The sequence below is a fragment of the Macrotis lagotis genome, chromosome 1 (genome assembly GCF_037893015.1).
Source record: "Macrotis lagotis isolate mMagLag1 chromosome 1, bilby.v1.9.chrom.fasta, whole genome shotgun sequence".
NCBI classification, from domain to species: Eukaryota; Metazoa; Chordata; class Mammalia; order Peramelemorphia; family Peramelidae; genus Macrotis; species Macrotis lagotis.
This window is the reverse complement of record NC_133658.1, coordinates 686,507,890-686,579,978: the sequence shown is the minus strand read 5'-3', so window position 1 is coordinate 686,579,978 and position 72,089 is coordinate 686,507,890. Positions and strand designations below refer to the sequence as shown.

Here is a 72,089-nt window from a genome sequence, read left to right as displayed (position 1 = left end):
TCTCTATGTGATATAGAGCTTTGGAATTCACTGAGTAGGGAAATGACATAATCAGACCCATGTATCTGTAAGAATATCACTTAAATTAATGCTGGGGGTGGCTAGGTGGCGTAGTAGATAAAACACCAGCCTTGGAGTCAGGAATACCTGGGTTCAAATCCAGTCTCAGACACTTAATAATTACCTAGCTGTGTGGCCTTGGGCAAGCCACTTAACCCCGTTTACCTTGAAAAAACCTAAAAAAAATTAGTGGAAATACTATGCAAGAGAGGATGGGCCTGTCCCCATTAGGAAGTGATACCCCTTACTCCTGAATCCAGTTTCATGGATCTTTGGCTTCCCCCAGGTCATCTGTGGAGCTGTCCTCACTTCAGATATTGCTGCTTAAATTTCTTTAGACCCTTTTAGACCCATGCAACATGTTCTTTCTTTCCTACAATCTCTCATTCAGGGTAGTGAGACAGACAGTTCCAAAGTATAGGGGGCCAGGAGGGACTTCAGTGGCAGACTTGTCATAGGTTCTTGGTTTAGCTGTTAGTTCCAGGGGCAGCAAGATGACTTGGAGTCAGAAAGATCTGAGTTCAAATATGGTCTTGGACTTTTACTAGCTATGTGACTCTAAACAAATCCCTTAGTTGATATCTGCTACTGTTTCCTCGATTATAAAATTGGAGATAATAACAGCATCTACATCCCAGAATATAGTGAGGACCAAAGGAGATAATATTTTTAAAGCACAGAACATAGTGGGCAATTAATAAATGTTTCCTCCTACTTATGACCCAAAGAACAATTTCACCAAGTTTCACAGTATCTAGGGAAAGTTCCTCTTCCAGCTACCATTTGACTTCTCCTTCCTGCTTTGAACTTGATTCAAATACCACCTCTGAAATTTTTCCATGAATTCCATGAAGATTTCTATCTCTGGCATTGAACTATCCATCAGAATCTTTGATTCTCTTTGAAGTAGAAAATGTTCTGGGCCTTGTTCTGTTTCATTTGGTGTATAGAAATACTATTTAACTTCTCCTTTTTCTCCTTGAACTTGGGAACTAGAATATCTGAATGACATTGCTTCCTCTTCCAACTTTTCCAGAATCTTCTTAATAATCTGTCTCATTTGTTCCTAAGAAAAACTTAGCTAAAGACCATACTAATTATACTAGCCAGTAATTGAGTCTGATATAGAAAATGCTGCAAAGACTATGGGTCATGCCAGGCTATGGAAAGAGATAAAAAAAATTCATAGTGATTTTATAGCATTGTTACTAAGAAAAACTTCATAATATTGATAGCCTTTTCAAATTGATTTTAGTGCTATTTCATATATATATATATTTATATTTATATTTATATTTACAAGAATTTTAGCTCTGCATTAATCCTTTGAAATGTAAAGATTGCTGGGAATCATCACTCCTGGCAATGGTCTTGTACTTACTTCAACTGAGATTAAGTAACTTTGAATAGAGACTTCAGTCAAGTGGTCACTACTGTGTCTCATCATCCATTCAAAAAGTTAAACATGAAAGAATGATGAAGTTGGCTAAGAATACCCTGAAAGTGACATTGGAGTACAGTGGCCAACAAGTTCTGTCAGATTTCCTATAATTCAGCATTTCATTACATGTCAAACAAAAAGAGCCAGGCCTGCTAAATTACTAATAGGGTCCCATCTTACAACTTGTCTTGACTGCCCCAATTTAATTGAGTATTGAAGAGATAAATAAGATATTCAGGATGCTCCTCTGTCTTTACCCTTGGATATTTTTTAAACATTAGAATTAGACTTTAATAGGAGGTAGAGAATTGGACCAAGGCAGGATACTGCCACTCTAACTGAAATTACAAGATCTATGCCACACAAAGTCCAGAATACAGATGGATCAGTGTGACATTGCCATGTTGATCAACTGTAAAAACATTCCTCCCAAGGGACTGTATAACCATTAGAAACATGTTGTCTAGAGCCATCTGTCATTAATTTTTTCAGTTAAACTTCCTGAGGACTTACCAAAGTCACAAAGTGAAGGAAGCAATCATTTTCCTCTGTCCATGGCAACTATTTAATTCAAGTCACCTGATATTTCTTCTTGAAATAGTATCCTGGAGAAAATCTTGAAAAAGTGTATTCTTTTTCTGGCTAAAAGATTATGCTAAGTAAAATCAAAGGTATATGACAGGGGTGCTTTGATTCAGTGTTAGGATTTTTCCCCCTTATCTTTTTAAGTTCCTTTGGTTTGTAGGCTATAATAAGAAAAGAAGTTGATCTAGAGATTCATCGTAATAAAGTCCTGTCTTGATCAAGGTCTCTTGTGCTGAAGGCCAGCAACGATGACTTGCTCCCAATATTACCTTGTCCAAAATATTGATTAGAAATTACTTGTTAATTAATCCAATAGCATTCAAAGTCAAAATGAATAACTACTCAGAAATGTTTGAATGTGGGTCTCAGTCATGTCAAACTCTCCATGATCCCATTTGGGGTTTTCTTGGCAAAGTCATTGGAGTGGTTTGCCATTTTCTTCTCCAGTTTCTTTTATAGATAGAAAACTGAGAAAAATAGAATTCATATATTCAGGGTCACATAGCTAGCTAGTAAGTGATGAGGCTAGATGTAAACTCAAGAAGATAGGTCTTTCTGATTCCAGGCCTGGAGCTCTATCCATCATTATGATGAGAATGTTTGTCCTTCATTCTCAAAGAAGACCAAGAAATCAAGGAGGTGATGCCATGACAAGCACATGAATTGAATTTGAGTGGAAGGTGCTGTGTGCTAAGTAACCAGCTTCACTTTTCTTTCTGGAACTATTTAGGTCCAGTAATCATATATGAATCAGGGCAACTAGAGATGACCCTGGATGTGGGAGAATCAGGGTTAAGTGACTTGTTCAAGATCACACAGCTAATAAGAATCAAATATTTAAAGCCAGGTTTGATCTCAGATTCTCCTGCTTCCTGGGCTGGTACTCTCTCCACTGTATCACTGAACTGCCTCATCCATTTTTATATGACATAATTTAGTATATATTTTATAAGTAAGAAATTCAAAACCAATACAAAGCTGGATTATCACATATGTAAATATTAATGTTATCTCTCTGTACTAGAAGAAGTCAAGAAATCTGACTCTGAACCCTGTGTAGTAGATACCTGAAAGATCTTTCAGTTGTTTATTAGACATTTAAAGTACTCGGGTTGCAAAAAATGACCCCCAAAATAGTCTCTGCCCACAGGAAGCATTCATTCTGATTTGGGAAGCAAAAATGTAAGGAACTAGATGCAGTTCAAAGATATGGATTCGAGAGATGGAGTATAATGTCTGAAGACCTATAGGTAGGCCAGGACAGCTAGATCCTAGACTTTCCAGAGGGAAGTAAGGCAAAAGAAGACTAGAAAGGTAGAAACTGGCCAGGTAACAAAGAGCTTTACATGTCAAACTAGGGATTTTACATTTGATTATGAAGATAATAGTCATTGAAGCTCATTGAGCAGAAGGGGGACATGATCAGACCTATACTTAATAAAAAATCATCCTGTCAGTCAGATGGAGGATTGATTACAGGGAGAAGATATTTGAAGCAGGGAGACTAGTGAAAAATGTACTGTAGTAGTCCAGTGAGAAGTGTCAAGTACCTGAACTCAAGTAATAACTAAATGAGAAGGCTGAACGATATATAGAAAAGATGTTATGAGGGTAGAAATAAGATTTGGCAATAGTTTGGATAGGTGTGGTGAGTGAATAATTGAGGATGAAACTGAAATTGTGGACCTAAGTAACTGGGAAAATCATATCTCCATCAATAGTAATGGGGGGGGGTTATATATATGGAGGGTTTGGGAGGAAAAATAATGAATTTTGTTGGGTACATATTGGGTTTGAAATGCCTACAATTTATCTACTTAGTAAGGTCCAGGAGGCAGTTGTAGGTACATAACTGTAGCTCAGCAGAGAGGTTAAGGCTGGTTGTGTGTGTTTGTGTGTGTGTGTGTGTGTGTGTGTGTGTGTGTGTGTGTGTGTATCTTCTTCATTTGTTCTGTCAATTCAGTCATGTCTGATTCTTCATGACCCCATTTGGGTTTTCTTTCAAAGATACTACAGTGGTATGTCATTTCCTTCCCCAGTTTATTTTATAGATGAGGAAACTAAGGCAAATCTGTTTAAGTAACTTACCCAAGTTCACATAGCTAGTACCTGTCTGAGGCCAGTTTTGAATTCAGGTCTTCCTGATTCCAGGTTGGGAACTCTACCCATTTGATTGTTCATCATTTGCATATGGATGATAATTGAACATTTGGGAATCAGATCACCATGTGAGGTAGTAAAGAGAAGGAGGCTTAGAACAGAAGCTTGGAGGACCATATTCAAAACACTTGACTTTCCAGAGCCTTAATTTCTCCTTTTTTTTAAAAGGATAATAAAACTCATATCACTTACTTCAAAAGCCTACTAGGAGCAAAGCACTTAGCAAATCTTAAAACACTATATAAATGAAATTAATATTGACCATGAAATTGGTTCCACAGTCCTTTGATTTCTGTTCTTCTGGGACATCTCCCCAATTGGGAATGAGTCTATCTTCAATTCCTATGTCCCATGTCTCATAAGGGACTGATATATATTGTGATTAGGAATTGGAATTAAGATTAGGGAAAAAACATGCCCCCTGGAGGAAACTGTTTCTATGAAACAGCTTCTCATCTACAGTATTTTTAGATTTCCCTTGAAAACATGCATGACCAGCAAATAAGTACTAATCAATAAGCATTAATTAAGTGCATATCATTATTTTTATATTATTATTAAGAGATTATGTGAGGTACTGGAAAAACAAAAATAGAAAACAAAGCAGATGCTGATTTCAAGGAAATTAGATTGTTCCCATTGATGACATGACATATGTTCTCTGGATATCATAAGATGCAGCATGGATTATGTTACTATTTTTGGTTGGGTTTTTTTTTCCTTTATAGTAGACCCTTCAAGGATTTCACATTATCTACTCATAGGAATGGAATATTGGCTATTTAATGGCTTCTGGCATGTGCATACCAGGCAGTGTGAAAATATGCCACACACCTGTACATTGGGCATGACTTGAATATACAAGGCCAATGCCAGCCTGGGCGACATGCCACCAACAGACACCTGGGATTGGCACTGCTTGCTATTTCAGAGACCTACAGGCCACACAGGCAAATACAATCATATCACTTTTCCCTTAGTGGATAGAGTGAGTTGTTGGACCACCCAGGTGAAGCCAAGAATAGAATGATTCTTGCAACTTCATCCAATGTAAGATTCAATGCATTCATCTATGTAAGGTCAATAGCTAGCTTTATTCTACATTAAGGCTGAATAGAAGGGGGCAGTGTAGGGTGGAAATATGGCCCTTTCTGTTAGGCATGCCTCTGAAATGAAAGCACACCTTCAAGAAAAGACCTCTATAAACATTAGAACTGATCCTGGGGCAGTCACTGAGTGAGGTATGAGGTGAGGCAACCAGAGATTAGAGGTATCATGGCTCCAGAAAATGAACTGCATTATTAATTCTACCATGAAGCAAGTATGTATTAAGCATCCAAGTCTTCTTCATGTTGTCTGTCCTGATGCTAGGAGTTTCATCCAGTCATCTTTGGACCTTTCACACTGAGGGCTAAATTGTCCTGATTACTGAATATTTAAGCACAACCATCCCTCCACCCCCAAAACTTTCTATCTCTTCTTCTGGGAAGTTTGAATTAAAATAATTCAAGGGCAGCTAGGTGGCGCAGTGGATAGAGCACCGGCCCTGGAGTCAGGAGTACCTGAGTTCAAATCTGGCCTCAGACACTTAATAATTACCTAGCTGTGTGGCCTTGGGCAAGCCACTTAACCCCATTTGCCTTGCAAAAATACTAAAAAAAATTAAAACAATTCAGCTAGGGCAACTAAGTGGCATAGTGGATAGATACAGACCCTGGAGTTAGGAGAACCTGAGTTCAAAAGCAGCTTCAGACACTTGATACCTATTAGCTGAGTGGCCTTGGGAAAGTCATTTAACTCCATCACCTCACAAAAAGTAAAAAAATAATAATTCAGTCATCGCTACATGTCAATCAACTCCACTATGACTCCAGTCACCATCCCTGTGACTTCTCAAACCAAAGCAACCCCTCCAGTGTTTGGCCTCTTCTTATTAAAATGTGGGATCTTTAAAGGTAGAGACTATATGTCATTCTTGTTTTGGTATCCCCAGCACTTGCCACATAGTAAAGGTTTAATAAATTCTTTTCATTCATTTCCCCCCTCTGTGCCAAGTCTATACTCAGCATTAGATATAAACAAAAAGACAAAGATAAAATATGGCCTGCCATCAAAAAGTTTGCCTTCTATTGAGAGAAGCAATATGTTCACACACCAAAAAAAAAGAAAAAAATGCAAAATATACCCCAAACAATGAGGATATCTAATCAGAGACCCTCTCTCACTCCTCATGAGAGTGCTTAAGATATACGTCCCTTGCAGAATCCCTGCTCCAATAAAAACAACCTAATTTTCTGAAGCTCTTCTACCATTCTGCCCCCTTGTCCTCTCTTTCCAACCCTGAGCCTAATCCCTGAAGAGTCAGGCAACTACCCTTAATCATTCTCTCTCTCTCTCTCTCTCTCTCTCTCTCTCTCTCTCTCTCTCTCTCTCTCTCTCTCTCTTTGTCTCTGTCTCTCCCATCTCACTCTATCTCTCTCATCTCACTCTAGCTCTCCTGTTTCTCTTTCCTCTCTGCTATCTTCTTTACTCTCATTTTTTCTATTCTCTTTCCTCATTCTCTCTGTTTTCCTCTATTCTTTCTCTCTCTTTCTCTGTCTGTCATCTTATTTCTCTCCATCTCTCTTCTCTCTCCCTTTTCTCTTTTTTCCTCTTCTCTTTCTCCTTTCCTTTTTCTCTCTCCCTCTTCTTTCTCTACTTCTCTTTCCCTCTTCCTTTTTCCTCTTTTCTTTTTCTCTCCCTTTCTCATCTCTCTCTCTCTCTCTCTCTCTCTCTCTCTCTCTCACACACACACACACACACAAAGACACATACACAAGGACAGAGATTCTTTGCTCTTTTTTGTGTCATGGAACCCTCTGGTGAAGCTTAAGGACCCCTTCTCCGAATAGTGTTCCTAAATGCATCAAATAAAATACATAGGATTACAAAGGAAATCAATAACATTGATATATAAATAATGTTGAATATCCAATAAAACTGAAATATATTTCCATCCAAAATCACAGATGCCCTGAAATCTGTCCATTGGACTTTGGGTTAAAAACTCTGTTCTAGAGTGCAAATTTGGGACCTAGCTATTTCTCTACCCCTAAAGTTACTGCCTTGTGACCCCAGGCATGTCACTTAGCACTTTTCTGCTTTAGAAGATTCTCCTAAAAAATCAAATCTCCAAATCAAGTAGACTGAAGGGGTGGGGGGAGAAATATATATATAAAATATGATTTAGAAGTGACTGAGAAGTGATGTGGAAGTTTGATTCTAGAGAAGATAAGGCAAAAATTCATAGTTAGCTACATAGTGCAATGGATAGAGTGCTAGATCTGGAATGAGGGAAACCTGAGTTCAAATGTAGCCTCAGATACCTACTGTCAGTGGAACCCTCGGCAAGTCACTTAACCTCTGTCTGTTTCCTAAAATGTAAAATGGGGATAATTCTATTGAGTTATCATGAGGATGTAATGGATGACCCTCCACCTCCCCTAACCCACATAGGATTATATGTATACATATATATGCATATATGTATACATATATATTATTTTATATATTATATATTATTATAAAGCTAGAAGGGAATTTGAGTTAGGCAGTCAATTGGCATTAATGAAATGTTTACTCTATTAAAGCCTTGGAATAAAAATAATTCTCTGCTCTCAAAGAACTCACAATCTAAGTGGAAAGGCAACCTGCAAACAACTATTTACAAAACGAGATATATACAGAATAGTTTGGAGATAATCAGTGGGGGGGGTAGGCACTAAAAGGAAAGATTAGGAAAAACTTCTTGTAGAAGGTGAGATTTTATCGGCTAACAGTTGCAGGCATAAAGGAAAATATGGTCGGAGCTGGGAAATGAAATGTCTTGCTGGAGGACCAGAAAGGGGGCCAGCATCTCTAGGTCATAGAGTCTGGGGGGGGGGGGAGGTAGGGTATAAGGTGCAAGAAGACTGAAAAATTAAACTATAATGAGTTCTAAAAACCAAAAGGGTATTTTTATTTGATCTGGAAGGTGATAGGGAGTCAAATCTGAATGACATGGTCGGATCTGTTTTTTAGGAAGGTCAATTTGACAGCCTAGTGGATGATACATTAGATTGTAGAGAACAGAAGCAGGGAAACCAAGCAGAAAATTTCTACAATAGATCAGGTGTGAGGTGATAAAGGCTTATACCACAGTAATGACCTGACAGAGGACAAAAGTGTACTATGAGAGATGTTGTAAAGTTGTAACAAGACTTAGCAACAGATCAGCTAGGGAGGGTAAGAATGAAGAGCCAGTGATAATCTCTAGGTTGCAAACTTGGTGACTAGGAAAATGATGTTACCCTTGACAATAATAGAGAAGTTTGAGAAGGCTTCAGGGGAAAGATAATGAGTTCAGTTTTGTACATGCTTGGTTTAAGATATCTAAAGAACACATTTCAAGATGTCCATTAGGCAGAGATGTTAAACTAAGAATCAGAAGAGAGGTTAGAGGTGAACAAATCTTAGGAGTATCAGCCTAGAGATGATAGTTGAAGCTATGGGAGCATGGAACATGGTGGTGATATCAAGTGAAAGAGTGTAGAATGAGCAAAGAAAAGAGGAGATCCAAAGCTAGTGTATCCTGCCTGAGTGAAAAAGCAACCAAGGAGATTGAGAAGGTGTGTTTAGACAGATTAGAATACTAAGAGCGAATAATTTCATGGAAACTCTTTAAAAATGAGAATATCGAGAAGAAGGTGATTATCAAAGGATGTCAAAGACTGCAGAGAGGTCTTTGCAATATCTTTTAAAAATTGTCTTTTCTTTCCTCTTACACTGCCACCATGCTGGTACAGACCCCTCATCACCTCGTGCCTAGACTACTGTAATAAGCTTCTGGTGGATCTACCAGACTCAAATCTCTCTCCACTCTATTTGATCTTTCATTCAGGTACTGAAGTGACTTTCCTGCTCAGTAAACTTCAGTGGTTTCTCTTCACCTCTAGGATTAAATAAAAAAATTATGAGTAGGAAGCCCTTCACTCTCCCCCCAATCCTGGCTGTCCTCTGGCCATCCTCCATGCTGGGAATTCTCTCTCCCCCTATTCACCTCCAAGTTCCCTGGTTTTAAGTCCCAAATATAACTCCATCTTCTAAACTTTATAATCTAAAGGAAGTCTCTCCCAAGCTCCCTTAATTCTAGTGCTTTCACTCATTTAATTCCTCCTCCTCTTCCTTGTCCTGCTGCTGTTGTTGTTGTTGTTTGTTCATTCTGGAAGAGGACTATGACATCAGTGAGGTGATGCCAAAACATGAAAGTGATTGTGTAAAGTCACCAGCTTCATTTTCTCCTCTGAAGCCATCTGGGTCCAGTGGCCATATGTGGATCAGGATGAATGAAGATGGCACTGAATGCAGTGGGAAACATCAGCCTTTTTAAGATAAGATCCCAGGTCTCCATTTGACTGAAGAAATGCCCATTCAGTGATTGAACAGGAGTTACAATGCTTTAACATGCTAGTTGCATGAATTGACATGTCAGCCAGATTCCATGAAGCTCCTTCAGGGGTTCATCTGGGATTTTGAATCTTCTACCACTCCTGTGTGCTTCAGGCTCCCTCCTCTCCTCTCTTGGGGTTTGCCTGGAGAAGGGGTACAGCTTCCAGGCTGCCCCAAGTTCAAAATAAACAGTGGTCACAAAAAGAAAAAAGAAACAAGGCAGGGAATGATCTCTTTAAGAAAAACAAAATCAATCTGGAAGGGGAAACTCAAGGCTTCTAGTCAAAACAGAAACAATTGCTAGTTATATTCACTCTGTATCTTTATCTTGTATATAGCTTGTTTGTTGTTCTCCCTTTTAGATAGTAAGCTCCTTGAAGACAGGAATTGTCTTTTGGTTCTTTTTTGTATCCTCATCACTAGAACACAGTGGTACCTAATAGATGCTTCCTAACTCGCTGGCTCTCCATCATCTCCTCTGTCTCCTCAGGCAGGTATTCACACATATCACATTCTCTTGAATGGAACCATATAAAGCACTTTTTCTACTCTAAAACTGAAAAACAAAACAAAACTAGTCTGAAAGAAAAATTGAGCCGGATACCACCTCCACACCACCACTGCCCCCAGGGGTGCAATGAGACTGCCCAGGACATGGGCCTGAGTCAGCTAAGCTTGAAAGCCCATGTACCACCAAATACAGCTCACAGAGTGGAATTCAGCCCTCCCTCCATGTGGTTTACAACACCACCACAAAGATAAATACACAGGCAGTGCTAAGTGAGTGTTCTTACAGAAATGGCAATAAACCATAGCATAACAATCCAGCCTACCCTGTTATGTGCTGCTAAATATTTAATTAAGAAATCATGAGAATCAAACTGCTATATACACAAAAAAGAAGAAAGAAAGAAAAACAAAATGCAGGTGTAGAACAGAGCCCAGCCTGGTGGTAAATACAATTTTCATTTGCTTTTACCCAAGGGCATTGGCAGAAAAGATTATTTTACCTAATATTTATCCTTTTTTTTTCTCCTTTTGAAACATGGTTACCCCTTTTTTTTTCCTCCCCAGAAAGAAAAGACATTTAACAAGTATTAGAAACATATGTTTAAACCATTTTAAAAACTTTAATTTTCCTTAAGTACGGTTTCCGGAGCCAGTGTCTTCTCCAAATTTCTGGGGCTGAATTTTCACCTGATCATGTGTCATGGCTGACCTGTGTGACTCCTACACGGGACCTTGTCAATCCTTCAGAATTCTACTTAGACCTCCACTCTCAATGATCTACCACCATTGGCATCTGCTGCATTTCAAAAGCAGACAAAAAAGACCCACCAAAGTTATTTTACGTGCATGATTTGGTTTTCTGGGAGCTCTTTTCATATGACTATGAAGGCTGTAAAGCAAACTTCTGGATTAAAGCCTAGAAACTGTGGGCGATATAGCACCGAGCAACTCAGTCCCAGAAATGTTTTCCAAGTTGGGGTCGATTTTGTACTTCATACAGTAGTGGCAAACAACAAGCTGTATAGTAAAAAGATATCGGACTCTAGTCCAGGAGAACTTAATGAAACATGAATGGAAGGAAACCAGAGCTGGAGATACTGTAAATGTGTTGCCTGCTGTGCAGTCCCAGTCCTAATGGGAGAGCAGACTAAATGAAAGTGGGGAGTCTGCTGCTAACAGCTGAATTCCTGCTCTGATTTTATAGAACCAACCAAATTTATGAAGGCACAAGGTGAGCACAACACTTCAAACTGCTTCTAACAGCTCTGACTTGCACAAATGGCATTTCTAGAACCGATAAACTAAGCTGAAACTGACCTTGGTGGTTGGCAGCATTCTGGGGGAAAGGGTTAGGGATAAATTGTTCTTCAACAATTCCTCTAGGCTAGAGTATCATATTTGAAGGAGGAGGAGGAGGAGGAGGAGGAGGAGGAGGAGGAGGAGAAAAGAAAAACCCCAGTCTCTTTTGGGAGTGGATAATTCTCTTACAGCTTTATTCCAGTGGACAAAGTAGTTGGCCTGATACAGCACATCCCTCTTCCTGTAAAGGGATACAATCACTAGCTCAGAATTTTTCTCTGCCTCTGTCTCTCTGTCTCTCTCTTTTACACACACACACACACACACACACACACACACACACAGTCTGTCTCTGTCTCTTTCACAGTTTGTCTCACTGTCTATCTCTCTGTGTGTCTCTCTGTCTCTGTCTTTCTCTGTCTCAGTCTCTCTCAGATATACACACATACACCCAACCCATTATGTCTCTCTGTCTCTGTCTTTGTCTCTCTCTTTCTGCTTCTCTATATGTATCTCTGAGTCTATCTCTGTCTCTATGTTTTTTCTCTGTGTCTGTCTCACATATTCATACACACACCCGCTGCATTTCTCTCTCTCTCCCCCTCTCCCCCCTTCTCTCTCTCTCTCTTTCTCTCTCTCTCTCTCTCTCTCTCTCTCTCTCTCTCTCTCTCTCTCTCTCTCTCTCTCTGTATCTTTTTCTCTGTTGGTTTCTTTCTGTCTCTCTTAGCTCCTCTGTCTTTAGTTTCTCTCTGTGTATCTGTCTTCATCTCTACTTCTCTATTTCTTTGACTCTGTCTCTGTCTCTATCTGTCTTTCTGTGTCTCCCTTTGTCTCTGTATCTTTGTGTCTTTGTCTCTTTATCTTCCTGTCTCTCTTTCTGTCTCTGTCTCTCTGTCTCTGTCTCTCTCACTCGCTCGCTCTCTCTCTCTCTCTGTATCTTTTTCTCTGTTGGTTTCTTTCTGTCTCTCTTAGCTCCTCTGTCTTTAGTTTCTCTCTGTGTATCTGTCTTCATCTCTACTTCTCTATTTCTTTGACTCGGTCTCTGTCTCTATCTGTCTTTCTGTGTCTCCCTTTGTCTCTGTATCTTTGTGTCTTTGTCTCTTTATCTTCCTGTCTCTCTTTCTGTCTCTGTCTCTCTGTCTCTGTCTCTCTCACTCGCTCGCTCTCTCTCGCTCTCTTTTCCCCCTTGGTAATTACATGTCTTATAAATAGTTTGCTTCATGATTCATGCTAAATGGGAGGCTGGAATTTCCCTTATTGACTGTGCTTCTCCTTCATCTAAAATATTGGCTGCTGTCAGCTGAAAAAAAGATGGCTGAGATCCTGAATACCTGGAACAGGGGTTATTCACTGGGGCCCATGAAATTGTTGCTTTTAATATATTTTGACAATTTTATTTCAGTGTAATTGGTTTCCTTTATAATCCTATGTATTTTATTTTACTTATTTTAAGATATTCTGAGAAGGGGCCCATAACTTTTACCAGACTACCAAAGGGATCCATGACATCAAAAAAAGGGTTAAGAACCTCTGGCAAAGAGGGAGGCAATCTCCTCTAAACCTCCACCCATTTGTTAATTCTTTCATCCTCTTCCTTTTCTGATCCCACAATAACAGCTAGCATTTAATAATAGCTAGCATTTATAGAGCACTTTCAGGTTCACAAAAGGCTTTATGTGCATTATTGCATTTGGTCCAATCATATTCAAAACATAGACTTATATATTTAGAGCAGTAAGGGACCTTGGAGGTCATTCAATCCAGTTTCATTCTAAAAAAGGAACCCAAGGATCAGAAAGTATTAAATTACCTGCCCAAGGTCCTATAGAATGTAGCAACAGTCTGGTGGCTCTAGGAATTCTTTTCTATCCAATTGTTATTTCCCTGGACCCTATTCTGAGCTCTAATTAAGAAATATTTTGGGGGTCAGAGCCCAGGGGGTTTAGAGGAGTTAGATGATAAACTAGATAGGGCCTTGGTCCTGGAGTCAGGATGACCTATCCTCAGACACTTATAAGTTGTGTCATCCTGGGCAAGTCACCTCACCCTAAATTGATTTGTCATATCAGGCAAGTTGACACCCTATGATTTTGATATTTAAAAGATCATTGAACAATGGAGCCCAGCTTTAATTCCCCTTTCAACAATACTCTTTCCCCTTTATAGCAGTAAGAAGATTCTCCACTGTGGCTTTTTCACAAGTCTTGTTATAATGGCAAGAGGACTAGACTTGTAGTCAGGAAACCTAGGTTCAAATCCTGTCCCTAATCTTTATTAGCACAAAAGTCAGGAGAACATCAATTTAGATGGAACCATAGAAAACCATTAAGTCAATCCCTCCTTTTAAAGATGAAAACACCTAAAGCACACAGAGATTACATAAATTAGTCAGTCGTACAGTTTCTAAGTACCTTTTTGTGGATTGAGGATGAGAACAGTTATATAACTGAAAAAATGCCAACCACCATCCTTAACCATCTGAAAAAAAATCACAAATAAACTAAGAAATGTTATTTAAAATGACCTTGGGGTACAATCTTATGCCTATCAGAAATAGTTAATATGTAAATAATGCTGGAAGGATTTGGGAAGACATATAAGCTTACTGCTAGTGGAACAAAAATTTGGTTTTATTTTTTAGAAAAATATTTGAAAATTATGCAAGAAAAGTTGCTAATGTGAAGGGGGTACAAAAATTCAACATGGTTTTGCATAGTCAAGTGAAGCATGTTCCTTCATTGGCTATATTTTAAAATGTTTGTTTTATTTTATACCTTAAGTTTGTCAATGCTGTGTCATGAGGTGGGAAGTGCACTTCATCTTAGGTCCTGCAAGATTACATACTTTTAGTCCATGAGGCAGCTAGGAGGCACAGTGGATAGAGCACTGGGTCTGAAGTCAGGAAAACTCGTCTTCCTGAATTCTGATCTGGTCTCAGACACTTACTAGTCTTATAATCTTGAACAAAACCTCTTTTTTGCCTACATTTTCTTATCTGTAAAGTCAACTGAAGAAGGAAATGGCAAACTTGCCAAGAAAACCTCAAATGGGGTCACAAAACATCAAACATGACGGAACTACAATATGTCTCTTAAAGTCTAAAGTTTTTTTTATGTTGTGGTTGTCATTGTCTAAATTATTCTCCTGATAATTTTACTTTACTTTTTTTTACTTTTTTTCTAGTTTTCTCTGAAACTGTTTCATCATTTCCTACTGTGTAATAATATGCTATTTTCATAAAAATAATTTATTTATCCATTCCTCAATTTGTGAATAGCCCTTTACTTTCCAGTTTAAATGCTATGAAAAGAATTACTATAAATATTTTGTACATATGGGTCCTTTTCTTCATTCTTTGATCTCTTTGTATTTATACCTAGTAGTGGTTTGCACAGCATAGTGACTGAGGACAAAGTTCCAAATTTCAGCAACATTATTTGTGGGACAAAAAATTGGAAACAAAATTCATGCCTAATGATTAGGATATGACTGAACAAATTATGGTTTATAAATATAATGGAATATTATTGTGTTGTAAGAAGAGACAAATGTAAAAACTTCAAATGAAACATTGGAATACTTATATGAGGTAATGCAGAACCAAGAGAAAAGAAACAAAAGCTCTCCAAATCTCTCAAAACTTCAGTAGTTAACAAAAGAGAAATTAGCAAAAGATTGTCAGAATTAAAGGATTTATCCTTCTTTTCCTTTAAGAATTAATAAATTGTTGGGCATAGTAGTGCACCCGTAGTCCTAGCTACTCAGGAGGCTGAGCCTGGAGGATCACTTAAACCCGGAAGTTCTAGTCTACTGTGTGCTATACTAATTGCTTGTTCACATTAAGTTCTGTATTAATATGGTGACCCCCTGGGAACAGAAGATCACCAGGTTCCCTAAGGAGAGATGAATTGACCAAGGTCAGAAGGATTAATGAACTAACTCTTTTTAAAGAGACTGCATTTTATCATAGCTTATACTTGTCCTAAGAGGTTGAGATGGGTGATGGTCAACTAGACAAGATTATGCTATGCCAAAGATTTCATTGGGGAAAATCAAAAAATAAATACAGTGCTCTGAAGCTAAAAAGAGCTCACAAGAATAGGATTGGCATAGATAGGGACTCTTAGAGATCTAAGCATCTAGAGATATATGTTCCCTTCTAGGAAGAAATACCTAGTATAATTCTTGATACTCCAAAAATCTGTATTTGAATATCAAAAGAAGAAAGAGGCTCTCAAGCACATGCCTAGCATAGGATTAGTTAGTGAGCAGAATAATATATTTTTAAAAATAAAGGCAGTGAGCTTGGTATCAAGAGATTTTGACTCGACTCAACTCTTGTCAATTATTTGCTAATGTAATCTTTATCAAATCACTTCATTTCTCTAGAACTTAGTATTCTCTTCTATAATAGGGAAAGACTGAATTAATTGAATATGTCAGGTTCCTTTAACTCTACTAAATCAACCTCTCTATGAGTTTATGAGGAAATGACTAGATTATAAACTCCTTTTGGACAGAGAATTTGTCTTATTTTAAACTCTGCATTCCCTCCTCAATACCTCTCTCAACCACTAGGCAATGTTGAATAGGCAGTATTCATTTAATTAATTACTATATTGGGGTATAAATTAGGAAGTCACCCTAGGAGTGGTCATACACATGAGGTCATGGGGATTCAAGACTGCATTTTCAAAACTATATAGCATTCATTCTGTCCCATGTGATTCACAATTCTGTGTAATGAAAGAGGAGAGCCTTCAACACTTTGTCAACATCACTGTTACAAGGATTTCAGCAAAATGACAAAAGGGGATTTTTCACTAATGTTTGCACCTCTCTGACCATCAAAAAGGGCCTGGATGGTAGGAAAAGTACTAGAAACAGAACCAAAGTACATTTCACCTCTGCTACTTGCTATAATTTTGAGCAAGTTTCTTAACTTTTTTTGGATCTCAATTTCCTTGTACATAGAATAAGGTTGGCACAGAGTTGGACTAGGAGCTCACTGAGTCCCTTCCATTTCAAAAATCAATGAACCTGTAAACCAATACACTGCCACTCTTCTATTGAGAATTTCTCAATCGGTTCATGCTCTCTTGGATCAGTCTAGCCCAACAGCCTTGATTTCTTTCTATTTCTCTAAGAGACTTACTTGCAATGTGATACCACAGGAACCTTAAAATTCACTTCCAACTCAAATCATTGTAAGGGGGCACTGTTCTTCTCATTATCATCTTGTGCTTCATTTCCGTCTTAGTGCTACATTCTTAAATTACCAAAATTCTGTATAGAATATGATTTCTCACCAACTTTCTAGCAATTTTATTTCAGCACCTCAACCTGAGTTTCTTCACAGTCAGACTTATTTTCCTCTTTTTCCTTTAGCCTCCTTCTCAATAAAAACTCTCACTTTCTCTGGCATATTTCTGCACCAAAGAACACTTTTCTATTAAAAAGCTAAGGACATATGCCCCAAATCTGTGAAACTTATGTTTGCACACCATTTTGAAGATATTTTTAATATATAATAACCCATGACTAATACAGGCTAATAGAGAAGACAGGTCAGTCTTAATTGTAGAATATTTGCAAAAGAAATACAACTTCATGACTTTGGAATACTTCCAAAATTATAAAGAAATTAATCAAATATAAAATAACATGGAGTTCAATAGAGTATTTTCAATCTAATGCAATAGAGCATTTTCAATCTAATGCAAGAATGGCTTAAAACTAGCTTGTCCATTGTTCTGTACATAAATGGATACCTCTTAGGCACCTTAAAAGATTTTATTTTCTGAATTAATTAATCAATCAATGAACAAGCACCTATTAAGGATCTTCTATGTTTCAAGTCATTTATTAGATGCTGAGAATATAAAATCAAAAAATGAACTAGTCCCTGTTCCTTGGGGAGCTTATTTTGAATTAGAAATGTAAGTAATGCTGAATTTGCAGTCTTATTTACATTATAATTTTCTTTGTCTTTTCCTCCAAATAGAACAAAGGTAAACCTCAGCCTATTCTTTTATGAATTATCATGAAAATTTAAGGAATCTAATTCATGAGATTTTGTTGAGCTTTCAAAATTATTATTATGATTATCATTACTACCATCATTATACAATCTAACTTGTACTTCAATTAACTAAACAGTTATATTCCCCCTTCCCTTCTGCCACTTCTGTGTTAGTCCAGGACCAACAATATCATAATATACATTATGATAATTCATCATTATCTCTAGATAAACTAATTGCAATGGATTGCAATTAGATGACACTGGTCTTCTTACTGTTCTTCACACATTGTGTGTCTATCTCTCCCATTCCAGGAAGGCTTTTCTTCCTTACCTGTCCTGACTTTCTTCAAGATTCAGCTAAAATCCCACCTTCGACAAGAAGTCTTTCCTGCTCCTTCCCTTTGTTAGTGTCTTCAGTCTGATATCACCTTTATTTATTCTGTACACATGGGGTTTTTTTTAGGTTGATTAGTCTAGTCCAACTCTGTGGTTTTCTTGGCAAAGATACTCAAGTGATTTGCCATTTCCTTCTCCAACTCATTTACAAGCAAACAGGGTTAAGTGACTAGCTCAGGGTCACTCAACTCATTAGTATCTGAGGCAGGATTTGAATTCAGCTTTTCCTGACTCCAGGCCCAGCCCCTGACCTCACTGTTTCATATCTTATATGTACCAAACTGTTTATATTTTGTCTCCCCCATTAGACAGAGAGCTCCTTGAGGGTAAGGGTTGTGTGGTTGGCTTTCTCTGTAATCTCAGGGTTTAGCATAGTGCTCCATACAGCAGACACTTATTGTTGATGATGAAGAAGAGGAGGAGGAGGAGAATGGAAAAAACAATGAATTTCCTGGAAAATAAAAGAATTTGAGAGTAAAGTTGATAGAAAATGGTTAATGATCCAAATCATTTTGAGAATGTATGTTCCCTAAAGCATCCCCTGGCAGGTCATGCAGTATTCAAATGGATCTTCAGAGCTTGTTCTTCCTTCCACAAGCCCTTCCATTACTCTTTATTCTAATGCAACCATCAGGGTCCTTGGGAGGCTCCCAAGCAATTCATTTTCTGCTTTCCTCTTATTGACATGACTCACTGTGAGCTTAAAGCCTTTCATGCTGTGTGATCCCAGGCAGGGCCCTCTTATTTCCTGTACATTTCCTTTCTACTAGAACTGTTTTGTCTTTCGCCTCTCAACCTGCTTATTAGATCCTCTTGCCAGAGCATTTTAAAGGGCTTTTTATCACTAGACTCAACCCTGAAAGAGCTATGTCAGGGAAGAGTGAGTCTGAACCCTTGGACAGAGTTGTGGGGTAAAAGCTTAAAAAGAATGAGGAAAGGTAAATAGGCTAATGACAGAGGTAAATCGGCACAAATAAAATGGGTACTTAAAAGTCTAGTCAAGTATAACCTTTTAGACATATACAAATGCACCCAGGCACTCAACCTCGGGCACACTTCCATATCCAACTGAAGTTAGAGGTAATGGGAGGATCATAAACAGAGTATCCAGGAACTGGTCTAAGAACATTAATAGGTACTCTGTGAGATTTTTATTTTTTTTTAACCGTGCTATGGTCAAGGCCAAGAGAAGGAGGTAGGAGTAGAGATCCATTAGAAAAAAGCCCCAATCTACTTTATTTGCTCACTTAATTTTCCTCAGATTGTTGATTACACCAGAAAGTAGAGACAGATTTGGAGTCAGGAAGATGGGATGGGCTTTGCCACTATGCTTGAGCTGCTTTCTTTCTCTTCCCCTGAGGCTCCCCTTGCTGAGTTCATCCTGGAACTGCCATTTTGAAAAAGGTGCATATCAACCATTCTTCATTCTCTGACCCAATCCCTCCCAGTTTTATTTTTATGCATTATCTTCCCTCCATTAGAATGTAAGCTAATACATAGTAACTGTTCAATAAACAAACATTTAATTTGATTTGACATGGATTTGAATTCTGCCTCATATGCTTTCAACTATGTGACCTTGGGAAAGTCATAAACGTATTTGGGCTTCAGTTATCTCATCTGTAAAAAAGAAAGGTTTGGTCTTGATTTCTAAGTCTTCCCACACTAAATCAAGGATATTGTGACCTTTTAATAACCTATTTATAGTTGATAATAAGGAGGAAAATGACAAATTTGAATTCAGTTGATCTTTGGCCATCCCACAAAACCTTTCATTCAATAGTTCTCTATCATCACCTGTGTGTACTCAGAAAAACATAACATGTATGATAGAAAGCATATTTGGCCTAGAGTAAGGGAGATCAGGATTCAAATTTCACCTCAGATGTTGTTGTTGTTTAGTCATATCTGATTTTTTCATGATCCTATTGGGGGTTTTCTTAGCAAAGATATTGAAGTGGCTTGTCATTTATTTCCCAATTCATTTTATAGCTAAGGAAACTGAGGTAAACAGGGTTAATTAACTTGCCTAGGGTCACATAACTATTAAGTGTCTGGGGCCATATTTGAACTCATGAAGATGAGTCTTCCTGACTGCTGACCCAACAATCTATTCACTGTGCTCTTTCACTTCACATACTACCAGCCATGTGACCAAGGGCAAGTCACTTAATTTTCCAGAATCTCAGTTTCCATATCTATAAAATGGGGATAATACAATCCAAGTACTCACCTCACAGGATTGTCCTGAGGGCAACTTTGAAAACCCTCAAGTCCTATATAAATATAAGTTATTGATAACTTGAATGAAAGCCTTCCTTTTTAACTTCTACAAAATTAGCTTATTTTTTAAAAAACTTTAAAATTTTATATAATAAAAATTATATTTTATTTTGTGTGATCCTTCCTATCCCTTGTTAAGTTGTGTCTTCTTTCCTTATCTATGGATATGAAAGGTAATTTCTTCTTTGTTTTGCTAATTTGTTTATTCAGAGACTTCTTTCATGTGGTATGTATCTTGGTATAGTATTTTGTGAGCTGTTGGTCTAAGCCTAATTTCTGCTAGTTTGTTGTCTAGTTTTTCCAACAGTTTTCATCAAATTCCTCCCAGAATAAGATCCCTTCCAATTCTATATCTATCATTTTATGACTATGTCAAGAGTTTGAAAAGATATTTTGTAGAAGAATTATAAGACTTTTCAATTATCTTCATAATCAGGCCAAAATCCATTAATACAGAATATTAAAAGGTGACTTTGTCCTTATGAGATGCCTTAGGAATTTATTTTAAAAATGTATTTGTATTACAGATTAAACTTCCCAAATATCCTCTACTTTTAAGCATTAATTCCTAATGCAATACTTCTATTCCTGACTCCCTATTTATCTCTCTATTCTAGGAAAGAAATATCCTAAGAGAATGGAAGCACAGCACTAAGATTCATTCAATTTCATCCTGCAATCAGTCTTTCAAAAATACTGCTAAGTTCTAGGGAAAAAAAGAAAGGGAAAGTATTTGATCCCTGATCTCAGGGAGCTCATAGTCAAATGAGAAATACAACATACAATTAATTGTATACAACTACATATGTGTGTGTGTGTGTGTGTGTGTGTGATATAACTAAAGAGAGAGAGAGTAGATGAAAGTTGGAAAGACATAAGAAAAGCATTATCCCTGAGGGGGGGTGGACCAGAAAGTGCTCCTTCAGTAGATTTGAACTGTCTTCAAGGAAGCCAGGCAAGTCAAGAAACAGAGGCAAATCCAGTATATACTTTGATTTGATAAAAATAATGCTTTCCTCTTTCTTATTACCCTATCCACCATTCTTTTAATTCATTTTAAAATCTATTATTAATTTCAGACAAGGAAAATCCTGAATATGGTACTGAATATGATTATATAAACTCTTTTATGATTTTTATGTTCTTGAGCTTTTTGTTTTGCATTATGAGATGTAAATCCATGCAGTTATAAGTAAATTAGGAGATTCCTTAATGGATAGAGTCTGATGGTCTAACCCTGAAACAAATCTAAGTTTGGGAAAATGAAGAGTAAAACAGGAACTAAATCATCATTTTTTCTGGAAGTAGTCCTCTGCTACTAAGGAATTTAAACATGAAGGTAGAAATTCCAATAGAGGAGAAAAAAATGAGTAGTAGGATAATAAATTTAAAACTAGAATAGATATCAGAGGCCATATAGTTAACTTCTTTTTTAATAGATGAGAAGACTGAGGTCAAGGGAAGTTGAGTGACTTATCTAATGGGTCACATAGATAGCAAATAGAAATGGAAATTGTTACCAGGTATAACACTGTACTACAAAGCAAAAATCATTAAACCTCTTTGGTGCTAGAGAAAGAAAGAGGAGGTAGTTACATCAAACAGTGCACCAGATTAGGTACACGATATTCAGAAACAAATAAATACAATATAGTGTTCTTATGAACCCAGACTCCAGTTCCTAAAGGAAAGGACTCACTATTTGATGAAAACTGCTGGAAAAACTGTACAACAATCTGGCAGAAATTGTGTTCAGACCAACCACTCACATAAAACAACAAGAGACACATCACATGAATGCATTACCTAGACAAAAAAGTGTTACCATAAACAAATTATAGAAACAAAGAAGAAATTATTTTTCAGGTCTATTTTTAGGGAAAGAAGATATGAGACAAGGAAGAGAGAGAATCATACAAAATAAAAACAATTTTCATTATATAAAATATAAAAGTTTTTGAATGTGGCAAAACTTACAAAGGAAAACATATACTTGGAAGAAACATCTTGACAGAAAGGTTTTTTTTAAAAATCTTATATTCTTATATTAGGTCTTACATTCCAGATATATAAGGAAGTAATTAGAATTTATAAGATTAATATAATAGCCATTTCTCCAAAAGATTAAGTTCAAAGGGCATGAGCAGGCAGTTTTGAAAGGAAGGAATTCAAGTTATCAAATACATAATTTTTTTTAAAATGCTAAAAATCTCTAATGTTTAGAGAAATAAAAATTTAAGTACCTTAAAATTTCAAATCAACCAGGCAAAGAATACAAAACAGGAAAATAGCAAATATTAGAGGAGCTGGGGGATATGGATAGCAGTTCACTGTTGGCAAAGCTGTGAATTGGTCCAGTCATTCTCAAAAGAGACCATTTTAGACAATTCTCAGAAAAGTTGCCAAATTCTGCTTACCCTTTATATAACACTACTAGACTTTGTCCTGGAAGATTTAAAAAAAAAGGAAATGGTCTCTATGTAGAATATTTTATAGCAGCTCTTTTTGTCAAGCCCAAAATAAGAAATTAAGGAATATACTTCTTACTGGGGATTAGTTAAATAAAATGCAGCATATAAATATAATGTAATATTATTGTGCTATTAAGAAATAATGGACAATTTCAGAAAACACTGAGAATTCTGTCCAGAGCAAAGTGGACTATGTTCAGAGCAAAGTGAACTATGAAGCTGTATATTGAGAAATTTGTGGGTTTTTTTTAATTTTAGATCAGTCATTTTTAATACATTTGAATCTTCATGGCTTCATTTGGGATTTCCTTGTCAAAGATATTTGAGTGATTTATCACCATCTCATTTGACAGAAGAAAAGACTGAGACAAACAGGGTTCAATGACTACTCAGGGTCACCCAGCTAGTAAGTGTCCGAGGACAGACTTGATGTCAGAAAAATGAGTCTTCCTGACTCTAAGCCCAATGCTTTTATCCACTGTACCAGTAGTTTAGTTTACTTTTTTTTTTGATTTGCTGATTCTAGAGGAGGGAGTACAAGACAGACAAACCAATTTTTAAAAATACTTGTTAAGCAGGATGATTTCAGAAAAACCTGGAAAGACTTACATGAACTAATTCCAAGTTAAGTAAAAAGAATCAGAATGTTATCCACAGCAATATTGTTCCATGAAGCAATATTGTTTAATAAAGAATTGAGAATGACTTAGTTATTCTCAGCAAGACAATAATCCAAGAAAATCCCAAGATATTAAGGATGAAGCATACTATTTGCCTCTAGAGAAAGAACTGATATTTAAATACAAGACTTTGAAGCATGCTATTTTTCACTTACTTTCATTCTTTTTCTTTTATTTGATTTCTTGTACAAAATGACTAATATGGAAATGTTTTACATGATTGTATATGTATAAGTTATGTCTGATTGCTCACCAGCTCAGAGAGAGAGAAATAAAATTTGGAACCCAAAACTTTAAAAAAAGTTTTAACAAGGAATGGGGGGAAAGTAAAATATATTTTAATAATAATTGTTACTTAAAAATAAAAAGTCATTTTAAATGACACTGAAGCATACGATTGGCAAGCAACTTGCCAAAAATAATTAACAAACATTTATTTTTTTCTCTCTTTTCCATCTTTCCCCTACATATGGAGAAAAAAAAGAAAAACAAAACTTTTAACAAATATGTATAATCCCATGATAGTTATGTTAAAAAATTTGTCTCATTTTGATTCTTGAATCCATTACATAGCAGTTTTCATCTTCAGCTCTCTAGAATTATGACTGCTCTTTACATCCATTCGAGTTCTTAAGTATTTCCTAGTTGTTTGTCTTTATAATGTTCTGATTACCATATAAATTTTTCTTCAACTTCTGCTTACCTTATTGCATCAATTCACACATGTCTTTCCTGATTTCTCTGAAACCATCCCTTTTGTTGTTTCTTACAAAAGCATATGGCATACCAATATGTGAGTCTACCATAATTGGTTCAGTCATTCTCCAATTGATGGACACCTCCTCAGTTTCCAGTTCACTGCCACTATAAAAAAAAAGCTACCATTATTCTTTTTATACATGGATCCTTTTCTTCTTCCTTTTTTGGGGGAGTATAGGTCTACTATACTACTAGTATAATAGAAATAGAAACTACTATAATACTAGTATAATAGAGTTCCACAGAAACTACTATACTATTAGTATAATAGGGTTCCACAAAATCTTTTTAGCAATGATTCAGGAATTTTCACTTTTTCCTCTAACCGAGGAAGGGGAAGATATTTTATCTGACTTCAGTTCAGCTGAAATTTCCAAATCTCTCTCAAACACCCTACCAGTAAGACAAACTGAGGCTAAGTCTCCCTATGGAAAAGTTATGATCAAAATAATGATAGCACAGGTCTGCTGTCAAGGGCAAAAATGCAGACTGTGTTATCAATAGTATCACTTACCAGTCCTGTTACAATCACTCCTCATTCTCTCTTTAGAGTGAGAAAAACAACCTCTGACCAACACTATTTAATGCGGTAGAAAAACAGTTAGCTTCCAGACAAAGAAGATGTTCACTCAGTCAGACACAGGTGAACTCCAGCTAAAATCAAAAGTAAGGTTAAGTTCACTAAGAAACCCAATGCAAAGCTTTTAAAGCTGCATTCTAATCGTTAGGATTTCTCAAAATTAGGCTGCCCACCTATCATTAACACATATTAGTGTTGCCAATTTCACTCTAATTGTGGGTTTGATTCAACATGTTGCAATCAATTTTATTGATGCATAAGGACGTCGACAATGTATCACACACAGTTTCTCCTAAAAGTTTAGAGATTGGGCTGAAAATGAAAAATTGATGCTCTGGTTTATTACTGATGTTGTTTACTATACTCTCTCTGTGCAATCTACTTTTCCTTAAGTGTCCAGCATTAGGAAATGAGTTATTATTGGTGACCTCTAAGTGAAATTGTAAAGATGTCAGATAACTAGGCAGTTTACTTATACATGAAAAAGAAGAAAGATAATATAGTTTCCTTTCATTCATATTAATCAATCCTTAGATTATTATTAGGCACTAAAGTCCCTTTGGAAGACTATATATTTCTTGCAATTAAGAACAGTTTCTTCCAGAAGAGACTTCAATATTCCTTCAATTCCATTTTGGTTTCTGGGGATATGCCCTGCTAGCTGCTACCTTTCATTTATTTCACATTCTTGAGGTTGCATTGAAATTAGATGATATTCACATGCAGCAGAACTAAGACCTTATTCTTTATCCCAAAGGGGCAAAAACCACTCAAGTAGCCCCTGACCTTCAGGTGGGGCACCCTCTTGATTTATTCTTCAACTGACACAGGATAAGAGGGCTCTTTATGGAACTGAGATCAAGAACCAAAACGTGAAAGAAATGAATATTTATTTTGCAAGACACTTGCCTGGGTTCAGTAGGGGAACTACAAAGAGGTATAAGATTTGATTCCTGCCTACAAAGAATTTATAGAAAAAAAGATGTGAAGGTGAAAAGGTGAAAGTGATTAAAGTATTGCAAGGACAGAACCAAAAGCCTGTTTTTGCAACATAAACCTTCTTGTAGTAAACTACACTGAATAGAAAGGAGATTGTTTGGATACTGGGAGACCATTCATTCATTCATTCATTCATTCTCTCATATCTTGAACAAAATATCTATAATATAGGAAGTTCAATGATTGATATGGTAATTTTAAAAAGCACATAATAATTATAAGTTCCATTGTAGAAAATGACCATTTCTATAGCAAAGGAGAGAATTATTAGCAATATTCCAATTTTTTAAAAGTTTTTGCAAGGCAATGGGGTTAAGTGGTTTGCCCAAGGCCACACAGCTAGGTAATTATTAAGTGTCTGAGGCAGGATTTGAACTCAGGTACTTCTGACTCCAGGGCCAGTGCTCTATCCACTACGCCACCTAGTCACCTACAATATTCCAGTTTAAAGAAATCTACAACAATACTCTATTCTCTTACCAGACAACAACCATAACTGCTTCTGGAAAGGTTTTCAGAGCATGATTGTCCAAGCTTGCCTCCCAGTAGCTCTAGAGATTTTAAAGTAAGATGTTAATAGAATGCTAAGATAGGCAGAGCATTATTCAAAAAAGAAAACAGATGGAGGATGGAGGAAAACTTTATGAGGACTTACAAGCACATGAACTTTCCAGAAAATATCTAGCTCAATAAAAACAATAGAAAAAATATTTAAAATATTATTATTATGGAGGGCAGCTAGGTGGCACAGTGGATAAAGCACAAGTCCTGGAGTCAGGAGTACCTGGGTTCAAATCCAGTCTCAGACACTTAATAATTACCTAGCTGTGTGGCCTTGGGCAAGCCACTTAACCCCACTGCCTAGCAAAAACCTAAAAAAATAAATATTATTATGGGGGACCAGAGCCAAGATGGTAGCATGAAGGCAGGAATTCCCAGAAACTCATTGCTCCCAAAATTCAAAAAGCCATCAAATCATTACTCTAGCCAAAATTTAGAGGAGCGGAACCCACAGAAAGACTGAGTGATACAATTTCCCAGTCCAAGACAACTTAGAAGTTCTGCAGAAAAGGTTTGTTCCACTGGACCGGGGATTAGAAAAAGTTGCAGCTGCAGCTGCAGCCATAGCCACAGCACAGCAAAGCTGGGCCAGGCACCTGGGTCCATGGCAGAAGGGACAGTTTCCAGACCTCTTGGCCCAGGGATGATCAGAGACAGCCCAAAGGAGTGGTGAGAGAACCCTGACTCATTAGAGTGAATGCAGAGCAGATTGCCACCTCAGAACAGCCCTGCTGTGAGAATCTGCAGCAGGAGTCAGTAAAGCTACCCAGCATGTCCAGAGCTCTCAGCCCATAGATGGCAAGGGGATCAGTGGAGACTGCAGAGGTCTCTCTGTTCTCCCTTGGGCAGGACTCTGATGTTTGCCCACACTCAGATCCAGGTTGCAATCTGGGCTCCCACAACACCACCATAGGGGAGCAGGGATCTCCTCACAGCTCCAGGGCAGAGGGGAGGGCCTGAACACAGGCAAGAGAGCAATCAGAGACTTTCATAAGTCCTTGGAGGAAATAAGGTCCCTGTGGATTGCCCCAAACCTGCCCCAAAGCCTTGGAAGTGCAGTAAATCAGTCATAGACTGAGGAAATGAGCAAACAACAGAAAAAGAAGAATCTGACCATAGAAAATTACTTTGGTTCCATGGAGGATCAAAATGCATACTCAGATCATGACAAAAGTGAAGCTTCTGTATCCAAAACCTCCAAGAGAAATAGAAAATGGGTTCAGGCTATGGGTGAACTCAAAAAAGACTTTGAAAAGCAATTAAGGGAAGTAGAGGAAAAATTGGGAGGAGAAATGACAGCAATGCAGATAAATCACAAAAACCAAGTCAGCAGCTTGGTGAAAAAAATGCCAAAAAAATACCAAAGAAAACAACCTATTAAAAACCAGTGTAAGCCAAATGTAAAAAGCAACACAAAAGGAAAATGAGGAAAAGAGTGCCTTAAAAAGCAGAACTGGACAGCTGGAAAGGAGATGAAAAAGCTCTCTGAAGACAATAACTCCTTAAAATGCAGAATGGAACTAAAGGAAGCTGATGATTTTGTGAGAAATCAGGAATAAATAAAGCTATACCAAAAAATCCCAATATGAGAATAAAATGTAAACTATCTCATTGGAAAAACAAGTGACCTTGAAAACAGATCCAGAAAAGATAATTTTTAAATTATTGGGCTACCTGAAAGTCACAACCAGGAAAAGAGACTAGACTTCATTTTTCAAGAAATAATACAGCAAAATTGTCCTGAAATCCTAGAAGCAGTGGGTAAAATAGAAAATCTTCCTTCAAGAGATCCCAAAAGAAAAACTTCCAAGAATATTATAGCCAAACCCCAAAACTCCCAAGTCAAAGAGAAAATGCTAAAAGTTGCCAGAAACAAGCAATTCAATTACCATGACTTTGTAGTCAGAATTACATAGGATCTGGCAGCATCTTCATTAAGGGCTCATAGGGCTTGGAATATGATATTCTGGAAGGCAAAAGATCTTGGTTTACAACCGAGCAAAACTGAACATCCTCTTTCAGGGGAAAAGATGAACTTTCAATGAAACAGGGGACTTTCATATTTTCCTATTGAATCAACCAGAGTTGAACAGAAAGTTTGATCTCCAAGTACAGTACTCAGGGGAACCATAGAGGGGGGTGGACCTAACTATGAGGAACTTAATGATGTTGAACTGCTTGTATTCCTGCATAGGAAGAAGATACTGATTTCATATGAACTTTCTCATTTATAAGAGCTGTTAGAAGGAGCCTATATAGACAAGGCACAGGAAGGAGCTGAATATAATGGTATAATATAGTAACAAGATGGAGTCAATGGGTAATGAAGGAAAGTACTGGGAGAAAGAGAAAGGAGAGGAAGAAGGGGCAAAGATATTTCACATAAGAGTCAAGAAAAATCTTTTGCAATGGAGTGGAATGGGGGAAAGCAAGGGGGGGATGAGTGAGCCTTCATTCTCACCAGAAATGGTTCAGAGAGGAAATAACATACACATTTAATAGGGTATAGAAATCTATCTTACTCTAGAGGAAAATGGGAGGAAAGTGATGGGATAAGGGGGAACGGGGGGGTGGGAAGAGGGGAGTAGGTGTTAGGAGAGGAAAGATTGTGGGAGAGGGTACTCAGATACAACACACTTCTGAACAGGGACAGGATAAAAGGAGAGAGAGAGAGAGAGAGAATGGAGTAGATGAGAGAGAGGAGGAATAGAATGGAAGGAAATACAGCTAATGATAGCAACTATAGGGAAAATATTGAAGCAACTTCTCTGGTGGCTATGATGGGGAAGGCAACTCATCCCAGAGACATCTGAACACAGAATGAAATACACTTTTTCCCCTCTCCCACTATTCTTGAGGTTTCTCATTTTCCTGGGGGGGGGGGGGTTATTATTGCTCACACGACAAGATTATTGTAATAATATAAAATAAATAAACAAAAAAAAGAAAAATATTGTTATGAGGGCAGTTAGGTGGTACAGTGGATAGAGCACCAGTCCTGGAATCAGGAGGACCTGAGTTCAAATTTGACCTCAGACACTCAATAATTACCTAGCTGTGTGATCTTGGGTAAGTCACTTAACCCCATTGCCTTACAAAATAAAAATAAATTTAAAAAAATAAAATATTGTTATGGGGCAGTTAGATATTGTAGGAGATAGAACACCAACCCTGGAGATAAGAAGATCTGAATTCAAATCCAGTCTTCGATACTGAACATTTACTAGTTGTGTGACCCAGGGCAAGTCATTTAATCCCAATAACCTACAAAAAATAAACAAACAAAAAACCCAACAGCACAAAAAATCCTAAAACTAAAACTAAAACTAAACTAAATAAAAATAGGAAATATTCCTATAAATTAGAAAGTATGATAGATTAGATTAGAAATGATAAAGTGGAAAAAGAACAAATGGTAACATCTCAGATACATTTATCTTTGACCACTCAGAATGCAAGCCCTTTCTACTTTTGATGTTGTTCAGTTATTTCTAGCTCTACATGAAACCATTTAGGGTTTTCCTAGCAGACAAAACAAAACAAAGCAAAACTGGAATGATTTGCCCTATCCTTCTCCAATTCATTTTGCAAATAAGGAAACTGAGGCAAATAGGGTTAAGTGACTTGACCAACATCACACATCTAGTAAGTGTCTGAGGTCAGATTTAAACTCCTGAAGATGAATTTTCCTGACTCCAAGCCCAGTGCTCTATCATACCACCTAGCCACTCATTTAAAGCATCATAGGAGATTAGTAGATATTTCTTAATTTGAATTTAATTAAAGATGAACTTTTATAAGAAAAATTCCTTTTGAAATATATATATATATATATATACAGATACATATGAATACACACACACACACACACACACACACATATATATATATATATATATATATATATATATATATATATATATATATATACCTATATATTCATTGTTAACAGCAACCTGATCCAATAGGTATTTATTGATCATTTACTATGGTCTATGATCTCAGCCATGTGCTGGGTGCTACTGGGGAGAAAAAAGAAGAAAGAAGTACTGCTGATTCTTACTTGGCTATCTCTTTTATACATCCTTCCCCCCCCAATTTGAATACCCCTGTCCCAGTTTATAGTTCTATAACTGTAGACTTGTTCTAGAGTCATGGCTGCCTTGTCATAGAATTTCAGAATATTAGAACAAGAAGGAACTTTAGAAACCATTTAGTTTCTTAACTTTTTAAGAATTCTTAACTTAAAGGTTCTTAACTTTGTATGCATCATGGATCCTTTGGGTAGTCAATTGAAGTGTGAATCCCTATATAGAATAATCTTTTAAATACATGATATAAAATACAGAACATTACAAAGGAAATAAATTATCTTAATAAAGTACTCCCCCAATTTTTTTAAACAAGTTCATGGATCCCTGGTTAAGAAGCTCTCATCTTTAAAAAAAAAAAAAAAGAAGCTCTCATCTTCATCAACCTCCATCTTTTTATAGATGAGGAACCTAAGACTCAAAGAATCATAGATTGAAAGTTGAAAATAGAGGTTTTCAAATCCAAATCTCCAAATCCCCTTTATTTTCTAGACACATTTTTTGCCCACATTCACATAGCTAATAAGGATTACAGTCAATACACAAACTGAGATCTGCTGACTCTCTCAAGTAAAGTGTGTTTTCCATTATGACACATTATCTCATCAATTTCTCTATCTGTTTGTTTTTTTATTTTTTTCAAGGCAATGGGTTTAAGTGGCCTGCCCACGGCCACATGGCTAGGTAATTATTAAGTGTCTGAGGTCGGATTTGAACCCAGGTGCTCCTGACTCCAAGACCAGTGCTCTATTCACTGTGCCACCTAGCCGCCCAATTTCTCTATCTCTAATTGCTTCCTGCTCTGGTCTATACTTCATATTATCCTCTTAATACATAATTTGTCAATTTGTCTTCTATTGTTGGTCCTCTACTGTTATTTTAACCTTTTTAAACAATTGTGTGACAATATTTACATCTTAGAAACCAAAATATATTGGAAGCTCCTTAAATAGAGGAACTGAGTCTCATAGTCTTCTAAAGCCTTTATAGCATCTGAGCTTATATATAGTATGTATTTAGTAAATATTTATTGACTTTATTTGAATATACAGTCCTGCCTGGAGGATAAGATATACACAGCAAAAAGAAATAAATGAAAGATTCTTCTTCCCCCAAAACAATATGGAAGTTCCTGATTCCTTTTCCTTCCATTTCTACAAGTCCCACAGAGTCTCTGCCATCTTGGCATCTTGTCCAACTTGGCATCTGTTGCCATCTTAGCAACAGAAAACCAAATTTGACAGGCTCCTTAGAGAAGATTCTTAAGGAGACTACTTAATCCTCAGTTGCCTAGGGGTGCAGATATAGGCAAGATAGTCCTGCTCATGCTAAGTAGTTCATTTCTATGTGAGGTATTGACATTTTGTAGTATGACCTTTGCACTAGATTCTTTTCTCCACCTGTTTGAATATTAATCTTTGAAGATAACACCAGATGACTTCTGGAGATCTATGTCATTGCTTTATATTTATACTATTACCTATTATTCTTGCACAATCTATGTAGAGTCTCAAAAGAATTGGTCTATTCCCCTAGGAACTGAATTCTTTCTTTTTTTTAATTATGAATCATTACTTTTTCTCTACCTCACCCTATCACACCCTGAAAATAAAACAAAACAAAACAAATAAATAAATAAGTGAAACAAATGTCTATATCAGCCATATCCAAAAATTATCTTCTTTCAGCATTTAATCTATAACCTCTCTATGAGAAGTTAGGTAGCATTCTATATCTTCAGTTCTCTGGATTTAAGATTAACCATTGCATTGATCAAGAGCTCTTGTCTTTCAAAATTACATTATATAATACATAAATTACATATTTATGATGTTGATTTTATGGCATTTTTACTAGACAATTTGTTATCCTCATTTTGTTCACTTAACTCTGCATCATTTCATAAAAGTCTTCCCAGAATTCTCTGAAACCACCTCTCTTCATTTCTTTCAGTACATTAGTATCCTATTAAATTCATATGATATAATCTGTTCAGTCATTCCCAAATCTATAGATACCTAGATAATAGTTGTCCTTTGATTTCGAAGGACATGGTCTAATTTGATTAAAAAAAAACCAGGACTATTGGTGATGATCTGGATGCTGTGGGAATCTCTTGATCTTTAAATGGGTTTTTCTTCCTCCCATATCAGATTTAGCATGCAGAGTCAGAGATTATTCCTCCCCCCGCTTCCATTCCATTTGGATCAAATCATCATTCTACTGTGATGGAATTGCATTTGTCTCATTTCCAACTCAATTTTTACTATTTCTCCTGAGAGTCGACTTCCCCAATGGTGACTTTTTGTCTGGTGTCACCACTCCTTATGCCTCTTAGATGCTTGAGTTTCCTAGATCTACTAATGGTCTGAATGATATAAGTAAAAGTGGAACCTGAAGATGAAGTTTAGACACAGTTGAGTTTTGTGCTTCAATTATAACATGTCTGCATTCAGTTGAAGCATCTCTCCTTCAATGACTGCATTAATCTTAAGTAAATAAATGACTTTTGCCTGAAAATATCTAGTCTACTTCCCAGACTAGGAGCTCCCTGAGGGAAAGAAGCTGTTTTCCCATCCATTTTGAGGTTTCCTGAAGGAAGAAGTTATGTCTTCCTCTTCACACTGGGGAGACCCAAAAGATAGGAATCCTCTGTGCTCTACAGGCCAGGGTTACCTAAAGATAGAATCCTTGACTCTCCTCTGAAACTAGGACCTCAACATCATGTTCTCAGGTATCAAATCCATGTCTATTCTCCTTTTACTATTGTTATCTGTCACTTACAAGTGACAGGTTTCTTTTTTCTTTTTTCTTTTTTTTAGTTTTTCATATAGGATCTATATAGGGTTAATGTTCTTAAAGGGTATCATAGTGCATAGAGTTCTGGATCTGGAGTCAAGAAATCTCATCTTTCAAAGTTCAAATCCAGCCTCAGACACTTACTAGCTGAATGACTCTGAGCAAGTCTCTTAACCTTGTTTGCCTTAATTTCCTCATCTGTAAAATGAGCTGGAGGAAATGGCAAACTATTCCAGTATCTTTTCCCAAGAAACCTCCAAATGTGGTCATTATTGATGTAACTGAAAAATGATTGAACAATTTTTCTTAACCCTCCAATAAGAATATAATATAAATTAATGAGGATGTCCATGTTACATTCTAGATGCACACTATATGAAGTATTTGTCTAAATATCTGAATAAACAGGTTATATTAAACAGGTTATATTAATATCTAGGTAGGAAATTACTGGTACTTTTCTTTAATGATTAAAATATCACACATTGAATGTTAAAAGAGTGTATGAAAAATTTTGGAACATGTGGCAAAGAAAAACTTTCCTGCATTTGTATTTAATTTAAATCTTGCTATAGGAGATCCTGTCATGAAATATAAACATAACCTCTCATACAATGACTCATTTATGACTGCTACCTAAGAAATATCCTTGAAGGGGGTCTGTGGGGTGGTGGTAGAATATGTGCAATGTACAGTAGTGAGTCTGTGTGTTTAATGACTGAGGGTGAGGGGCTGGGGGTAGACAGGTCAAAGAATCATGCAGGATTTCATTGAAGATGAGAGCCTCGCAAACTCCAACTATATTTTTTAACTGTGTAATAAAAAAAATCATTGAAGCTGGGAATGGGGTTGTGTGTGTGTATGTGTGTATACATATACATATATATATATGTATATGTATACACACACACATACAGAGAGAGAGAGAGAGAGAGAGATGGGAGATTTTGATGGAAGAACCATGTCATCCACTTTTCCGAAATGAAAAACAAATTTCATATTTCATATTTCCCATTTATTCTTATTTTTTCTAATGTATTTCCTCCATTAAAGAAAAACAGCACTTAGCCATTGTTTGAAAATTTTTTCCCAAAGCAGAGAACGTTTTACCACTGGGAAACTATAAAGATGATCAGACCTTACAGAATTCCTTCAGAGCATTTTTCAAAGACCTATTTAATTGTTTAGTCATGTCTTACTCTATCAACCCATTTAGGATTTTCTTGGCAAAGATAATAGAATGGTTTGCCATTTCATTCTCCAGTTTATTTTACAGATGAGAAAACTGAAGCAAACAAGTGATTTGTCCAGGGTCATAGAACTAGTAAGAGTCTGAGTCTGGACTTGAACTCAGGAATATGAGTCTTCCTGACTAGACCCAGTGCTCTATCCACTGAGTCACTGTGAAGTTAGCCTAAGGTGACATTTGTGAAATTAATTACAACAGAAGTTTCTTGAGGGTTCAAAACTTTCTATCCTTATGAATGACTCATAATGTCCTCAGTAAAATTCACCTGGAAAGAGAGATCAGGATCTGTCCCTTACATGAACAAAGGAGTTAGAAATGTTGGAAATAGCACATCATATAGGCTATAGATGGGTAGATGGGCTAGTTACCAAAAAAATTGTTTTGGATTTCATGGAATCCAGATTAAGAAATCAAATCCTCTCTTATAATAGATGAGGAAACTGAGGCACAGAAATTTCAATAGCTTGCCCAAGGTCATACACTATACAGAGCGAGCATAATTACAGATATATCTATTTAAATAATATCCTCTATGCATATACACATGGAGCCTTCAATAGAAGGCAGGGTCTGCTTCTTTTTTGCCTTGGTATCACCAGTTCAAGTCCTGGTACATAGTAAGTACTTAACTCTTGTTGATTAATTGTTGATTGCTATCTCACAGAAATACTGTAGGGAAACAATGAGATATCAATGACAGCTATTTTAGTTTTTTAGGAACTATGTTATAGAAAGTAAAAAGAGTAATAATATTTTATTCTTTTGTACACAATGATTTTTATTTGGAGGAAAAAATCCTATTTGTCATATGATTGGTAGTGAAAGCCAGTCTTCCTGACTATACATTTTCTTTAAAGGTTAAATGTAACTAGATGGTTCAGCTTGGAGACAGAAAGATCTGAATTTAAAATCCAGTCTCAGACATTTAATAGCTGTGTGATTTGGACAAGTCACTTAGCTCTGCCTCAGTTTCTTCAATTATAAATAGAGATTACAATAGCACCTCCCTCCCAGGGTTGTTGTGAAGATCAAATAATATTTACAACACAGTTAATAGTTTCTGGAGCATGACAGGTGCTTAATAGCTATTTGTTTACTCTCTTCCTGTAAATTATAATGATTACCTTTCCATCAAAGTCCTACTGAAAAATCCCAATATAGTAGAGAGATGTCCCAACATTCTCAAAGATCAGTGCAATGGCAGTTCCTAACCAAATGAAAAGGCTTCAGGCATGTCTCTCACTGAGGATTGGCCCAGGATCATTAGCAGTGGATTGATCACCTGATGATTAATTGTTTGGCTATCACAGTTTATGAAACCATCTACTATAAATGTATGACAGTCTGAATTTGTAGAGGGATTCAGTCTGACTCCTGAGGTGGACTAGATGTCTTCTGAGGTTCCTTCTAGTTCTAGAGCTATTAGTCTATATGAGTGGAGGGATTGAGAAGAAGCCACTAAAAGGCCAGCTTGATAAGATCAAGGATTGTTTGCCATTTGTGTTTTCCTAACCCCTTAATATCCAACACTTTCTACATATGCTGCTTGAAATCCTGGCACAAACCTGACTTCAGACACTCCCTGAGCAACCTTGGGCAAGCATCTAAATTCTTACACCTGTTAACTTCCTCTTTTGAAAAATGGCCACAAAAGATCAGTGCAGTGGCAGTTCCTAACCAAATGAAAAGGCTTCAATTCTATGCCTGGAAAAGCCACTGCCACTGAAGCGCTTTTCAAACCTCCAAATCAGACAGGAATGGACATTATTGTAAGAGATAGGTGAAACACATTGAGGAAATGATTAATATATGAACTAGTAAGAAAACTCTCCCCCCTCAAAACTACACCAAATGCTCTGCTAGGTATGAATGAAATTTCTAGTTCTAAGGAGGGAATAGATAATGGAATTGCTCATGGTTTGGGCTCTATTGTTCCAAAAGATTTGCATTTTTGGCTTCCATTAGGAGCTGGGATTTGTGTCATTTGCTTTGCTCCACATATTTCTTAATAGTTTCAAGGAGGCTAAACTAATTGCTAGGAACCTCCAGGTGGCTATAGCAGGTCTTCTTGGCAACACCAAAGGACCACTCAGAATATTCCTATCCTTTCTCACTTTCATCCCCCCCTTTTCAAAAACCAATCCACTGGCAAGAAAAAGGCAAATGTAGGCATTAGAGAGGACAAATGAAGATCTCATCAATGCAGCTGAACAAGACAGCAGGAACAGACGAACAGTATTCCCTGAAGAATGTCACAGTCATCCTGACTCTAATAATCTGATTTGAAGGATAAGGTCTCGTGAATTAAGAACATACTCCTAAGGTTTTGGGGTATTTTTTGCCAATTTCCCACTTTCTCTGAAAGCTCAAGAACAGCTTCCCATCTTTTTTTTGTTCAATTAGAAAATCAAACACATTTTAAAGTTATATTCAATACGCCAGAGAGTTGCAAGCTAGGGAATAGCAATTACATTTCTCTGGAGGCAATGAGAGACCAGAACCTGTGGCTTTCTGGCATCTGGCTGCAAACTTCTAAATCCTGAATCTTTTGTAAAGGGAAAAGCCCAGTCAGAAGAGAAAGGCAACACAGCACTGCCAGAAGTTCCTCAGAAATGAAGAGACAAAACCAGTTTTTACTGAATTAAAATAGATTTCATTGCAAGTCAAAAGGAAGGGCAGGCCTAATCCTAGAAGAAGACGGAGCAAGAACATGAAGTGATTAAAAGACAACAAATTAGGCACCTGCCCCAATTACTAGAATTCCCACCATGGGATCCATTGGCTTAAGGCATTCTTTTTTTTTTTTTTTTGCAAGGCAATAGGGTTAAGTGGCTTGCCCAAGGCCACAACAGCTAGGTAATTATTAAGTGTCTGAGGCCGGATTTGAACTCAGGTACTCCTGACTCCAGGACCGGTGCTCTATCTACTATGCCACCTAGCCGCCCTGGCTTAAGGCATTCTTAAAGTCATTAATGCAATTTATATAGGTTGTCTATTCAGTCAGTTGATCAACACACATTTCTTAAGCCAAGGAAATTCTCTGCCAAGCACAGCACTTGCTAAACCCTGGACCTATAAAAACAGAAACTCGGACCCTCTTCTCAAAAAGTATATGGTTTAATGGGGAAACGACATATAACTAGGATCATACAAGATATAGAGAGAATAGATGGAAGATGATCTGAAGTGGGGAAGATTTTGGCAGCTGGGCAGACCTGGAAAGGCTTCCTGCAGAAGTTGAACTTTGAGCATGTTTTGAACAAAGTCAAAAAAATAAGAGATGAAAGTGAAGGGTAAGAGTATTTTCAGGGCTGATCAGGGGGGAAAGCATAACCTAGCATTCAAAAGGAGAACTAGGTGGCATCATAATACAAAGAGCACTGGGTCTGGAGTCTGAAGTCTGAAGACAACTCTCAGTTTCCTCAGTTGGAAAGGAAATGACAAACCACTCCAGTATCTGCCAAGAAAAACCCCAAACTGGGGACAGGAAAGGTCAAACATGACTGAAAAATGACTGAACAACATCATGAAAATCAAAATGTTCAAATTAAACTCACCCCCCCCCCCAATATCAACTGCTTTTTCCTGACTTTTCTATTTCTATCCATGATCCCATTCTAGTCACCCATGCTTCCAACTCCAGAGTGATCATTGACTCCTAAAACTGTATGTAAAACTAGAAGTGATCTTTATAAGGGCATTCAGTTTAATTCCCTCATTTCATAAATTAAAAACCCTGGCTCACAAAGAAGCTCTGTGACTTGTTTCAGGTCCCATAAGCCAGTGTCTGAGGTGAGATTTGAACCCAACCATATTTTTTACTCTGGGTCTAAATCTCTCCACTTTTCAATGTGCCCCTTTCTTTCAACTTTCACTTCAAATTCATGCTATGCATGGAAGTAGTTTTGTTGTCATGTTCACTTTTAAAAAAATCTCCTTTACCTGTTCTCTTCTACCACCTCATCTCAGATCTCCTTTACCAACATGTGTCTAGACTTCTGCAATGGAACCCTAACTTATCCCTTTGTCTTCCAGTCCCTCCCTTCTAGTCCTTCCTTTAGTCTACTTCCAGATGGAATTTCTCTAAGCATAGATTGATTCATTTCACTCCTCAGCACAAAAAATCCTTCATTGCTTCCCTGTTGTTTACCATATAAAGACCATACTCAGTCTAGTATCTGGGGAACTCCAGGACTACTTTCAGCCTTCTCTTAATACAGTATTCCTGTCCACATATTCTATGCTTCCTTCAATTTGGACACATTGCTCTCCTTGAATCTAAAACTTTTCTCATTATTTTTATTTCCTCACATTGTTACCTACACTAGAAATACTGTTTCTTTCCCACAACACACATACCCAGAACCCACCTCTCAAGAAACCTCCCCTGATTCTTGTCCAACCCCTCACATTGGAAAACAAATTGTCCTTTCACACAGAACTTTATACTTTTCATGTTATCTTTCTTTAGTCTATGCTTCCCTATTACTCATATTTATTGTATAAAACAGCATAATTGTTGCATATGTCATACCCTCTCTATTAGCTTGAGAATTTCTTGAGATTAAGGATATTGATTATTTTTGCATCTTTCCCAGCCTAGAAAAATTCTTTATTGATAACAAGTATTTTGTGCATTGTAAAATGTGTAAATTTAGAGACATTTTCACTCCAAATGTTCATATGAACTATTTGTGCCCAAACTTTCTTATTAATCTCATTAGCCACATTTGGACACATTGTACCCTGATTGAAACATAGTGTTGTCATTTTGGTCCTTTTTGAGAATGAAGGAACAACTAACAACCAACAAGTATTTAAATACTGATTGTAGAATTAATGAACCAATGAACACAGGATGGCCTGATTTGATGGGAAGGAGAGAAGAGGAAGGTTTAGAAATGGTTCTAGAGAGAAAAACTAAGTGGGTCAGAGGGAGGGGGCACTTTGAAGCCAATGGCCAGCCTGATGGCATTTGATGTTGGTGGAAGAGTGCCAAAGAGTACTCAAGGTCCCTAAAGAAGAGGTGAGAAGTCAGAAGAGCAAAATTAGATATTTTGCCTCTGACTGGTTCCACAAGAAAGTATTATTACTTTGAGATAACAGGAAGAAAAACCTAAACAAAGTTTTGTGATAGATGCCATAAATATCTTGGTCTAAAAGAAATGAGTAAGCAGGGGAATAGCAGGAGTATTGAGAGTTTCCAGAGTAATGGAGGCAGAAGTACATAAACTAGGAGTAGCATGAAAGCCATGGAGAGAATTATAAAGTGAAAATTTCTAAGTAGTGGAAGTTCCTGAACTTCAGCTTCCTAAAAACATGTCAAGGTTCCCTAAATATCAGCCTCCTATTTAGATGAGGTAATATTTCTTGGGCAGCAGGACAAAAGCATGCAGCTTTCTAAATAGAATAAGAAGTGGCAGCCTAAAGGGTTCCTTCTTAACATCCACAAGTTAAAGAGGTCTAGAATCCATCTTTCTTCACAAAGTAACACTTGCAGAAATCAAAGTGAAGTGAAATCAGTACCTGCAGATTCAAGAATTGGAATACAAAGTTCTTGATCTTGAAACTGATTCAAGAGGGAATGATCCTCTAGATGCCAACCTTAGGACTTTTCCTTTACTTACTTCCCCCTTCTACTATGCTGCTCAGGCCCATATGTCTACAAAATGAGCAGTGTTTGTGAACCAGGAATTAATGATTTCCAAGAGTTTGGAGTCCTCAGGTAGAGCCATCTAAGGAATATAAAAATATAATATATATTATATAAAACATGTATAGCATAATATAATAAATAATATATATAAATACTGTTTCCAGGAGCAGAGATGATGGGTAAAATACCTCCCTGTCATGGAAATGGCTCTGCATAAAAGCTAGTCTTCATGATTTTACTGCATTTATTAAATGGCCTTTATTGTTTTTGTTAAAAGAAGTCAATTAATCACTGAAAGTGTAATCTGACAGTAATTAATAATCAGAGATGGCAAAATATCCAATAAAAGCTCAGGAAATGCACTCAGACAATAAAGGATGAATCTTGTTTTGCAGCTGCCATTGACAAAGAAGTCAATGATTCAGGAACCCATCCCTATTTACAACTTAGTTACAGAAAAAGACTTGGCAGAAAAAGAAGAGTGAGAAAATAGTTATATTCACTGTGGCTTGCTTTGAGTTTGTATTTCTAAACTAACCACAGTATATCCCTTGGGCAAACACACAGAATATTAGTTGGAAAGGGAAATGGCAAAGCCTTTTACAGTTATTAATGGAATACTCATAGAGCACTGCCTTGAATCACAAACCATGGAAGACTCCAAAAAGTCACACAGTCGATCTACAGGCTTGTTTTAGTTTAGGTACGAACTATTTACAGATGATTGGGGAAGCTGAGAGAAGGATGTCTTTGTCAAATAAGAACTCTGCTTTATGGTAATTTTATACATGGATTAAGAAAATTCCCATTACCCCTCCCCCAAAAAATGTATAATTGTTTAAAATAGTGATGCAAGTTCCCTATATGTCAAAGGTTTTTATCTTATCTGATTTCTCTAGAATCATTAAAAAAATGTTCCAGAAACATGCAGACTTGAAGGCTGCATTAGAAGGCCCACCAGTCCATCCTCCCAGACAATTCTAGAATCCTCTCTACAATTTTCCTAACAGTTTATCATCAAACTTCAATTGGGATACTTCCAATGATGGAGGGGGGTGGGAGTGGTGAAGCTCATCACCTGACAATGCAGCCCAATGTAGAATTTCACCCATTGGTACTAGTTCTACCCTCTGAAATTGCCCATTACTAAACATCTCTAATCTCTTTTCCTCATGATGACTATTCAACCATTTGAAGACAGCTATCTTCATGTCTTCTACAAACTAGACTACTGCAGTTTCTTAACTTTTTTTACATGACATGTTTGTCAGATTTTTCACTATCCTGGCTATTTGAGTTATTATTTGGTTAATCTGGTTCTTATTTGAGTGATCTAATTTGAAATTGTTCCTTTCAAATATGTTGCCTAGAATTGGACATAATAATCCAGATATAATCTGATATAATAACAAAACTATTATTTTTTTTCATATGTACACTAGGTTTCTCTTAATACCATCTAAAATTGCTTTTTTAGTTGTCACATCACACAGTAAACTCAAATTTAACTCATCATCAATTAAAACTTCCATGTCTCTGTCATGTGAATTGCTTTTATGACTGATCTCCTCCATTCTGTATTTGTATAACTATTATTGTTCTTTTATATAAATGCAAGTCTTTACATTTATCCTTATACTTTATCTTTCTAATTTTCTTGCTTTTTCTTGCCTTTCTAGTTTTCTATCATCCCTTCAAGTTGACAGCTTCTTTTGAATTTTGATTCTTTCAGTCAATATATTAATTTTCCTATTCAGATTTATGTCAGCTACAGATTTCATAATCCTGCTTTCCGAATCTTCATGGAAGTCATTGATGTGAACATTAAACAGGAGATGGTCAAGTACACCATTTTATGACATTCCAATAGAGATGTCCTTATAGACTGATATTGGTCCATTAATCAACCTCTTTATTTTTTTTAATTAACTGAAAATCAACATTACTATCATCTATCTAATTTGCATTGTTCTTGGGGGCGGCTAGGTGGTGCAGTGGATAGATCACCGGCCTTGGAGTCAGGAGTACCTGGGTTCAAATCCGACCTCAGACACTTAATAATTACCTAGCCTAAAATTTTGTCGTCAACTTCTACTGTCTGTACTCTACCTTTTTCTATTTTTGGAAAATCAGAACATTTTGCCCATTTCCTGTCCTCTGACACCTTCTTCATTTTCCAAAATTTCTCAAACATTACTGACATCAGATCTGTTTAATTATGTAAATTATATTAAACCAGCTGGAATCTTTCTTATTCCCTTTTCACCTACATTGAGATTCAATTTTCTCTCAAAATATTTTTCCTAATATTTCCAGTTATACTCTCATTTTCTTTCAAAAAAAGACATAAAGAAAATCAAGTTGAGTGGTCCTATTCTTTTCTCTATCACCTATTAACTTTGTGTCATCTCTGTCAAAGAATGAATCTATCCCTTCTTTATAGTTAACTTGAAGCTTAAAAAGCTCTTGTCTTTCATTTAGGAATAAAATATTTCTGCCACTATTCTTATGTTTGTCTATTTATAATTATCTTTGGTTATATGTTTTACTTCCATCTCTTTCCATGCCTTTTTAAAATATCACATAACCTTCAGGCACCTGCACATAATAATTACTTTCTACCAAATTTTGTACATTAGTGATAAAAACCTTAACGCTATTATAGGACAAACATATATAAACCACTCATGGTGATTGATAGCCCCAACTTTTCAGTATCTGCATGCTTGATCAAGGGGTCTTTCCCAAGGTTGTTAGTATTATTCAGAACCATTTATATCTGGTTAAGCTACTATTCAGGTAAGGTTAGAGAGATAAAACTAGGGTTCAGGATCACTGGCCTCAATATCTTTTCAAGTTCAGTTTTAGTGACTTAGAAGAAGTCTTGAAACAAATTATAGAGGATTTTGAGGTAGAACAAATTATGGCAGTGAATGTGTGAATGTACAGTTACCATAAGAAATGGCATATTTATGAGGTACTGACATGTTTATGAAACACATTCCTTTAAGTACTGGTTAGACCATGAATTTCCCAAGATTTTTAGCCATTTTCTAGAAATTTGGTCAATATATCTATGATTAAGATGGCAGGGTCATCCTCACATGTTTACCACTGGTCATTTCCATTGCTACCATCTAAGGAATTAAAAGGAGCTCTCTTTAAATTTAGATTGGCCTTGAGAACTCAACCTTGCCCTTCATTTCTCTTCAATACCCAACTAAATCTTAGGGCATCCAAATCATCATCCTCTCATCCATCTGTTTGGAAGTCAAGAACAACTTCACTACAATGTGAGAAATATTAGAGTGTAAACTATTTAAATGTAGATAAATTATAGCTATAAGCAAAAGTACAGTACAATTTAATGCATATCTTGCTTACGTCCCTAGTTTTACCTTTGCTCCCTCAAACCAAACCAGCTATCTTTTAATGACTAGTCCTTGAATATAGAATTGGTCTTTTGTGATAGGATTTCAGAGACACTGGGATGATTAACTGCTCCTTCCAAAAAATATCTCCCAGACAATGCCTAAAATCTCATCTTTTGAGCTTTCAACATTCATCTTAAGGATTTAAATGCTGTTAAACAGTGAATAGTTTTTCATAGGATAACATGCAAACTATTATCATTTGTACCTTTGAATTTCAGAGTTTTTCCTAAAACTTTATTTTTGACAGAGACAAACAAGAATAGAATCTACTATAATAATCACTTATTATCTGAAAAGGATAACAGGAAGGAAGGGTAGTTGATTGTGTCCAGAACCAAAGTGTGTCTTTTTTTTCCCCTTGTAAAAAAGGAAAATACACACACACACACACACACACACACACACACACACACACACATTTATATTTCTGATTAAAAGTTCATCTGAACTTTATAACCTTTTCTCATTTGGAGTGGAGGTAATCCACAACTAAAAGATAACTAAGTTAAATTCCCTACTATATCACCATTTTGCACTCTGTAAACAGTCTACATGTGGTCTACAAGAGATCAGTCAAGACTGAATCTAAATATAGAAATTGCAATTTATATGAATGTATCCTTTCCATTGATGGAACTAGGGGAAAGAAGAAGAGTGCTTAATTAGAATGCAAATTAGAAAAAGATGTACACAGTGCAGGCAGCTAGGTAGCTCAGTGCATAAAGTGCTAGGCCTAGAGTCAGGAAGACTCTCATCTTCCTGAGTTCAAATCTGATCTCAGACACTAACTTTGTGACCCTGGATAAGTCATTTAATCCCATTTGCCTCAGTTTCCTCATCTATTGAATGAGCTGGAGAAGGAAATGGCAAACCACTCCAGTATCTCTGTCAAGAACGTCCCAAATCCCAAAAGTATAAAGCATATTATTTTAGTGAAAATAGGGACTTTACTTCTAGCGATGCTCCCAGTTTCCCTCAAAAAGAAGCTACTAGATTCTATAGGGGGAAAAAAGAATGCTGCATTTTGCCATCAGAGTATCTGTATTACAATCCCAGCTCTGCCAGAAGTTGTAACCTTGAGCAAGGCTTCTTTATCCCAATTTCTTCATCTATAAAATGAACCTATTGGATACAATGACCTCTGAGGTTCCTTCCAGTGCTAAACCTATGATCCTATGACCTGAAAGCATAGCTCAGGTGCCATTTTTTTAGACAAGCTCTTCCTGATACTTCCAGGTATTAATAAACTATCTCTCAAAATCACTCTGTAGTGCTCTGTGTGTGCTAAGGCATCTCCCATGCCCCCTGACCATCCTGCTATTCTTTTGTCTTTTGTCAGACTTTTTTTGGGTTGTGTCCTATCATTAGATTTTTCAGAATGCACATTTTCAACTCTTATATAAACAGATGAATAGTCTGTCATAGTGGATAAAGGCTAACTTTGAAGTTAGAAAGATCTGATTTCAATTTCCAACTCTGAAAACACTAGTTTTAAGACTAGAAGTATGGCAATCAACCTTTCAGTGCCCCACAAGAAACTTTCTAATACTACAAGTAAAAAAATGAATAATCCAAACTGATGATAGAGCTTCTAGATTAGGTATTCCCTCCCATCTGCAATGATTAAAAAAATGAATAGCTAGATAAATGAACGAACTCTCTTTTGGCTATAGCAGAAAGGGGAATGATTGTAATAAATATATAAATGGAGTGGGGAGCCAGTCCCCTTAATCTTCCTAATTCCAACAAGCGAAGAATTATCTTTAGAGAAAGGACTCCTGAGATCTTCATCTTTAATCAAAGAAGATCATCTACATTATAAAGGTCTTTCTCTAACTTATGGAGGTATTTCTAGTACTAGCTAGTGACTACTAGTCCTGATTATTCCTCAAGTCCATAAAATTTTAATGAATTGCAAAAAAATAAAAGTTGTCACTTACATCAGTACTACTTGTGTAGCACCCTCATAGTATCACATACTCCCATGGTGACATTCAACTTGAAGCAAAAAAAAAAAGTAAAGGCTAATAAAAAATATTCTCAGCAGACAGCACAGGGCTCTCCTATCTTAAAAGGCAAAGGGGGAATTCCTGGGTCAGGAATCCACTGAACTTTTGAATATCAGGCCCCTCCTAAAATAGTCTCTCAGCTTTTCATCAAAAAGAAAAACAACTGATAGTTGGCAGCCACTCAAAAACATTTCAAATAACACAAAATAATTAGAATGATGAGATCATGCTAGAGTCATTCATACAATAGCTTCCACTGAGAGAACAAAAATTCCTACATCCCTCCCCCAAATACACATACACAGGCCCCTCACTCCTGCCTCCCTGTTTTGGTTTATTATAGGTTGCTTCCTATTAGCTGGAACCTTATTTGTCCAAGGAAATTTATCTATTTTAATTGCAACACACAGGATAGTAGGAATTAATCTCTCCCCACCTTTCATATAAACATATAGAAAGGTGGCTTATGTGTAGAGTTTAGTCTCTGGTGGATTCCTTTTACTTTTCAAATGAAAAGACTTATAGGGTAACTACTGTAAACACAATTAAGATATTTTTAGGGACATAAAATACTCAGAAAAACATGACACTAATACTAGTATTATGATTGAAGTTAGGAATTATGGTTATTAGAAGCTTTGCAGTTTATATGTACCATAAATCTAATCGCTTCACCCATTCCATGATGCTGATGCTATATTTACTGCAGACATCTAGGATGACAGACAGTACCTTTGAGGAGAACCAGATAAACAAAATATTTTACATACTCAAGCTTCTCAGTGTCTAATGGATTCATATCATGGAGAGAAAAAGGCTTCATTAGAGGAACTGCACCAGGTGCTGAAAAGCAGATTTACCGTAGAGATTTGATTTGAGTTATCTGCCACTGCTTAATGGGAGCTCTGCTGTGTGGCTCGCCAAATCCTGAGTACAAAATGGACAAACAGGGACAAGAATGGGAATGGGAGTGGGGGAAGGGAAGAAGATGAGTGACAGGACAACTCTTTAGCTAAGGAACTTTCCCTGACAACACTGAAATGGCCTGGAAGAAAACATTATGTAGAAATTAGTAAAAGCAGAATTGGTCTCCAAGAAACCACTGGGCAATCTATCATGACAGGATGCTTGCTATGTAGAATAGCAGCAGTATCTATCCCTGGTCAGTGGGAGGGGGTAATCTCAGAACAATGACCCTAGAATTGCCCCCATTGGCCAATGCAGCTGCAGAGCAAGAACTGTCTGACCTTGAAATAGAAATAGGATGAAGTGGGAAGTTATTACTGTCTGAAGACCCTGGGATAATACTTGATGCCATTTCAGTATCATGCCTGACCTCTAGACTTCCTTTGATGTCAACTATTTTCTGACCACATGCACTCTTCAAATTATAATCCCAGAGATTAAGTGGATTTTATCAAAAGCTACTAAAGGACAAATGAAAATAGAATGATATCATTAAGGGCAGGGGCTCACTTTCATTTTCTGTTTTCACCAACTTTTTTTATGGGATCTTAGCTTGGTAACTAAGGCAGTTTCAGTCCATTCATTTACATGCCAAAAGAGATCTCTAGATTGCTTGGAGGAGCTTCCAGGGATCCTCCATAATATCCAGCACAGTGTGGTCAACACCACTGATGCTTAAAAAACAGGACTGATCCAGAACACAAGGTCAAGTGAGAATAGTAATAATAGTAATGAAGAGTATGTATAATTTCTACAAATCTTCCAATAGCTCAGATACAGCAACACTAGAAGTCTGACAGAATGAGACCATTTCAATGTGCTTGTGTCTGTTGAGGTAGAAGAAAAGGAGACCAAAAAGTAGTCAGAGAAGAGTTTCCTGGATTTATTGGGGGACAGGGATGCAGTTAATCCAGGAGTTCATTGGTTTACTTGGTAAACATTTTTTAAGTACAAAAACCTATGCTAGAATAAAACTGTGCATACCCTTTGATTCAATAATGCCACTAGTAGGTCTGTATATCAAAGAGATCATAAAAAAGGGGAAAAGTTCAACATGTATAAAAATAATTATAGCAGCTCTTTTTGTACTGGGAAAGAATTGGAAATTGAGGGAATGCCTATCAATTGGGGAACAGTTGGACAAATTATGGTATATGAATGTGATGTGGCACTATTGTTTTGTAAGAAATCATGGAGCAGACTCCAGAAAAGCCTAGAAAAACTCAAATGAACTGATGTTGAGTGAAGTGAACTGAACCTGGAGAACATTGTACACATTAACAGCAACATTGTGAGATGATCACCTGTGAAGAACTTGGCTCCCCTCAGCATTTCAGTGATCAAGGACAAGCCTAAAAGAATTGTGATGGAAAATACCATCTATATTCAGACAAAAAACTAGGGAGTCTGTATGCAGAGCAAAGCATACTATGTTCACTTTTTAAAGCTGTTTTTATGTTTTGTTCCTCTTTAGTTTTAATTCTTCTTTCACAATATGATTAATATGGAAGTCTGTTAAACATGATAGCATATGTACAATCTATATCAAATTGTTCACTGCCATGAGGAGAGGGGAGGGAAAGAGCCATGATAGAAAAATGTCAAAAGCTAACAAAAGGAAGAATGTTTAAAACTATCTTTACATGTAATTGGAAGAAATAAAGTAAAGTAATATACATAAGAAATAAAACAGCTGAAAAAATCTATGCAAAGTGTTGGAGTTACAAAGATAAGCATGATAACCTAGCCTGACCTGCTCAAGTCAATAAGGAGGTAGTCAGGATAATACATATAGGTTGGGTCCCAAATCTAAATTGCCCATCTTTGTGTAGAGGGAATATCTTAATGAAAATAGCTCTGGAGTCCCTAGTTTATTCCAGTGACTGTCACATTTAGAATATATTTGGTATGACTTCAATACCAGTCTGCATCAGACTGGTTGACCAGGTGAAAGTTATAAAAGAGATAGGGGCATAACACCATGGTTAAGTGGGAGAGAAAATATAAATAATAAGAAATGAGAAGAATGTCCCTGGTGATAGGGAACTTAAGGACTCCTGCTGACATGCCTCTCCTTTGACTTCAATCTGCAACCTTTCAAGGTACTATTCCCCTCCATCTCCTGGATTTGCATGGTCTCTCAGCCTCTTTTCCCTATATATAGAAAGGTTCCATCCTTGAAACTTTGTCAAGTCTTGTCTTATTATTACCCAAGAATTCTGTTTGGAGAGATTTGTGAGATATTTCATAACCATTGACCAGCTTCCTCTACTTAGTTTCATTCTTTAACAAAACATTCAAACCTCATTGTAAAAAAGCTAAACAATTAAATTCAAATAAAAAATGTAAAGCTAATTATTAAAAATTGAACTACCTTAAAGTACAGTAAGGTACTCCATCCCCTCTTCCAGGACAGAATCCCAATCCCCTTTCTTTGCTCACTTGCAAGCTGTTAGGGGATTGGGTGGGAAAACATGAGTTCTACTGACTTCACAAAGCCTAGGTCTCTCAGTACAGTAGGAGGGAATGCCAATCAATTCCTCATAGCAGAACTTTAATGTGCTGTAAAAGTTTTAATGTTATTCTTAGGTACTATTTCAGAAAGAATATTACCTCAGGACTCACCCCTCTGAATTAAGTTAATTTCCCTTTCTATTGTAGAGGTAGACTAAAAGATTATGAAGTCAACCAGCCTCCTAATTTCCCCTCCTACAATTTGTAGAATTTCCTTTCCTATAAGAGCAAGGAGGTGGATTGCCACTCAGTGGGGTTGGGGCAAAAGAGAATTTTGATAACAGGAGCAGATAGTATATACTGTACATTGAGTTTTTCAGTGTTTGTTTGGCATTACCTTACTTTCCCTCATTTAATTAAACTGGCTTCAAATAGCATGAGATTTAAGTGATTTGTTAATAGCTGAAGCTAAGAAGAGCAAGGCTGCCAATGGAGGGCAGGGCAAAAGGGATATCTCAAAGATCTCAGTAAGTAGAGTTTGGGGAAAATAACAATATAGAACAATAACCAAGAAGACTGTTCACAAGATCCCATCTTGTTCAAATTAAACTTGATATAATGGGTAAAATTATTCACTAGGAGTGAACTACTAATTCTGCATAAGCAAGTTTCCAGATGGTATCTAGATGCCTTGATAAGGTAACTGATACCAGTTTTTTTCATTTGAATTGTTCATTCCTTTGCATCAGACCAGCACAACTGGCTAAAAAACAATCCAGACAGCTGGCTAGTGAAGGCAAGAGAAGTTGTGCTATAGCAGTTTTTAGGTCTTTGACAGTCTGACTTGTATCCAAATGTTCAAGGAAGAGAAAATCATAACACTGAATTTCAAAACTGTAAATGTAAGAATTTCCATGCTCCAAGTTGAAATGTGACTCAAGAAATTAGAATGATTTTTCATTTGAAGTATATTAGAATTCTGCTTAAAATAATTGCATAAGATAGAAGGTGAAGTAGAACATCCTCTTGAAACAGTTATATATTAAAATAGAAGATAATAGATTATAATACATATTTATATATGATATATATATTTGTATATATAATATGCCATATAATGAGGCAGCTGGTGATTCAATGGATAGAACACTGGACCGGACTTAGGAAGACCTGAATTCAAATTCAATATCAGGTACTTCTTAACTGTGTGACCTTGGACAAGTCACTTAGCCTCTGATTATCTGACAAAAAGATCCACTGGAGAGAGAAAAAACAAACTACTTCAGTATCTTTACTAAGAAAACCCTATGTACAAGTTGGTACATGGAGTCAAGAAGATTTGGACATGATTGACTGAAATGAAAAAACAACAAATAGATTATAAAATCTAATTTAATATGGTTAACAAATAGGTTAGTCTTCAATCTGTTCCCAACACAGGTTCAACTATCATTCTCTCACCCCTGCTATGGAAATACTATATGATCCTGAGAAACTTATTTTACTTCTCTGTGTTGTTCCTTCATCATCCATTATAAATTGCGGGGAGTACTGACATACATATACTTTTGAATCAATTACTTTTTCCATAACTATTAATGATAATCAGATTCTATTACTAATGGAAAACATTTACTAATAGCTAACATTTCTATAGTCTACTACGTGCCAGACACATGCTTTACAAAAATCTCATTTTCTCCTTGAAACAATATGTTTCTATTTTAAAGTTGAAAAAAAGTAAGGCAGCCAGAAGCTTTTTGGTTCTAGGACTAGTGCTTATCTATTGCAACACCTAGGCATAGCTGTCTCTAGATGTGATTATAATATTAGCCTTAACTTACATAAACTCAGAATTTTCATAATGGAAAAGGATTGTTTTCCTTGAAATCCTTAAAGCAAAGAGAAAAAGCTTTGATCAATTGAAATTCCTCCTCATTTAAATTAGGAGAAAACTTAAATTTTTCATGATAGAATTGGGGGGGAGTAACTAAAGTGAAATTTAGGGGAAAAATTTGACATCTTTTACTATCATATCTGTGTATACACATGTAGAACAAGAAAGAGAGAAAGAAAAGAGATAAAGACAGAGACAAAGTTACAGATACACGAGATAAATAGATAAAAAGAATAGTGCCTGTAATTTCATTAAAATGGGGTTTTTTTAGATCAGTGTAGAAACTCCTGCATGGGAGAGATTAGCAGTTTGTCTAGGGACATGGTCAGTTAACACTCAGTTAGTAAACATTCAGAATATGCTCGGCACTCTGCTAAGCCCTGGAGATAACAATGAAAAGCCATAATGTAGTCCCTGGACTTAAGGAGCTCACATTCTAATGGAGGTATAAGGTATGTAGAATGTGTTGTTGTTAATTATTTCTCAGTCCTGACCAGCTTTTCATAACCCCATCTGGGGTTTTCTTGGTAAAGATATTGGAGTGGTTTGTCATTTCCATCTCCAGCTCATTTTACAGATGTGGAAACTGAGGAAAATAGAGTTAAGTGACTTGCCCAGGGTCACATGGCTAGGAAATATCTGAGGCCAGATTTGAACTCCAGAAGATGAGTCTTCTTGACTCCAGACCCAGGGTTCAATCCACCGCACCACCTAGCTACCCATGTAAAGTGTACATGGGAGATAATCTTTAAGGAGAGATACCATAGTTGAAGATGGGAGGGGTATAAGAAAAGGCCTCAAGAGGAAGATTTGAACTGAAACTTGAAGGAAACCAAGGATTACAGGAACTTGAAACAAGGAGAGGAGCATTCCAGATGTGGGGGACATAGAGAAAAAAAGTCCAGGATCCTGAAATGGATTGTCATATGTGAGGAGCAGCAAGGTCACAGTCCTAGATCATTAGAAAATGTGGAGGTGAATAAAGTGAAAAAAAGTATGGAAAGGTAGAAAGATGCCAGGTTGTGAATGGGGCTTTAAATACAAGCAGACTTCATATTTGGTCCTGGAAGAGATAGGGAGTCTTTGAAGTTTATTGAGTATCTGTGCTTTAGGAAGATCATTAGCTATGTAGCTAATGGACAGTAGATGATGCAGTAGAAAGAGCATCTGTCCTGGAGTCAGAAGGACCTGAGTTCAAATTTGGCCTCAAACCTTGATACTTATTAACTGTGTGACATTGGACAAATCACTTAACTGTGATTGCCTCACATCCAAGACTATCTCCAATCATCCTGATTCTTTATCTGGTCATTGGACCCAGATGACTTTGGAAGAGACAGTGAGTCTGATGACTCAGTCCAACACCCCCTCACTCAAATCCAATTCATGTGCTTGTTATGGCATCACTTCCCTAAGGTCATGGTCTTCTTCAGGAACAAAGAATAAACAACAGCAGCAGCAGCAGCTAATGAATTGCAGTTGAGTAGAGACTTGAGACAAGAAGACTGACCAGAAGTCTATGGGTTAATGAGGGCCTGTGCCATGATGTTGCCTGTGTCAGAAAGCAGAAAGGATACATACCAGAGATGTCATGGAGGTGGAAACATTAAGACTTGGCAATAGATTGATGACAAGAGTAAGTTGTTTTTGTTCATCCTTCATTTTTGAAGAGGACCAATGACATCCCAGATGATATCTTGACTTGCCCATGAATTGGATTTAAATGAGGCAGAGTTGCACAAAGTTGTCAGTCTCACTGTTTCTTTCAGAGTCATCAAATTCCAGGGACAAGAGAAAAAGTAAGGAATTGAGGATTATATTGAGGCTGTGAAACTGTGTGACTGAAAGGATGAAAGAACTCTCAACAGTAATAGCAAAGTTGAAAGAGGGAAGATTGGGGGGGGGGATGAGTTCAGGTTTAGACATAGTGAGTTTGTGATGGATACGGATAAGGTCATGAATTTATCACAGAGGTGTAAAAGTGAAAATTCAGGTAAGATCATGTACCCTAAATTTGTAGTGGACCAAGTCAGAGAGGTTTCAGGATTTTTATTCTATCTCAATTTAATTGCACATGAATAGGAATGAAGTCAACAAATAACAGGAGAAATCCAAGGTTGAAGATTGGCAAGACATGTGCAGCAGTGTACATAATAGGGTAAGAGTTGAATCTATTTGCGAAGGAAGGAAGGAAAGAGAAAATAAGCTAGGCAGAGGTAATGGTTTGGGACAGAATTAAGCAGTAGAGAGATTGAAGATCATATTATAAACAAAGACTAGAATTAGGAGGTATAAAGCAGAGGGAAAGATGATGGGACAAAAGATTATGATCAATAAAGTACATTCAGAATGTTATAATGTTAAAGTAGAATGAATGTTGAAGTAAGGAGTGAAGAGTAAGCAGGTCATAAGACCTGAGTAGATTGAAGAATAGGGGGTTAAGTGATCCAATGCATAGAACACTGGGCTTGGAATCAGGAAGACTCATCTTTCTAAGTTTAACTCTAACCTCAGATGCTTACTAGTTGTCTGACCCTGATCAAGTCACTTAACCCTACTTGCTTCAATTCTTCATTTGTAAAATGATCTAGGAAAGACAATGACAGAAGAAGAAGAAAATTGAAGAGTGGAGAAATAAAGGTTTGAGGGAAAAATCAGTACCTGTATTTAAATCTCCTAGTATGAGAGTAAGACTTGGGGTAGAGAAAAAAACAAGACAAAATTGTGAATAACACTGAACTCATTGAAGAAGGCAGGACAGTATCCTAAGACTGTAGAAAACAGCTAAGAAACTTGAATGAGCGATAAAATTGAATTGCTGTTCATGACCATATAATTAATACACCTTAGAAGCAGAACATGAAGACAGGCCTTCCAGATTCTAAAGCTATCCTGTGCAGCCTCTTATTAATATTATTATTATTATTATTGTATAATTATGCATTTTATTGGTATATTATTTAATGTTTTTAAGCATTTATCTATGTCTAAGATATGGAATCTACAAAATTATAAACTCTTTAGGGGGCAGTACCCATATACAAAAAGCATAGCAGCTATTTAGTTTGAAACCCCAACTTAAACAAGTGAGGCATTCAAATAAGTGCAACATGGCCAGATGGTTGAAAACCTGAAGAGTCCATATGAAATACCTTGCATTGTGAAATTATAAGCATTTTTGTACTCTGCCAAAGCTTATTATTAATTTTACATTTGCTGTCCTATTCCCTAAAATAGGCTTTATTAGTGGGAATAAAGAATAATCTTTGACCTTACTAGATATATTGAATTGGGGTTGGGCCAGGGGAGTGGAAAATAAGAACGGATGGATATATAGGAGGCCAGAAGTATGAATTATGCACAGCACATCATCATACTCCCTCAATACAGAGCTGCAGCATGTTTTGCATGGAAAAAGAAATTAGGATAGAACAGATATTGAGCAATTTTCTCCATAACTGGTTCTTACTCACCTTAAATGTAAAATTTTATTTAGCTTATTTCAAAGGGAGACATCCTTATTAAGGTAGCACATTTACTTGGGCCCCTTTGAAAGGATTTAATGCAAACAAGCCTGAAATAATTGAAGGAAAAACCCCTTCTGACTGATCTCAGAAGAGCTCAGCAAAGAAGGGGATGGCAGGAAAGAATTACTTTATTACATTGATTTTCTTGGAGAAATCAAAGGAGGATAACTCAAATAGACCAATTCACTTTCGCCAAACTCAGTGGAAGAATACAGAACAACAGTGAATTTACATGTCAAAAACAGTTTGCCATCATTCCAGTTGAACATGCAAATCAGGGTTTGCACATTATTACTCTAATAAAATAGCTAATACACAAGGATATCTAGGCTCATTTGCACATATTCCCTTTTTTAAGTGGTTGGTTGTATAATGTGTGTAAGTTTTGTCTAACGAAATATTTACAATCCAATCAAATCATTAACCTGAAATATGAGCAATGTGATACATCCATTTTGGTGCAATCACAAAGACATTGAAGCGCAACAAATGTAATTGGTATGCAGCTCTATAAAAACTAAAATCCATTTTTATCTCACAATGAGCAGAACATTTCACTTTTATAAAGATGATTCCCTGGAGCATACTCTGGAGGCCACATATTTCATATGGCTTCTGGCCGTGTTAGTAGAGGTTCTCAAAATGCTGAATGATTTTGTACAGATAATCCAATGCAATCCAAATTCAGCAAGTATTTATTAAACACCTAATATGTTCAAGTCACCATACAAGGTTCTTGAGATACAAAAAACCAAGAGAACCACCCTGCTTTCAAGGATTGTGAACAAGAGGATAAAACAAATAAATAGATGAGTAAGTAAATGTTTATGTAAGGAAAAAGAGAACTCTAATAGCTTGGGGGATCATGAAAATGTTTCCTTGTGGGAGGTGGCTCATTTTCTGAGCTTTGAAAAGAGAGATTTTAAAAGGAAGATTGTAGTGATTCCAAGTGACACAAAAATACACTTACTTTATAAGCTTCCTCCAAGGATTAGACAAGTCATTTTGTAGTGCTCACAAAATAATAAGATTGGAAGGCATTTAAATGGTCATCATGTAGTCCATCTCCCTTCCTTCAGGATAGATAATAATTGATGTGTAGCCAATAAAAATACAGAACCATTAGAGCTCTGCATAAACCAGTTTAGTGTTTGGCATACTCACCATCATCACACACACACACACACACACACACACACACACACACACACACACACATTCCACAATAAAAAATCATAAGGAGTGGTTAGTTGGCACAGTGGATAGAGCACCAGCCCTGGAGTCAGGAGTACCTGAGTTCAAATCCAGCCACACTTAATAATTACTTAGCTGTGTGGCCTTGGGCAAGCCACTTAATCCCATTTGCCTTGCAAAAACCTAAAAATATATAAGAAAACTCAGACTTTCAGATGTTAATTTCATTTTATAAATTGTTCTATTCTGAGGGAAGGAAAAGAATAGTAAAGAAGTATCCTTTATAGAAAAATGTATAGGACTCAGAAAATTAAACATGCAAAACACCTTAGAAATCACCTAGTCTAGATGGAGAAACTAAGGCCTAGTAAGGTAAAATCATTTGCCAAAGATCCCACAGCAAGTTGATAGAAAAGTAGTTACTCAAGCATGAGTCTCCTGATTCCAATATTTATGTGACATATAATCTTCTATTACTCAGTCACCCTTTCTTCTCTACATTATATAATCCAAATCAATGAAAAGCCATAAATATCAGCAAATTATTTAGCCTGGATTTGAACCCAGTTCAAATTTGAATCCAGCACACTTTCTATCACAATTCTTTGCCTCTCCAGAGGATTGACCCTGAAAATTATAGACCTGTAAATCTAACTTTAGTGCCTGAGATGTTATACAATTCATTTCTTTTTAAAAATTTTTTATTTATTTAAGGCAATGAGGTCAAGTGACTTGCCCAAGATCACACAGCAATTATCGTGTCTGAGGGTGGATTTGAACTCAGGTTCTACTGACTCTAGGGCCGGTGCTCTATCCACTGTGCCACCTAGCTGCTCTATCCAATCCATTTCTATCAAAAGAGTATACGATATTGGGTAGGAGACAACAAGGTGACATTTTTTCATTTCAAGAGTAATTAATCTGCTGAACTTTAATGCACAAAGACAAATAAAAAATACAGTTTCGCTGAACTTCAGTAAGGTCACCATTCACATCCAAAAGCTGGGAAGTAAAAAGTTAGGGACTACTTCTGTTTGGTAGATACACTTAAGTTAAGGAAAGAGAATCTTTTTTTTCTGTATCATGAACTCCTTATTAGTCTAATGAAATCTAGGGACTACTCTCAGAATAATATTTTAACTGCATAAAATTAAAACAAATAGAACTTCATAGGAAGTTAATTATATTAAAATAAAGATATAATTTTCCCCATCCAAATTCTAAGGTAGCTTGAACTCTATCCATGATCCCTGGGGAGTCCATGGACTCCAAATAAAAACCTCTGGACAAAGCTTTGGCATTTTGGTTTTTTTGTATGACCTTTAATAACTACCATTTTAATGCTTCTGTCAGTGATTTTTAATCATTATATACTGATTGTGGCTGGATTTAGACACCTTGCAGGTTCTGATTTCATCAATGGGTATGGTCCCTACCAACTAGCACCAACAATCCCTTCACCTCTTTGTCATCTTGTACAATTCTTATCTAAATATGCAATATGAGCAAGACATTTAAACTTCATCTGCTTCAGTTTTCTCAACCTTAAAATGAGTAAAATAATACACCTACCTCCCAGGTTTTTGTGAACTTCAAATCTGATAATCATCATCAAGTACTTAGTGTGTATGATTCCCAACACATAGTGGGTGGTGGCTTTATGTTTCCTTCCTTCCTTTCCTTCTATTGTTTCTTTTTCTTACCTTTTTTTCTGCTCCTATATTCTCTAGCATTTCATTTAGACAACTTCTAAGACCATAAAAGGAGATAAGAATGAGAAAAACCTCAAGAATGTCAATTGGGCAACTTTTTTTAAAAATACAAGACTTTGCATCAGGCATCAAAACTGTTTGGTACAGGCTAAGAAACAGAGTGGTGGACCAGTGGAATAGACTAGGTGCAAAAGCAGGAAGCAATTATAGTAATCTGCTGTTTGATAAACCCAAAGAGTCCAGCTGTCAGGATAAAAACTCTCTCTTTGATAAAAACTGCTGGGAAAATTGAAAGTTAGTATGGAAGAAACTTAGATTAGACCAACACCTCACACCCTTTACCAAGACAAGATCTAAATGGTTACAGGATTTAGACATAAAAAAAACAATACTATAAACAAATTAGAAGATCAAGGACTAGTTTACTGTCATATCTATGGAAAAGGGAGCAGTTTATGACTAAGGAAGAGTTGGAGAACATCACCAAAATCCAACTAGATGATTTCAAATACATTAAATTAAAAAGCTTTTACATAGATAAAACCACTGTAACCAAGATCAAAAGAAATGTAGTAAATTGGGCAACAATCTTTACAACTAATGATTCTGACAAAGGACTCATTTCTAAAATATACAGAGAACTGAGTCATATTTTTTAAAACAAAAAGCCATTCCCCAATTGGCAAATGGTCAAAGAATATGCAAAGGCAATTTACAGATGAGGAGATCAAAGCAATCCATAGCCATATGAAAAATTGCTCCAAATCATTAATTATTAGAGAAATGCAAATTAAAGCTTCTCTGAGGTACCATCTCACACCTCTCAGACTGGCCAATATGACCAGAAAGGATAATGATCATTGTTGGAAGGGTTGTGGGAAATCTGGGACACTATTACACTGTTGGTGGAGCTGTGAACTCAACCAATCTTTCTGGAGAGAAATTTGGAACTACGCCCAAAGGGCAACAAAAATGAGCATACTCTTTGATCCAGCAATACCACTACTGGGTCTATACCTTGAAGAGATGATGAAAAAGGGTAAAAATATCACTTGTACAAAAATATTTATAGCAGCCCTGTTTGTGATGGCAAAGAATTGGAAATCAAGTAAATGTCCTTCAATTGGGGAATGGCTTAGCAAACTGTGGTATATGTATGTCATGGAACACTATTGTTCTATTAGAAACTAGGAGGGATGGGATTTCAGGGAAGCCTGAAGGGATTTGTGTGAATTGATGCTGAGGAAATGAGTAGAACCAGAAAAAGACTATACACCATAACAGCAACCTTGAAGGACTCGCTCATTCCATCAGCGCAACAATTGGCAACAATTTGGGGCTGTCTGCAATGGAGAATACTATCTGTATCCAGATAAAGAGCTGTGGAGTTTGAACAAAGTTCAAGGACTATTCCCTTTAATTTAGGGAAAAAACAGATATCTTATTGTCATATCTTGTTATTTCTTAGACTGTTTGTCTCTTCCTTAAGGATATGATTTCTTTCTCATCACACTCAATTTGGATCAATGTACAACATGGAAACAAAGTAAAGACTGACAGATTGCTTTCAGTGTCGGGGGGAGAGAAGTAAGATTGGGGGGAAATTGTAAAACTCAAATAGTATCTTTAATAAAAATTAAAAAATACAAGACTGGTAATAGGCGTCAGTCAGCTTAAGTTCACAATACATTTTTGTAGTCGCTTCAGAGATACTCATAACACTAATTCTTCTATTACTATGTTGTTCATAATTCACTGATATGCCAGATAAATAATACTGATATAGGCATCTATATCACAGTAAATGGTAAGTTTCTTCCCATCTTTGTATTGTATTCACTACAGTGCCTAGGACAGTGTCTTCCAAACAGTAGGGTGCTGAATAAATGCTTGTCAAATTCTTTGAAAGGAGAACTTTTGGGGTGGTGTAGTGGATAGAGAACTGACTTTGGAGTCAGGAGGACCTGAGTTCAAATTTGGCCTCAGACACTTAATAATTGCCTAGCTGTGTGGCCTTGGGCAAGTTACTTAACCCCATTGTCTTAAATAAACAAAATTTTTTAAAGAAAGGAGAGCTTTTTCCAGCAACAGAAGACAGTTTAGAATGACTGAAAGCACTGCATTCTGCAAATACAATCCCATCCTCTTTTCTATGACTTCTTATTTCTAGACTCAGTACAATGTCCATTTGCAAGACTTGTGTAAGATAAATACAGGATGGAGTGATTCTTAAAACTTCATGGCAGAGAGCTTGGGAATATTCTAGACCCTGCCTTGGCTAAATGGAAATCAAAGTGTTACATATGACCCTTAGAAGCCTGGCACCCTTCCTAAAGATATGGTAAATTGTTTCTACAAGAATACATATATTAGTAAAATCTCACATATAACACCACTTTTAAAAATGTTCCTCTCAAGCACCCCTTGTTTTATGGATAAGGCCAACATCAATATACTCACTGACAGGTAAGGGAGTTGAGGCTAAAGGACTGCCTAAGTTGAGAGAATGGCAAAGTCAATTGAAATTCCAATCTTCTCAGTCCAAAGGTAGTATTCCTTTAATTATACATCAGTGTCCTTTATGAAGTCTCCACTGGATAAAGCATTATTGTCTCTTTTTCTCAAATAGTTATGTAGTTTCAAAAGAAATATCCATGCTGCATTCCACCCTGGAGACCAGGTAATTCTTAGTATTTGGATAAAATATCTTCTTTCTTTAATTATTTGGTCTAAAGGAGAATTTTATACTTAGAGCACCTTTTGTCTGAAGTCTCTAAATACTTCATCCACCTATGATTGTTATTGCTGCCACAATCAATGGGCATTACTAAGATTTTGAGCAAATAGTTCAGAGTGAGTCCTGCCCCACTTCAGCTTCAAAAACTGTTAATGTCATCAGAGTTCTGTTTTTCCTGCAATATCTGAACTCATGGCTTGGCAGGTCAAAAGATTTTCAGTGCACTTTTCAACTTATACTAAAGCCCAATATCTGGGAAAATGCTCATGAAAATATTGTTTCCATTTCCACATTTCCTCATGGTCACGTTGTTGCTTTGGCTGAACCAAGCAGAAATAAAAGGCTGTCAAATATCTACACCCTGGCTGCAAACTAGATGATTCAGAATTCCATCCCGGCCCTTTCATCTTTACTAGCGCACCTAGATCATCCAGTTGGTTTTCAACTCTTCTGACCAAATAACCAACTTTGAGAAACTACAGAAAAAATCTACCAGCTGCCCAAGTGTTAAAGGATAGATGTAACCTATGTGGTTTGACTTTTTAAAGTTAAGGTTCCAGGTCTGGTAGTACACACCTATAATCCTGGCAGCCAGGGAGATTGAGGTTAGTGGATCTCTTGAACTCAAATGTTCTGAAATAAAATAGGCAAAGCCAATCCAATGTCCACACCAAGACCAGCATCAGTGTGGTGATCCCATCTGATCAGGGAGGCATCAGATTGTTTGAGGAAGGATAAACTTGTCCTGGTCAGAAATAGAGCAGTTCAAAACTCCTATGCCAATTGATAGTCGGACAGGACCAGTGAGAAGCCCCTAAACTTCCAGTAGGAATGGGGACACCTAGTCTTTAAAGACACTCTCAAACAGAGTAGCATTTTCCTCCTGTTAGCTGCTGTGTCAGGTACCTGCTTGGCAAGGGCTATACCATAATCAGTCACTAAAAGCCCAGCAATCTTTCACAAATGAGGCATGTCAAATATCTGTAGGTCAGTATTGCAGAAGAAAAACATAGACCAAACACAGTACCCCTCTGATCCATATATACACACACTAGATAAAACCCAGTGATTCTGGAGCCTTAAACAAAGCACAGGTTGAGACTAGGATAATCATATGCTCTCTTCACTCAACATTCATTCATTTTTTTAATTCAAAAAGTATTTATTGTGCCTCAACACACTGATGTTGGACTTGGTGTATACATTGGATCGACTTTGCCTATTTCATTCCAGAACACTGAGTTCAAGTTATCCACTTGCCTCAATCTGCCTGGCTGCCAGGATTCCAGATGTCTACCACCATACCTGGAGCTTTGACCATTTGGTCAGAAAAGTTGAAAATCAACTAGATGATGTATGTGCTCTAATAATATGCAAGGTCCTGGACTAGGTTTTGCAAGGATTATAAACATGAATAAGACACAGTCTGTACCCCGCTTGAGTCTATATTTAGTAGGGGGAGATAACGTATGTACAACTAATATGGTTATCAGTGCTATAGGAAAGATAAATAGTCTATAGTATGGTTTTGAGGCAATCCTCCCACCCCCAATTGGGGAATCAGGGAATTTTCATAAAAAAGGTAACATCTGATGTACCAGATCACCACAGTCATCATTGTAAAGGAGTCAGCAGAGGGCAAGTCTAATTTTACATTGATTCCTCTTAAAATATCTATAGTACATGGATTTTTAACCTAGGGATTATCAATTTTAAAAACAGGATTTAGATATAGCTATGGAAGTAGTTGTATATATATATATATATACATATATATATATATGTATATATATATATATGTAGACATATACAGAGATGATATAGATAGAACTATTTTACCATAATGTGTTTCCTTTTTAATTCTTTGTATTTTATTTTCTGCATTAAAAAATATTATTCTGAGGAGTTCATAGATCTCAGCAAACTGACAAAAAGGGTCTGCGCCACATGCAAACAAAATTATGAATCACTGCTTGAGGCTATATGGATAAAGTTTCAAAACAATTATTCCATCAAAATTATAATTGGAACTATATGTCTCTGATTGTTCATACATTACAGATTGTCATGTATCCAAACTGAGCTCTAATTATCAGAGGAGATACCAAGCAAACTCACGCACATAAGTCCTCTCAGGGACAGAAATGCAGATACAATACATTGTTTTCCCAGCTGCCTTTCCATTTGTGAAGATGTAACAAGACTTGCTCATCAGGAAAAATTCTTAGGAAAACTAGATAACAGATACATTCTTCCAGAGCCCCAGAGAGCTGGCTGGTTCAGACCCTTACTCTTGTAAACAACTATATCTAGTCTCTGTTACAACAGTAAAGGTCTTGTTCTTCAATGCCCTCCTTGATTTCCTGGGTCCTATTCTTACTTCTGTGATCTTTGAGTGACCTATATTCCTACAAAAGTGACCTGTAAGTTCATCAAGATTAGTTTTGTTGTCACTGATATGTCTACCTGGTAACAGCTGGGAGCTGAATCCATAGGCTACTGAAAAAGTTAATCTCCAAGGGAAGAGAACATTGTGTTATTTTTAGCAAAATGCAATTATAATTACTTTAGTTACTCAGTGACAAATCACAAACTTGTCTTCTTAAATGTCCTAGCAATGACCACATGCCCTTTCTAGTCAGTATTGTGCAGGCAACTCTCTCACCTTACAAAGCATTGTAGTTCAGCAGCATCCAACAAACAAAGATGAAGGGTCTGAGAGAAAAGACTATACTAAAAATTAGCCCATTGAGAAACAGGTAAGGATGTACCAGGTTGTCAGTTAAGGTTTGCAATTACCACTATAGTTTCCACCATTCACAACTGAAGATGAAAGGTCTGAGAGAACCTGACTGAGATAGGTCAGGAGGTTGGAACATGAGGAGATAGTGGTGAATTTCCAATCATCACAATTCTAGATGAGGATCTAGGATAAAAGATCATACTGATGATTAGTCCATCAAGTGACAGGTAAAGATCTATTAGGTTGCCATATAAGGTTCAAAAACGATCATATATTGTCATAGAACCAACTATCACAACTCAAAAAAGGTTGGTCTGTGTGGAAAGACACACTGACAATTAGTCCATCCATCCACAGTTTAGGATATACCAGGTTGTCACATATTACCACATAGCACAAACTTGTGCTTGCCCAACATTGTGAAAAGCCATGGTTGCCTTACTGATAAGGAAGAAAAGCAAAACTATGTATGACCAAAAGCCTTACCATCTCCAATAATCGTGTTTCTTACAAATAAGTCAGATCCTGGGATGTTTAATTCTGGTATAGACAAATAAGAAGGATACCTTGCATAGCATACCCCTCTCTATAATAAACATAATGGTGTAACTCATGCCTCCAATCACTTGGTTGGAGGTGTAGTCTTCTTCATTTATCAAAGGACAAGTGTCTAGCTAGTACGTAATGACAGGACAAACATTCCTTCTTTCCTCTCTGAGCTCTGCTCCTAGTGCTCTGAACTTCTACTATTCCCAAGCAATCTTTTCACCCTGTAATATCCCTCTATCCCTACAACTGCTTCTTTGAATGGTCAGTTTCCTCCCAAAATGACTCTTTTAGTCAAGAATTTTCAGGGACTTAATGAAAAAAAGTGCAAAAGAAGAGGGCTTAGACCTACCCAATCTAAAATTATATTATAAAGCATCAGTCATCAAAACTATCTGGTATTGGCTAAGAAATAGAGTGGTGGACCAGTGGAATAGACTAGGTGCAATAGCAGGAAAAAATTATAGTAATGTGCTGTTTGATAAACCCAAAGAGTCCAGCTACGGGATAAAAACTTTCTTTGATAAAAATTGCTGGGAAAATTGGAAATTAGTATGGAAGAAACTTAGATTAGACCAACACCTCACACCCTTTACCAAGATAAGATCCAAATGGATACAGGGTTTAGACATAAAAAAAATACTATAAGCAAATTAGAAGATCAAGGACTAGTTTACCTTTCAGATCTATGGAAAGGGGAGCAGTTTATGACTAAGGAAAAGAGGCAGAATATCACTAAAACAAACTAGATGATTTCGATTACACTAAATTAAAAAGCTTTTGCCCCTGTAACCAAGATCAAAAGAAATGTAGTAAACTGGGAAACAATCTTTACAACTAATGTTTCTGGCACAAAGGACTCATTTCTAAAATATACAGAAAACTGAGTCATATTTTTTTTAAAAAGCCATTCCCCAGTTGACAAATGGTCAAAGGATATGCAAAGGCAATTTACAGATGAAGAGATCAAAGCAATCCATAGTCGTATGAAAAATTTCTCTAAATCATTACTTATTAGAGAAATGCAAATTAAAGCTTCTCTGAGATACCACCTCACACCTCTCAGACTGGCCAATATGACTAGAAAGATAATGATCATTGTTGGAAGGGTTGTGGGAAATCTGGGACACTATTACACTATTGGTGGAGCTGTGAACTCATCCAACCTTTCTGGAAAGAAATTAGGATCTATGCCCAAAGGACAACAAAAATGTACATACCTTTTGATCCAGCAATTCCACTACTGGGTCTATACCCTGAAGAGATGATGAAAAAGGGTAAAAACATCACTTATACAAAAATATTTATAGCAGCCCTGTTTGTGGTGGCAAAGAATTGGAAATCAAGTAAATGTCCTTCAATTCGGGAATGGCTTAGCAAACTGTGGTATATGTATGTCATGGAATACTATTGTTCTATTAGAAACCATGAGAGATGGGAATTCAGGGAAGCCTGGAGGGATTTGCATGAACTGATGCTGAGTAAGATGAGCAGAACCAGAAAAACACTGTACACCCTAACAGCAACATGGGGGTGAAGATCAACTTTGATGGACTTGCTCATTTCATCAGTGCAACAATCAGGGACAATTTTGGGCTGTCTGCAATGGAGAATACTTTCTGTATCCAGATAATGAATTGTGCAGTTTGAACAAAGTTCAAGGACTATTCCCTTTAATTTAGGAAAAAAACTGATATCTTATTGTCTGATCTTGTTATCTCTTATACTTCATGTTTCTTCCTTAAGGATATAATTTCTCTCTCATCACACTCAATTTGGATCAATGTACAACATGGAAACAATGTAAAGACTGGCAAATTGCTTTCTGGGGGGGGGAGTAAGATTGGGGGGAAAATTGTAAAACTCAAAATAAATAAAATCTTTATAAAAATAAAATAAAATAAAATTCTGAAAGGTCAAAAAATGACTAAATTTTTTAAGGAAGGACTCATTCTCTCCTTCCTCTCTAAAATCTACTCTTTCTTTCTTTCTCTACCCTGACCCCAGACAGGTATTTCCTCCTTTTTCCTTTTTTCAGCTTCCTTTTACTTAGAATATAAGTTCCTTTTAAGACAGGGATCAGGCTAAGTATCACTAAGCACGTCAGTGCTTATTGAATATTTCTTGATCTAACTCAAGCCAAACATCATATAATTAAGAGGACAGCATAGTATAGTGATTGAGTATTGAACTTGGAATCTGGATGAACAGGCCTCAACCCCTTAATGGTGACTAGGCAAGTCAGTTAATCTCTCTTTGTCTCTCTTTTCTCTCTATAAAGGGAAAGGATTGAGTTCAATAGTCCTTAAGGCTCCTTTTAACTCTAGCTCTAAACTTATGGATTCATTCCCATCCTGTGTGGTAAAAACTACCATTTTCCTTGGTCATTATGCTAACAGTTCCCTCCCTTTTCCCTTCCTAGGGAGGTCTAGAGAAGATGCTTTCCTAGTTCCCTCTGAAGAAATCTAACAAAGCAAAAGATATAAGGCATTTTTTATTAACTACTCCATCCATCTTTCAACTATACTTGTTCTAATCAATAAGACAGTGCCCTAGTGTTAACTACTACTGGTAATCCAAGCTTCCCTGAACTTCATGCTCATCCCTAGATCCCACCCACATAGAAGTGGGTGATTCCCTTTATTGCTTTAGAAAGCCAAGTATAACTATAGATTTTATGCTTTTTGTTTGTTTTGTGGAGGCAATGGAATTAAATGACTTGTCCAGGGTCACACAGCTAGTAAGTGTCAAGGGTCTGAGAACAGATTTTAATTCAGGTCCTTTTGACTCCAGGGTTAGTTTACTATCCATTATAGCAACCAGTTGCCCCATACCTATTGGTTTGAAGAATTTCTTCTGAAGCATTTCTCATACATAATGCTAAATATTTCATGCCGCATCTGATCACAGTGTTCACTTTCCCAAAATGGTTAAAAATTATTTTCCCAAAGGAGTGTGTTGATGAACCCAAAAGACTTCCTCTTGATAATGCAGTGTATAATTACCAGATTTCTTAATTGCTGCTATAGACATCCTAAGGGAGAATATTATTCTAGACTTCTCCGTCCACAAGTTTTAAACTCTGAGAGGGCATGTCAGTCAATGTGCTTCTCCCATGGGCACATATTTGATCAGTTTTGGGAAGGTAGAGGGGTGAAGGATGGGGACATGAAATAATAATGCCCACAAGGCAAGAAAACAATGGTATCTCCTTGAAGTAAACTAAGTTATCGATATGGTCTGGTTAATACTCCGTTTGGATGCTGGTCTTCTACAAATTATTGTCATTACATTTCTAATTCCACCTTCTCTGCAAACAGTTTCTAATCATTATTTTTTATTTTATTTTATCTTTTTTTTTAGGTTTTTTGCTAGGCAATGGGGTTAAGTGGCTTGCCCAAGACCATACGGCTAGGTAATTATTAAGTGTCTGAGACCGGATTTGAACCCAGGTACTCCTGACTTCAGGGCCAGTGCTTTATCCACTACGCCACCTAGCCTACCAGTTTCTAATCATTATTGTATTTTTTATATATTAAATTCAATTGGTTGGAGTAATAGCTGACTGTAAGATATATAGTTTAAGGTTCCAACTCATCATTCTTTAACTTTTAAAAAAATTTTATTTTATTCTGAACTTAAGAAATAAAAAAAAATTCCTTCCATCATCCTTTTTCTAACAAATTTCGAGTTAGTGCTATTCCAAAAGCCACCCAGAATTATCTGCTTCCACACTCCAAACAGGAACAGAGGGAGGAGGAGGAGAGGGTAAAGGAGAGAACAAAGCAGTATATATTTAGATGTTTCAGAAAATTGCCAATATCTTCTTCAATGTCAATAAGACCCTCTTCTCTTTGACCCCAAGTTGTACAACAACCTCGCCTTCCTTGAGATTTATATGAGTGACCCCATTAGTCTTAAAATTCCTACTTGAGAATGAATTTTGGGGGGGTTGCTGTTGTTATTGTTGTTTTTGTAAGGAAATGAGGTTAAGTGGCTTGCCCAAGGCCACACAGCTAGACAATTATTAAGTGTCTGAGACCAGATTTGAACTCAGGTACTCCTGACTCCAGGGCCAGTGCTCTATCCACTACGCCACCTAGCTGCCCTAAGAATGAATTTTCTATAAAACTGCCTCATCCTCATCGCTAGAAATTACTGTAGGACTTCACTTTGGTAGCAGAAGTTTCTTTAATGCAAGAAGAACATGCATCAGTCCATCAAAATTCCAAAGAAGGTATTTGGATATAGTGAAAGACGTACTTTTCAGATTTATTTTATAAGTACCTTGGTGAATATTTCTCTGTACAATATGTTTCTATTTATTTTATGCAATAAAAAAGATTCAGAATAGCACTCAAATAGGGCATGGCATATCGATCAAGAAGATCTGCCAAACCCTCATTAGTCAGCAGTCAGACAATTTTAGGCTTGTTGGCTAATTTGAAGGACATAGCCATGTATCTATAATACCCAAACAATCAATGAGATAGTACCATACTGATGCTGAAAAGCTTTTTTTTTTTAATTCTTTCTGTACTCTAATTCTGAAATGATTGTAGGCTGGAGCTAAATCCAGATTGTTATAGATCGGGCTTCTCTGTACTCTAATCAAAATGACTGTGATCAGGGGTGGCTAGGTGGCATAGTGGATAAAGAACCAGCCCTGGAGTCAGGAGTACCTGGGTTCAAATCCGGTCTCAGACACTTAATAAGTACCTAGCTGTGTGGCCTTGGGCAAGCCACTTAACCCCGTTTGCCTTGCCAAAAAACCCCTAAAAACATGACTGTGATCATTGGAAAGGAGTAATGATTAAGAATTTTGTCTTCATTTAGGTCTCAATAATTGATGCTGGCCACAATTCATCCCTCTTCCTGGGAACATAACTAGATAGGTAGATAGCCAGATGGATATATATGGATGGATGGATGGATGGATGGATGGATGGATGGATGGATGGATGGATAAATAGAGATAGCTAGATAATGAGGGGGGGAAATAGGTAGATATAGATAGCTAAATAGCTAGATAGAAAAAGAAAGGAAGAAATGAATGAATAAAAGAAGGAAAGGAAGGAGGGAAAGGAGGAAAGATCAATGAATGATATATAGCTAAATAAATAAAAGAAGAAATAAATAAATAGCATTTTCCAGCACCCTGGAAGATCGAACTATCAAATTTATTTTCACATATTGTCATAGGACTTAAATCTTACACTCTTTATCAAAGAACAGAAAAGATGTGTCAAGGAGGTCTAAGGAGCAAAAATAATTATGGTCATCTTGTTCCTGGCTAAAGACCTCCTACGAATCCTGATAGTCAGCAAGAATCTCCTTTAAATTTCCTCAGGGGAAGCCTTAGATGCTCTTGAGTTTGCCCAGAGAGTGCTTGCTTGGGAAAATTACAAGTGTGATTGCATTCAGCACTGGGATCCTCTTCAGTGATGAGATTCCCTAATATCATTTCATCTACGATCATATGTATTACTCTGAAAGTCCACAGTCCCATGTAACCTTCTGCCTGCTGAATCAAGGAAGCTAACAGTCAAAAAACATATTAAGGGGCAGCTAGGTGATGCAGTGGATAGAGCACTGGCCCTAGTGTCATAAAAAATTAATAATAATAAAAAACATATTAAGCACCTACTCCGTTAGGTAATGTGCAAAATGCAAAGAAAGGCCAAAAAGAAAAGAAAAGAAAAGAAAAAAGAAAGACCCTAGCCTCAAGGAGCTTATGTTCCCATGGGAGGAACAAAAATGCAGATATTTATGTGTATGACATATACAAGGTAAATGGAAGTTAATATCAGAGGAAAGGAACTACTAGTTTGGTGGTAGGGAAGTAAGGGTGGGGGACAAGCAGAGATTTCCTGAAAAGCCAGGAGATAGACATAAGAAGGGAAAGCACTTATAGGCATGAGGAACAAGTAGTGAAAAAGCATAAATCAGAGAGAGAGAGAGAGAGAGAGAGAGAGAGAGAGAGAGAGAGATTCCTCTCAGGTACAGATGTATGCAAAGATACATTCCCTTTTCTTGATCTGACCCAGGAAAATAGAATTATGAGGGATCAGGTAATTGTATTTTCCTGCTCAATTTTACAGTGGCGGGGGGGGGGGGGGGGGAAGAAACTGAGATTCAAATGAGGTTAAAAAAAAATACTTGCTCCAAGTAACATAACTAGTACATATCTGAGATAAGATTCAAACTCCAGTCTTCTAGACTCTAGGTCTGTTCCCTATGCTAGCTGTCTCCAATGGCAAACTAAGCTAGAAAAAAATCAGATGTCTTCTCATTTCCAAAGCATTGAAGCCAAGGAAATTGCTTTGGTTCAGACTCACAGTTCTGGGGAATTTCAAAGCCACCCCAGGATTTAAGGTCCTGGGCTTAGATTCCCATAGAACAGAATCATGATAAGTACTGGAACAATTAATGTTCAATCACAACAGCTCTGACTTTCACAGCAGGGTGGGGAAAGAAAAGCAGGTGAGCAGACATCACTTGGACAAAATCCAATTGTGGCCTATTTGCCAGGTACCTACATAACAAGGATACCATGACATAAACCCCTGCAAAGAAAGCAAGAACACTGAACTGTCAAGTAAATGTCACTGTGGAAACATTGAGAGTCTTGGTAGGTTCACTCCAATTACCATGGGGCAATACTGCTACAAGATTTTTATTAATAATAATAATGTATTATTATGTACCTTGGATTTATGGGATGCATTTCTTCCTGAGCTAGTGTGCAATAACTTAGGACTTACTATGAATTAAGGGCTGTGAACCCGATGACATACATAGCAGCCAGGATGAAATCAGTCCATGGGAAAAGAAGGATGGGGGGAAGGGAGGGTCCATGAAAAACTCCCTGCTGTGGGAGAGTCCTTCAGCAATCTGTAGTTCCAGGGTCCTCTCTCACTCCCTCAGGGATGTTTTTATTCCCTCATCTTATCCTAAATTAAGCCAGTTAGCCAAAAAACCAAAGCCTCCATTTGTTTAACCCATTAAATGGTTTAACCCTGTAAGAGGCACATCTACAGTTTTCTTCATTTCTAGAATTGGCCTATACTAAAGGTCACCCCGAGTTTGCTCTTCACTTCCTAAGTCTTGCAATGGTCTTTGGTCAAAAGCAATAAAATCTGACCTAAATCTATTTAAGGAATGAAACAGCAAATTAGTAAAATGTCCTAGCAGCCACATAATTAAGGTTACGTCTGCTAAAATCATTGTCAAAGGACTCCTTTGCCCTGAAATATAGCTGATGGAATCTGGTTTTCCTCATCAAACCACTGGAATTTAAATGTCAGGGTGCCTGATGAATGTATTTTTCTCAACCTTTCCATTTACACCTTACCCAGGAAGTATTCATATACTTAGATTTTTTTCCTCCTCTTTAAAATGACTACTTTTGCTACAAAACATTAGGGTTGACCTACTAAAGGCCCTCTAACAGAAGAAGAAGGAAAAGAACAACAGCAGCAACAACAAAAGTTTCGATAAGTCATGACTGAAGAAGAAAAGGGACGCTTGAGTTCTGAGAAAGAATCCAGAAAAAGGAAGTAATAGTTCCACGGCATTCCGCCATGCTCTGACCACACTAAAAAGTAACTGGGTTAAATTCTAGGTACCACACTTTGAGAAGGGTTCTGATCATCTGGAGAAGTCATTTTATGAAAGTGCCAAAACTTACCTGTTTTCATTCTCCTGTCAGCTTTGTTCCTTTTCCTGACTTTGTAAATTTCAAAACCATTGATCTTTGTGGGCAGAGGATGACTTTCTTTTTTGCCTTTATCTCCCCAGTATATAGCACAGTGCCTGGGAAAAGCAAATTAAAGCAAATTAAAAATTCCTTATAGTCTTCCTTCTTTTCCTCCTTCCTTCCATTTGTCCTTCCTTCCTTTCTTTTCTTCCTTTCTTCTTTCTTCCCTTTCCTTCCTTCCCTATCCATCTTGCCTAACTTTGAGTCTGATACAGATCATTATTAACCTTAATTAAAAAAAGTATGTCATCTAGAAATTAATACACATCTGGCTAAAGTATGAACCAGTAAAAAAAAAAAGTAACTAAGGAATGTGTTTCTAAATATCCTACCTAGGAATCAACAACAATTGATGTTAAATATTAATTAATTATCTACATTAGTCAATATAGATTTTGAAAACTGAATCAATAAAGATAAGGATTAAACTTGTGGGGTTTTTTTTTTCTTGGAACTGCCTTTACCAATAAAGTAGGCATGCTTTCTATAACTTTTATTCTTAGAGGATAGTCAAGAATCCTAGAGGGATAAGAGACTTATCCAAGTTCACATAGCTAGCATATGTCAGAGTTGGAATTTGAACCTAGGTCTGCCAACTCTAAACTGCTTTTCCTAATAATACTAAATTTTAGAATGAGTTAATATTGGCAATAAAGGATAAGAACAACAAAATTCTTTTTCTTTGCTTGATTTTTAAGATCCCTTAGGGGCAAAAGGAAGGACAGGATTTCCGTTTAGAGTGATAGGCTCTTTGTTATAGAGGCATCAGGACTACTCAGTTACTTTGTCTATATTTTTCTGTTTCAAGAATTACTTTTAATTAGCAATAATCGCACCTCGGATAAACCTCATTGGCTACGATACTGCCACTGCGCAAAGCTAAGAATTACTTTTAGACTAGGAAAAATAAAAGAAAAATGGTCAACAGGAAAATGAATCTAAAGATAAATGATAGCAAGAGAGTACCTAAGATACCCTCAATGAATTCAAGTCATCAGACTCAGGGGGAAAACCTGACATTGATAGTCAATATCAATGGTT

General features: G+C 36.7%; 1 long non-coding RNA gene and 1 pseudogene across 1 annotated transcript; both read right to left on the bottom strand.

Annotated features, from left to right (window-relative positions):
* Positions 1-11,665: 11,665 nt before the first annotated feature.
* Positions 11,666-48,931, bottom strand: LOC141523185 (uncharacterized). Its single transcript, XR_012478382.1, has 4 exons — positions 48,854-48,931; positions 24,080-24,240; positions 13,933-13,999; positions 11,666-11,762 (listed from the first exon to the last, which is right to left on the bottom strand). It is a non-coding gene; the product is annotated as an uncharacterized LOC141523185 (long non-coding RNA).
* A 22,916-nt stretch (positions 48,932-71,847) lies between these two features.
* Positions 71,848-71,929, bottom strand: LOC141510294 (U4 spliceosomal RNA; annotated as a pseudogene).
* Between the last annotated feature and the right edge of the window lie 160 nt (positions 71,930-72,089).